This window comes from Humulus lupulus, chromosome 5 (genome assembly GCF_963169125.1).
Source record: "Humulus lupulus chromosome 5, drHumLupu1.1, whole genome shotgun sequence".
Taxonomy (NCBI): domain Eukaryota; kingdom Viridiplantae; phylum Streptophyta; class Magnoliopsida; order Rosales; family Cannabaceae; genus Humulus; species Humulus lupulus.
The window spans coordinates 14,539,703-14,611,791 of NC_084797.1; the positions used below are offsets into that span (position 1 = coordinate 14,539,703).

General features: G+C 36.3%; 3 protein-coding genes across 4 annotated transcripts; 2 read left to right on the forward strand and 1 right to left on the reverse strand.

The window, feature by feature from the left end:
* The first annotated feature begins 22,577 nt into the window (after positions 1–22,577).
* Positions 22,578–26,867, forward strand: LOC133834502 (branched-chain-amino-acid aminotransferase 2, chloroplastic-like). The gene is made up of 10 exons (XM_062264138.1): positions 22,578–22,746; positions 22,888–22,943; positions 23,286–23,472; positions 24,194–24,370; positions 24,458–24,589; positions 24,693–24,791; positions 24,875–24,991; positions 25,483–25,578; positions 25,730–25,842; positions 26,326–26,867. The coding sequence occupies exons 1-10, from the start codon at positions 22,681–22,683 to the stop codon at positions 26,438–26,440; spliced, it is 1,158 nt and encodes a 385-aa protein (XP_062120122.1). The 5' UTR covers positions 22,578–22,680; the 3' UTR covers positions 26,441–26,867.
* Positions 26,868–51,611: 24,744 nt separating this feature from the next.
* LOC133834503 (phosphatidylinositol 4-kinase gamma 3) lies at positions 51,612–55,124 on the forward strand. 2 transcript variants are annotated; one of them, XM_062264140.1, is made up of 3 exons: positions 51,612–51,848; positions 52,222–53,841; positions 54,435–55,124. In XM_062264140.1, exons 2-3 carry the CDS (start codon positions 52,471–52,473, stop codon positions 54,831–54,833), a joined length of 1,770 nt encoding a protein of 589 aa, XP_062120124.1. In that variant the 5' UTR covers positions 51,612–51,848; positions 52,222–52,470; the 3' UTR covers positions 54,834–55,124. The 2 variants fall into 2 exon arrangements, with proteins under 2 accessions (XP_062120124.1, XP_062120125.1); XM_062264141.1 differs by having other exon boundaries at positions 52,238–53,841.
* A 9,536-nt stretch (positions 55,125–64,660) lies between these two features.
* Positions 64,661–67,941, reverse strand: LOC133834504 (probable pectinesterase/pectinesterase inhibitor 61). The gene is made up of 3 exons (XM_062264142.1): positions 66,798–67,941; positions 66,207–66,343; positions 64,661–65,606 (listed from the first exon to the last, which is right to left on the reverse strand). Exons 1-3 carry the CDS (start codon positions 67,775–67,777, stop codon positions 64,906–64,908), a joined length of 1,818 nt encoding a protein of 605 aa, XP_062120126.1. The 5' UTR covers positions 67,778–67,941; the 3' UTR covers positions 64,661–64,905.
* Between the last annotated feature and the right edge of the window lie 4,148 nt (positions 67,942–72,089).

A 72,089-nucleotide genomic window follows, 5' to 3' on the forward strand; every position in this document is an offset into this window, starting at 1 on the left:
GACAATGATAGGCATAATCATAATTATGCGCATTACAGTGTACCTAATCAAATATTCGCAAACATAATTATAATCATGTTCATTAACAAAGTCAAAGCTTTATTCATCTCTATATTCACCACATTGACTAAGCTCTAATCATGCATTCACATAACAGGTACAGTTTTCTTACCTTCGGTCCGTGTGCGAGTTACTAGCGATGGCCCTTTGAGTACGACCCCCGATTCAAGCCCTTAGCATAAACCTAGTCACAACCGTAATAAGGAAGTTCTATCAACAACGAGTAAATAAAAGCTTCCAGATCAAATCTTAGCCTCCGGGACATCGAATTCCACTTATCAAGGAAGTGGAATCGATCCCGGGCCCAAATGATTAAGTTCCCAACATAAAAATCCCATTAAGGCAAAAAATTCCCCTTAAGGACCGCGACCCCTCAAACCCGAGCCGCGGTCCGCCTCTAATTCCAGTGGCTTAGCCTCCTTGGAAACCAACGCGCGCTGCAGCGCGTCCCAGAGGCGCTGGGGCTCGCCCCTGAGGCACCGCGGCTCGCCCATGCCTCCGAGCCTGCTGGCTCGACTTTTTCCTTCGCAGGCTGCGGCTCAACCCCACGAACCCAGAATTTTCTGGGTTTTTTCTTCAATCGAACCCAACTAAAACCCATCTAATTCCACCCCAATCTTCCAATTCAATTTCCATAATTAACACAACCTTTTCCAACAACAAAACCCGGCTATATAACATAGTAAAACTTATCAAAATTCTCAAACTCAACCTTCCAACTATCTAGCATGCATATACCTAGACTTCAGCCAACAGCCACAGAAACATCAAGAGAAGCTGAGTTTAAATCTTACCTCAGAGATGAAAAACGCCCTTGAACTAATCCCCAAGTCTAACACTTTGATTCTTAAGCTTTGATCTTTAGTTTCCCCAAAATTCCTCAAGCTTCCATGGCACATAGAGAAAATGAGAGAGAGAGAAACGGAGCTGCTATATTTCTTTTCCTTTAATTTCCTTAGCCTTCTCAAACATTCCCAGCTCACCCAAACACTATACTTAGACCAAAAATGACCATTTTGCCCCCTGCCCTTAACTTATTCATCAAGTGTTCACAAGGGCAATTTTGTCCTTGCCTCAAATCCCGCTATCCATAATTTACATCCTATAATTCTCGCTACTTCCAATATTCTCACATGGATACCAATAAATTCCCATTACCCACTAATTCCCGGTAATGTACTAAATTGCTAAAATACCCCCAAGCTCACCCCGAGCCGGGTATTAAGACCCCGTTGTGACTTTTCTGCTAACTTGCTCATCAGGATCGCCTCTCGTCGAGTAACCCAAATATATCCACATAATAATGTTGTCTCAATCACACCAACACATATTTGCATTTATACCCCGAACGGGTCAAATCTCTAAAATACCATTCTTATAAGAAACGGGCCCATATACACATGTTAATATCTCTAACATGCAAGCATAATTATATTATGATATAATTCACATAATAACCCAATTATTGCCTCCCGGCCCCCTAATCCAGGCACTAAGCCACATTAGGAAATTTGGGATGTTACAGAGGTATAGTTCGATTCTAGTACATCCAAAGGTATTCCTAATCTTAAGTTCATTTTTGTATGTTTCTTTAGTTTTCTTTAGTTTCCATTTAGATCCTAACTCATTGTTTTCAATTCTTGGTTAGGTATTTAAGTTCTTTGAACTTAAGGTTTCTTTTCGGCAAGCTTCATCTTAATGGTTTAGTTCATTTCTTTATCATCTCTTTCTTTAGAAATACTCACATTCTTATTGTTGGTTTTAGGAGTGTTCCAAATCCTGTCCTTGTTCTCATATCCTAGTTTTGGCAAGGAAAATATGATAGAATTTTATTTGTTTATATGATATGTTATGTTTATGTTATGTTATGTTATGTTTACATTATGTATAGTATGTTTATAGACCTTGGGCATATGACTTGTATAGCTAACAATCCCCAGTAAATTATGGGCATATGACTTGCTTGGCTACCAAGCCCCATTAATCTTTTGGGCATATGACTTGTTTAGTTAATAAGCCCTAAGTAATATAATGGCCATTGTAGTATATGGCATATGTTTATAGTATATGTTATGATATAGTTTATGTATATGTTTTATGTTATTAGTGGATTTTCCTTGTTGGGCATTAGGCTCATTCCTTTATTTGTATGTATGCAGGAAAATAGATATGGCAGCGGAAGGATTCATGGTAGCTTGGCTTGTGTATTGAGGGAGAATGGATTCGATGGACTGAGTGAACGATTCGAGGACGACGTTATTTTTAGTATTTTTATTATGTTTTTATGTATTTTCCGCATTTAGCCTCTCTCTCTCTCTCTCTCTCTCTCTCTCTCTCTCTCCCTCCTTCCCTCCTTGGTGACTTGAAGATTTTGAGAATTTGAGGAAATAAAGTTTGGGAATTGAAGGTTTGGTGTCTAGGATTAAGCTATGAGCAACTTGGGGTCAAAATCCAACCATTGGAGGTAAGAATTCATTTTGGTTTTGAGTTTAATTTCATGTGGTTGAAGCTTTTTCTAGAATTTTAGGCTTTGTTGGATTTTGGGTTTTGATGAGTTTTCCATCAAGTTTTGAGTTGCGTTTTGTTGTTGGGAAAGTGTTGAATCTTTTATGGGAATTGAATTGAGGTTCTAGGTTTGATTTAGGATGATTTTGATTGGGTTTGGCTGAAGGAAAACCCAAGAATTCTGGATTCAAAGGGTTGGGTTGCGGTCGTGTTCTTTGGGTATCGTGGCCCTCTTGAACCTAGGGGCCAGGGAAGGGATCTGACGCGAGGGTGCACTGTGGTGCGTATTAGGCAGCGTTGCAACGCGTGTTTAGAGAAAAGGAGGTTTGAGCCTCTGACTTGGGCAGGCCGCGGCGCAGGTGCTTGGGGTTGCGGCGCTTAAGGGGCTTTGAGCCCCGAGAAGGTTTTTGAGAGTGGGAACTCAACCCTAAGGGCTCGAGATCGATTCTACTACCTGGTTCCTGGAGGCTAGGACTCGGTCCGAAAGCCTTTATTCACTCGTTATTGACGGGATCCTATACTGTGGTTGTGACTAGGTCATTGCTAGGGGCTCAGAACAGGGATCATGCTTGAAGATCATTCATTGGTAGCCCATACTTGGACCAAAGGTAAGAAAACTGCACCCAGTATGTGATGTACATGATTAGGGCTTGGCCCGAATGCTGAATATAGTCTTGATTGGGCATTGGCCCTGTAAATATGCATGATTATGATTATGCATGTGTACATCTATTTTAATATACTATAATGCATTGTATCTGTATTATGTGATTGTTTGTTATGGCCAGGAAGCTCGGTTTATAAGCCGAGGATCTGTTTGTTGTATCTGGTTAAAGCTCGACCTGCTAGTCGAGGGCATACTTGGTTTAAAGAGGCTCAAATTTTAAGTTATGGGTCTCCACGGCTTGATTTGTAAGTCAAGGGTCTCCAAGGCTCAACTTATAAGTCGAGAGTCTATGAGGCTCGACTCATAAGTCAAGGATCTGCAAGACTCGGCTTATGAGTTGTGACTGGCAATATGCGCATTGAGCACAAGCCGCTATGTCTGGGCCACCCCGGGAGTGCTTTAAGCACTTGACTAGCTCAGATGCCATATGAATAAATGGGAGTGCAACACGCACTTGTGTGACCCTATGGCCGCTTATTTTCTTATTTTCAATTATTACTGCTAAGCATGCTGTTATACTCTGTGAATTGTCTGAATATGTTTTCTTGTTGAGTCTTTTGGCTCACGGGTGCTTTGTGGTGCAGGTAAGGGTAAGGAGAAGCTTGGCCAGCCATGAGTTGGAGAATGATAGCGGTGATGTGTACATGTGTAATCTGCTAGATCGCCACGACCGAGATATCACAGGGGAGCTAAAGTTGGACCCTGTTTTGCTGCCTAGGCCGACTTATTTTGTAACCTCTGGGTTGTAACAAACTTGTATTTTGGGATCCCATGTAAAGACTAAAGTTTTGTTTAATGAAAATATTTATTTCTTGACCAAAATTTTTAATACCTGAACTCTTAGTGGCTTAATCACATGTTTTAGTCTAAATGATTCGTTTAGCGAGTCCAACACTAATTTTAGACACAGATGGTAATAGACCCTAATTAGCAGAGCGTTACAATTGGAGCTGACTAATTTCAGTATTTATCCTTCTTGTGAGGTAAATGATTAGTTTTATGAGGATTAAGGTGGAATTTGTGGTAATATAATCCTTCCTAAAACCAACCATGCCACTTAACTAATTTAACTACCAGATGTCATAAGGTAGTTATTTTCTGTTACAACTTCAAGTGCTACCCCAACTTCTATTTATAGCATCCGTTTAGTTCATTTGGTGGGTGATCAAGTTTCAGATTGAGTTGTGGGACTGGGAAACACTTTGAGTGAATTTTTAAGGGAGCAAGAGAGAGTTGAGAGTCTTGAGAGTTAGCTCAAGAACTTGTATTGTAAAAGGGTCTCGATTCTTGCTTGTAGTTGTTCACTAGAGAAGTGTTGATGTAACCGAGATTTTCATCATAGTGGAACCTCACTTGGAGGAAACTGGATTAGGCCAACAAATTGTTGGTTGAACTAGTATGATCTGGTTGTGTCTTTTCCTTTTATGTTTTGTTCTTTAGTGTTATTCTTTGCATATTTGTTTGCTTCATTCTGTTTTTGTTATAGATCTCTTACAAACTTTGAGTTGTGTTGTTTAATTACAACAATATTTTTGTAATTATTTTGTATTTTATGTATATATATGAAAAAAAAATCTCATTTACTAATCATTTATCAAATTGAAAAATTCTCAACATGAGTTTAGAAACTTAAATTTTCTAAAATATCACATCATGTATGGAGCACGTTACAAAAGTGCCAAGCATGAATCACATCTGAAAAGGGAAATTTCACAAATAATACTTAATAATGCCTAATATTACTAAAAAATCCTAGCACTATTAATCTTTTCAATTTGATGCTAAACATTCCTCTCATACCCAAAATACCCCTCCCATTATATCAAATATCTTAAAACCTTCTATTCCTCTCTCTTTCATTCTCACGAAATCCTCCCTAAAACCTACAGATTTGTATGATTTTCATGTCAAAATCGTTGTTAGCCATCTCCATTGTCTCTCTGAAGTCGTCAATATCAAAGGCAACATCCATTTTGAGGGTTTTTTGAGGTGAAAAACCATGGGTAATAAGATTGTACATTTCATGTGTTGGGTATTATTTGTTTACATTTTTTTGGCTATTTTGAACAGATCTGAGCCTATATTGGTGTGTTTTTTGGGTTCTTTAGAGAGATTCCCCAATATGCATTTTTCTGGGTTTTCTGCTACTTTTTTGCTCGATAGGAGCTCGATACCGGTTTGAAAGAAGGTTCTTTTATGAGCTCGATGGTGCTCGATATAGTTCAATTATAGCATGATAGTTTTAGGCTTTGTTGCTCGATTGAGCTCGATGGAAACTCGATAAGGGTTCGATTAGACCCTAGAATATTTAGTGTAGTTGTTTTCTCGATATGTGCTCGATAGGAGCTCGATATGGTTCGATGAAGGTTTTGGTTAGGTTTTATGTTCGATTTAAGAAATTGTAGCTCGATACTAACTCAATAAGAACTCAACTATGGGCTCGATGGTAACTCGATAGCGTTCAATTGTAGCTAGATAATGTTCTTTTTTCATGAATTTCTAAAAAATTGACAGTTTTCTTGACAATTTCAATGTTTTTTTTCCAACACAAGTTCCATTGTCTATGTTTTTGTATCCTACAATGGTGTTTGGGAATTACAAGGGAATAAGTGGATTTTCAAGGACCCTCAATGCATGGTGATACTGATGGAGGATACTGTAACGTACTTGCAACTTCTTGACATATTACACAAGGAACTTAAAGTTGATAAACAGATGTATGAGTTGAAATTGGAGGTTCCTTACACATGCAGCGACCAACCGTTTACACTCGTTCATGTTGAAAGTTATCTTGGTTTCTGTGCATTCTTAGGAGTAACATCTAAAGAAAGGTTAGCCTTGTGTGTTACTCCTGTTAAAAATATTGTCATTACAGATCCATATTCCACTCCCGAACCTGAGGGAGCAGCTAGTACTTCAAGATGTCCTATTGGTGACCTGAGGGACAACCAGTATGAGTACAACACCTATGTGAATGACGATCCAGTAGCTGAACATAATGAGGACTTAAGATATAATTCAGAGGCATATTATAGTGCAGAAGTGCCGATTGACATGTCTGATGATCAACTAGAACAAGCACAAGAATAGTCAGTACGTCATATTGCACGGGCGAACCCACCAAGTCAAGGACATCGAACACCTGGCACCAGCTCTAGTCGTCCTGGTGGAACAGAATATAACTATACAAGGAACGTTCCAATACGTTCAACAAAAGATCACAGAAAATGGAGTGCTCCCATGTTTACAAAAGAAGATATCATGGCTTCTAGTCATTCTAAATCACCCTCATCCAGTGTACCGTTGGGAGAACTACACCTTGGGAGACTTTTGAGAACAAGATGGATTTGAAAACCAAAGCAACTCTCTTCGCAATGAAGAATAATTTTGAGTTTATGGTTAAGAAGTTTGGTACTGATGTGTTGTATATCACCTGCAAGGATCCTAATTGTGGTTGGAGAATAAGAGGAAAAAAAGTAGCGCGATCGGGGATGTTTGAGATCACTGCTTATAATAGTGTACATACTTGCTCACTAGAATTGCGACAGAAAGACCACCCGTCAAGTAGCACCTTAGGTCATTGGGCACCTTATCAAGAACAAATATGCTACTGATGGCACTAGCTACCAAGCAAACAACATAAAGGAGGATATGAAGAATAATTTTAGGATCGATATGAGTTATATGAAGGCTTGGAGATGTAGAGAGAATGCACTCGGTTATGTCAAGGGGACACCTGAAGAATCGTACTCCAAGTTACCTTCTTACTTGTACATGCTGCAACAAAAGAATCCAGGTACAATAACTGATTTTGTCAGAGATGACAGTCGCTTTCTTTACTGTTTCTTCTCACGTGGAATTTGTAGAAGGGGATTACACCATGTCATCCGGTTATATGTGTGTACGCCACTTTCTTGAAGTCAAGGTACGGTGGCCACATGTTGTGTGTTGTCGCATTGGATGCGAATAACCACATTTATCCAATTGCGTTCGTGATTGTTGACAGTGAGAACCATGCTTCTTGGAAGTATTTCATGATGAAATTGAAGGAAGCCATTGGAGTTGTTGATAATCTGGCATTTGTATCAGACAGGCATGCTAGCATTATTCATGCTCTTGAGTTAGTCTTCCTTGATGCCTACCACGGTGCATGCTACCATCACATAAGTATGAATGTAATTGCTAAGTTCAAGACCGATCACTGTCACAAGGAGATTTGGAATGCGGCATATGCATTTCGGAAGTCAAAATTTCACAGGTTCTTCAACAATATAAAGCAAATGGATCCTTCCATAGCTCAATATCTCGAGGGTATTGGGTTCGATAAGTGGACTCGTGCTTACTTTCCTGGGAATCGATACAATGTAATGATAAGCAACTACGTTGAAAGTTTCAACAACAAAACCAGAGACACAAGAACCTTCCCAATCACTACTTTTGTGGAATTCATTTGTTTCACAATTCAGTCATGGTTTGTTTCGCGTCGTGAGGAGGTAGAGAAGTTTACATCTAAATTAACAACAATATATGAGAAAGATATCTCGGGCATTGCAGATGATCCAAGATACTTGAAAGTCAATCCTCTTGGACAGTTTGAATTTCATGTGGTAGACACAGAAGATGATGGTGAGGTGAGTTTGATGACCAAATCATGCTCTTGTGGCCAGTTTCAAATAATGGGTTACCCTTGTGTTCATGGTGTGGTTGCGATCATCCTGCGCGGTGTCAACATTTACTCACTGTGTTCCCCATATTACACTACTAAGATGTGGAGGGAATCTTACAAAGAAAAAATTTACCCAACTGACAACGAGGATGATTTGGAAGTTCCCGAGAACATAGAGTACATGCAAGTTGGGGTTCCCTTTGAAAAACAACCAATTGGTCGACCGAAGAAGAATAAGGTGGGAAGAAGGAAGACAAACAGCTATCCATCGAGTGGCGAAATCATTTGCATAAAGCGCAAATGTATCATGTGTGGTGGCTTGGCCACAATAGGGCTACATGCAAAGCTAGGCTATAAACTCTTTTTTCCCATTTGGACTTGTTGTATTAATAATCGATGTAAACTCGATGAGATCGATTGTAGCTCGACATTAACTCGATAGTAGCTTGATATGAACTCGATAATATGTTTGTTAGCTTCTAAACTAACTTAAAATAACTCGATAATAGTTCGATAATGATTCGACATAACTCGATAGTAGTTCGATAATGGTTCGATATGGCTCGATATTAGTTCGATAACAGCTAGATAATGGTTATGAAAATGATATTACTCGATTGAAGCTCGATATTAGTTTGATAACAGTTCGATATAGCTCGATATTAGTTCGATAATGTTCGATATGAACTCGATAACAGACATATAAAAGTTACAAAAAAATGTGAACGTAAAACTGCACAATTAAAGACCCTGTATAAATACAATCATCAAGGTAAAAAATTTTGACATCATAAGTCTGTGGTCAACTTGTTCTTGAACACCTCTATATTTTCATCGTAGATAGTTTCCAATGGAAGGTCGACCCTTAGATGCTCAATATGCTTGACAACATACACACCACAATCCCCACTGTAAAAAAAAAAGTAAACATTAAGTGTACATTACTATAACTTTAGTTAGAAACAAATTTAGTATGAAGATGATGTTTGTTACCTTCTCTTTGACACAGTGAGCTCGTGTTTCTATTTGCGATGCCATGTGAACTGATGCAGCCTCTTTCCTGCTACAGGAATCTTCAACATCAAGCTATCAGTTAACAGTTTACTCTGCATTAACAAAGAATGAAGCAAAAAGCACCATGAATTCATAATTTCCTCCAGCTTTGCGTCACTAATCACCGAGTTGTCCGAATCATAAACAGTGAGGGTCCAACTAGAAATAGAAGCCTCAATGACAAACCAATGTTGTTGTCCATAGTTCTGGCACCAATATACATCCTCAACACTTCCACAAGATGCCAGAAACTGCTACTCAATGCTGGTCAACATGGACATAACGTTAGAATCCCATGTATACTTTGTTTTGTCAGCAATTTTTTTGTACTGATCATATCGGGCAGGTATCACTTGCGAGAAATACATGTTCATCACAATTGTATTCTGTCAATATATATTGGGAAAATATTTGCGATGCATACGAAGCATGTGTTCTGCCGCATCAATATGCTACAAAGAGAGTACGATATAAAAAGTTAGCAAAGACCATCATAAATGGCTAAAAAATGATGCATAAATGAATAAACTAAGTTCTCATCGACCACTATCGAGCTTATATCGAGCTAAACATCGAGCTCATCGAGTCCACATCAAGCTAATCTCAAACAGTAAAAAACAACACTATTTTAACACCCATATCGATCTATTATCGAGCTCCATTAAGCTCACATCAACCTAATCTCAAACAGTAAACAACAACCCTATTTTAACACCCATATTGAACTACTATCGAGCTCCACTGAGTTCACATCGAGCTAATCTCAAACAGTAAACAACAACCCTATTTTAACACCCATATTGATCTATTATTGAGCTCCATCGAGCTAATCTCATATAGTAAATAACAACCCTATTTTAACACCCATATCGAACTAGTATCGAGCTCACATCGAGCTTATCTCAAGCAGTAAACAAAAACCCTATTTTAAAACCCATATCGAACTACTATCGAGCTCCATCAAGTTAATCTCAAACAGTAAACAACAACCATATTTTAACACCGATATCGATCTACTATTGAGCTCCATTGAGCTCACATCGAGCTAATCTCAAACAGTAAAAACAGAACTTGTGTAGCATATCGAGCTCTCATTGAGTTCATATCGACCCTGGAAACCCCCCATCAAGCTCCTATCGATCTCATATCGAGCTCTCATCAAGCTCATATCGAGTCAATAAAAATAGAATTTGTAAAATTGAAAACAAAACATAATTTCTACCACTATCAAGTCAGTAGGTATAAATGGCTTACCCCATCATTGAGCCATGACTGGGGTGTCTTCCGCATCAGAAACCACGCTGGACCGTGATTCCCAGTCTTTACATCCCTCGGGGTCTTGTTGGGGATGTCTCCAAGCAGCCACTTGGACATTGTCCTATACTGTTTGCGATTCTTGAGAGGGTCTAGCACCTGTGTAGCCTCTTGTGTAGCCTCCTCTTCTGGTGCAGTTGCATCAGTGCAAGGTCTTTTCCTCGTGGGATCGGTGTAGTCCTCAAACCAATCTGGCTTGTGTCTTTGGCGTTTAGTCCTCTGAAATTGAACCCCAGCAACATCCTTAGGGTTGACAATAACGACTCCCGGAGTCCCAGCATCAGGTGTCACAATGATGGTAGGAGGCGTGGTTGTATCATCAACATAGTGCAGAGGAATATCCAATGACTCTGAGTCTAAATCTTCATTGGAGCCCCTCGGTTTCTCCTTAATAAATGTCAGGATCTGGCTGCACTACAAGAAAAAACAGTATTCATAACACTTAAAAACTGTTAACCGGGAGTATTGATAACGCTTTTGAAAACGCTAACATAGCCCCTGTTATTAAAAATCCTGTCTTTTCTATAACAGTTTTCGAATGTTATGTTCGATGTTATCTTAAACTATTCAATAACACATTTTTAGTTGCTATTATATTCAAATTATGCATAACAATTTTTAACTGTTACATTTGATTATTCTGATAGCATTTTTAATTTGTTATATTATATAAATCATAACGATTTGTTACGCTTATAATATGTTTCGAAATCATAACATATTAAAAGTCCAGTAATAAAATTTTGTTACTTTATTCAGGATAATATGTTTTAAACTTTATTATGATAAGGATTCTTATAAGGTTTTTTTTTAATTAAAAGATTTTCATTATTTTATTTTGATAAAAAAAAAATCAAAATTAATCATAAAATGTAATTCTCAATAGATTGATAAACCATAAGTATTACATTAAACAATAACTAATTCAAACCATGAATGTGTCTACTTCATGAGATCTTAGTTCTCACTTAAGTTTGAAAGCATAACATAATAAAATTTTATAATCTTGAACAATTTTTACTTCAAAAATGAAAAACAAAAACATTACAAGATACACAAAAGTAAACCATGCATGAAACTTGCTCCATCCTTCAATTCATCATCCTTTGTGCACTTGCCTTTGTTGTGAGTCCATTTTCTTAGCTACAACAAAATTTAAATAATTAATAAAATAAAAGAGTACATAAAAAAGTTAATTACCTAATTATGACTTTATCAGCCGGCCATGCAATGTAAGTTATGATATCTTGTCTATCTGATAGAGTGAACCACAGGGAAACCAGTCGAAATATCTGTAAGCACACTTGTTAGTTTCTTGAGGAATAACAATTACAACAATGACAATGTCATGTGTAATCCTTTCAACTAAAAATCATACAATTTCAGCAGTATATAACATAAAAGATAATAACAAGCAAAATGTAACTGACTGACTTTGAGAGCCAGATATAAAAGACAATAACAAGCAAAAGGTTTCTAGCTGACTTTGAGAGCCAGATAATAGCATGTTACCAAAGTATCCTTGGAAAGAAGTAAGGAAATCAAGGATTATAGATGTTATTTCCTTTTTTATAGGATTTGTAGTTAATTATGTTTATTACGTTTTATTCTGTAATTAAGAGTATTAGTTGTATAAACCCTATATATATGTAATGGTTGTATTACGTTTTATTCTACAAGAAATACAAGGCAGTTTTGTTTTAAAAAAAGAAAGAAATATTTCTTTAACAATAAAAAGCTTCAAGTCCAGTATGACCATCTCAGTTATATAGTGGAGCAAGTACTTGTAGTAGAGATAAACTATGCCCCAGAAGTTCTACTATATAGATGGTAGAATTATACTGAAGTAAAAAATAAATCTTAACTCATCATTGTACCTGTGCAGATTTTCATTGAAATGGCCACAAGATCAAAAAAGTGACTATTCAAAAACTAGTTTTCTGGTTTGGTGCATCTTCCTTTGTGTTCTGTTTTTCTTCTTGCTAAACTATTAAAATTTGTTTCTAGTTCTTGTAATTGTGTTCTGTTTCTACTTTGTACTACACGCTTCAAGTTAAGAAACGTCAAAATGAAATATATGCATTAGATAGTTACATATTAAAGATGGATACATCGGAACAGAAAGAAAATAAGATAAAATGAATAGCACATTTGGTACAGATCAAAGATACATACATCACCATGAATATTGACTACACAAAAGTCAAAACATGGATCAAATCACGTTTTTAACTCCTATGTATTGAGGATGTCATTGCAGTTAGGTTCAATGTGAAGTATGAAAAAAAGAAAAAGGGTGGAGGGGAATGTTTAGTTAAGCAAACAGGAATTCTTTTAAGTTACTTGACACAATCACAATATATAGAACTTGATACTTAAGAAAACAAATCTGCAACTTGACACAAATCACAATAGCTAATTCAACAAAAAAGAACAAGTTTATAAAGTATACTATCATCACTATCAAAAAATACTCATATCAATAAAAAAGAGTATCAACATCTTTACGCGAATAAAAAAAAAGGTTTATGATATTTACCTGTCTAGCAAGGACATTACTTTGTTCACGAATTAAACCTACAGGCTGTGGAACGACCATAAGTATTAGAAACTTCAAAAATAATTTGGACAAAATACTAAATACTAACTACTAATATAACAAAGAAAGGGTTGGTTTGTTTGCTTTACTTCTCCCTAAGTTTTTCTCTCTGTTCTGTTTTATTCAAGTGACTGCAGCAATATTGTTTAGCTTTGTTGTGCAGAGAGCTTACTGTCAAGAACACAAGCCTTTATCCAACACAAGATAAGAATTAAACACAGAATCGAAAACAAAAACAGAACACCAAGATATACGTGGTTCGAACACAGAGACAAAGTATCTCTGGCCTACTCCACTGGCAGTCAATCTTATTACTTCTTCAATTTCTCTCTATTACAACTTTCAAACTCTCTTTACAAGTTTCAGTCTGTACAAAATAGTAGAATGAATTTCTTAAGTCTCAAAACTTAAACAAGAGACTTATATATACAAAAAGAGATCATAACTGAAAAATAAAACTAAACTTAACAGAAAACGGTTAAGTCAACTAAGCTGACTGGAACCAATAACCAACAACAAGCTTATTACTTATTGTAATCTCTACACTAAAGATCAAATTACATGGATTATGATTTTGAACCTTTACATTCTGCTGGAATATATAGCCCTAAAAGCATCTATATTTATATGCTTATACGTATACATAAATGGATTAAAAACAAGGTACGCAGTAACAATAGATTTTTTAAGTGTGGAAACATTTGCTAACATACTCTGCATTGAAATAGAGTTCTGAACTAGTATATCATGGAGTTATTTACTTATTCTTGGATTCCAAGTATTCATGTCTAATTTTATTATTATTATTTACTTTATGCACATTTAGAACTTATTAATTCATATATATATATATAAACTTACGAGCATATATTGCTGTAAGTTAAAGAATTTGCAATTTGGGAAGTTTATATCATATGGTAGGAAAAGGATTTGTTATTACAATAGCTTGCAATCTACTGACAAGACTTGGGCAAGTTTATATCATTGCACCCTATGTATACTTAAACTAATTTAAAGATGAGAGAAATTCTAGGAAGGGAGTTAGGTAGACAAAAGAGTGGAGAGAGAGAAAATTCAAAACAGAGACAGATTATGCATAGAGAACAAATTAAACAATAAATATTTACAACAGGAGCAAAGATCAAGACTTCAAAGTCAATTTATACACTTTTTTGCATAACTCAATATGAACAGCCACTCCTTCATAGAAAATTAGACATATTAAATGACTCAAAACACAAATTAAACGAACAATTGTAATATAATTCTCTCCTGTTTAACGTAGTCCCTGTCATTGTATTATAATATAAGAGCAAGCATATTCCTACTGAATTCCCAATAACTTAGTAATATAATCAGAATTTGGTATTATTCCATTGTATGCACTACTAGGAAACAAGGAAATTGTTAAAGTAATTGGACCTATGTAATTGTGGCATGATTAAATTACCAAATTTACAAAAATAGACCAACAGTAGCAGTAAAAAAACAACACAAACCAGTAACAAAATACACCAAAGCCAATAGAAAAATACATATTCTATGCCATTAAACCAGTAGCAAAATGCACCAAAGATGTTAAAGAAAAAAATAAAAAACAGTCAAAAGAAAAAAATAGAAGGAAATGAAAAAACAGAGGAAAGGGAAAATGGAGCTTTGAAAGAAAAATATGAATAAATCAAAAAAGCAAAACAAAAAGTTAAAGAAACAAACAAACAAAATACTAACACTAATACATAACTAAGGCTCAAAGCAAATGATTTACCCATATCATATTATCAAATCAATTTCAAAAAACAAATCAACTAAAATATTCCTAATTAACAAGCAACAAAACCAGAAAAAAAAAAGCTTCGAACAACTAAGAAAATCAATAACACCAGATTTACAAAGGAAAGAAAACCTATTGTAACTCTGTCTAAATCCAAAACAAACAATCAGAAATGCATACTCATTTGGCCATTTTATTAAACATCATGCTAATTGATACACTAAGCCCAATAACTCAAATTAGTTTGTATTGTGAGTATTAGACCAACAACAATACAACGAGGACCGCTGAAATACTCACCATTTCAATGCACAAAGCTAAGAGAACAAACATCAAGACAAGTCAGCCTATATAATCAATAAAACTTACTCGAATAACCAATACACCAAAAGGAGGACCAAGTAGTTGAAAAAGTAAAATAATCATAAAGATATATTTCTTTTCAAACAACTCAACTGAAGTCCGGATGTTGATAAAATTGAATATCATAGAGGCAAAAACAAAAGAGAAATAAGTATGAAAATTATATTTAAGCATTGCTGCAAAAAAAAAAAAAAAAAAAAACATGCAAGCATTACCTTGTCATATAATCCAGCTTCCTGACACTGGTGAGCAGCTTCAAGTAAGAATTGCTTTCTTGAATTCTCATCATTAAAAAACTGGCTCAATTGACCTTCTTCTCAACTGAAGTCTAGATGTTGATAAAATTGAACATCATTAAAAAAGAAACTTAGTAATTTGTCAAAAAAACTAAAACTTCACGGTTCAAAGCAGCAACTCAGTCATTTGTCAAAAAACTAAAATTAACAATCCACTAAATATTGAATGCCTCTCATTTAATGGTAGGAATCAAATATATAATAAGATCGATTGAATACAAGGAAAAAATTGTTTGAACTTACTTTAAATGGTAATCCACGTTCTCTTGCATCATTCAGATTCTTTACAACTTCAGCATAGACAGCTGCCTTTTTCTCAAGGATAGGCTTGTTAGCAAGAGGTGCAAGCTGCATGCTAGATGCACCAGATGAAGCTTGAGGGCTAGAAGTCATCGACACTATCTTGCTAACTAAACTATGAAAAAGAAACAACAAGGTTTGTACATGAAACAAAGAAAGTTCAAAGAAAAGTCCATAAAAAAGAGTTACATGATTCTCTTCCAATTCTATATGAGTGAATGAGGAGTAGAAAGATGAGAGCTAAACTTGAAAGAAAACATGGACTGCTCTTTATCAATGCCAACCCCAAAAAAAAAAAAAAATTTACAAATTAAAAAATATCATGTCTCATAAAATTCGTAACAAACACCATAAATTAATGCCTTGAGATATAGATTGAAATGCATTTCTTTAAGCATAAGAAATCATAATCTTAAAGTACAGTAAGATAAATTAGGAGACCTTCATTGTAGTCAATTCAATAGAATAATTATATACTTAAAACTGATTATAGTTTGTTGTTTTTCATTAATAATCGCACAACATGACAACTAAAAATCAAGCAATCCCCTAATTCAAGGCTTGCAGTTTAACAAAATACAAAAGCCCAAGCATCCAGTAATTCACAATACAATCAGCAATGTCAAACAAATCTTTAATATAAGATTAAAAGACCTAATTGTGTATAAGCTTGAAAATGAGAACCAAGAAAACATTGAAAGAGTAGTTTAGACCATACAGATGTTATTTTCTGTGTACCCCACATTCAGATTATATACACGCATACACATATCATCACAACATCATCAACACACAATACTTCAATATATATATAATGAATATTAAAATTTTACGGAAGCATTAATATATCATGAAGAGGATTTAGCACCGTTCCAATCAAAGATTGCCTCAATATACAACACTCAGATTCAAGAAATCCACAGATAATAACAAGAATAAAAAAGAAGATATACCTAGATTCAAGAACAAACATATAATGTGGTAAACAACATATGAAAATTAAACACTGTAAAAAGATTGATACCCTCATACGAAGACTGCGTCCACCATGAATGGCAAGGTCAGCCACCAAAAGAGCACATATGTATTACTCGGAGATCGTGAGCTCAAGCACCGTCGCACCCACGCCGTAGACCCACCGCCGCAAGCACCGTTGCACCCACGAGCGAGCCACGCCGTAGACCCACGAGTCGAGCCTCCCTGTCATACGACCCAAGCCGTGGGCCCCCATCACCTTGTTACACACCTGTAGCGAACAGAGAGAAAGAAAGAAAGATTGAATGAGAGAGTAGCTCAGAGAGAAAGATAGAGCAAGAGAGAGTTACTGAGTGTGAGAGAGAAGCAGAGGAAGCTCTCACCGACGTTGTGTGCTCTGGAGACTCGCGTGAGGCAGGGAATGACGAGACGAAACCAGAAATTAGTGTAGATACATGGTTGTGTAGACGAGAGTGAGTGGAAGAGAATAACGTGGCTGTGTAGAAGCTGAGTGTAAGAAAGAGAGGCAGAGAGGCGAAACCTGAAATTAGGTTTAGGGATTCAATGGAGGCTTAGGGGTTTGGAGGCTGAGACAAGTTTTCCGTGTGTTTTATTTTCATTTGGCACCTAGTTATATTTCATATGGCGCCAAATAATTTTTCACATATGGGATCCGTGTTTTTTTTTAATTTCTTATTAATAACACTTTTAAATATCTGTCATTTTTTAATGTAATATATACTAAAAATTGTTGTAGTGCTGACTACGTCCAAGATCACTGACTGGTTCTTCAGGAGGGTCTCTTGTCGACCCTCGACTCTGTCCAACCGCTCAATCAAGTCAGCGAGCTCAGGGGCTGAGGCTGGGGCTGGGGCTGGTGTTGGGATTGGTGTTGGGGCTGAGGCTGAGGCTGGGGCTGATGTTGGGGCTGGGGCTGAGGCTGGGGCAACAGGAGGGGTGGGACCTGCAACCTCCTTCCCCGGGGCAGCATCATCAAATATCTTGGCTGCTTGATAAACTATCTCCGCGATTTTCTCAAAAGTCGCATCATCTTCTTCATCAGCCTCCAAGGGATCCTGGCCAAGCTCAGGATAAAGGGGAAGATATCCCTCTGCCAAGGACAAATAATAGTCTTTTTCTGCTGGTCGAGGCTTCAACATTGGAAGGACGATCAACTGCAAATAATATAAAACATTTGGTTAACTCAAATAACGATAAAAGATAAGCATATAGATAAAAAAATGTTTAATGTCAATCAAATATAACTTACATTCTTCTTTGATAACATCGGTGAGGTGTCTGACTTGGTGAAATCCTTGTTCCTCTGATGCGACCAACTAAGCATCCTCAGGACCATGTTTCCCAAGCTCACAACAAACTTCATCGCAAGCTGCTAGATAGCCTCATATGCCCAGTACTGTAAGGCTGGGGCACAACCATACATACTGTACTTGGACTCTTGCTGCACCTTGGCATCCTTCTTGTTGTCATAGTTGGCCTTTTGCTTCACCATGTCCTTCTTACAAGACTGTAATAGCCTCCTATAAGAGTACTTCCCCCATGGATAGCTGATGAAGTACTCTACGTCCTCAACAATTTTCAGAATATCTCGCCATATGCGCAACTTGTCCTCTATGGCATTCATAACCCCTTCAACCAACAAACACAGACCAAGCTTGTACACATCTTCCACAATAGTACAAGTCTTGAAAGCATGGTCCACCTGTGAGAGCTTTACTTTCTCAGCATCGTTGAAATACTCCTTTATCAACTGGTCGCTGAGATTACGTTCTTCCAACTCTTCTGGTGATGGGAAGGTACTGAAATTCAACCCCGTCACCAGGGCAAACTCTCCCATGCCAAATCTACAAGACTTCGACCCCAAGAAGAAATGCACATCATCTTCGTTGTTGTTGGCGATTTTTCTCAACAGCAGTTGATGCACCAAGACTCTGGAGAAATTAAACTCTGAAGCCAAAAAGAACTGCTTGAAAGAGGATTCCTTAGCTCTAAAGGGGATTCCTTAGCCCTTTCAAGCAACCCGAGCTCCACAAACCTAGTCTTAATGTGATTTAAAGTGCTACTACCCCGATATGTCACTCGACCAGGTTAGTGATCACTGAACAGAACAAGCAACTTAGGCATCTGCAACAACACATGAAAAAAATTGGTAAGAAAACAGAATAAAAAAAAATTCATCAAAACACTGAAATAAGTTGTCATCGAGCTCTATTGAGCTATAATCGAGCTGTAACATACCCTATCGAGAAACTATTGAGCCTATCAAGCAATATCAACAGCCTAAATCTATCGAGACTATCGATCCAGTGTCAAGCCTATTGAGCTAAGCAAAACATGTCTACATAAATAACCATCGAGCTACAATCTAGTCTAATATCAAACCATTATCGAACCTATAAAGCCCTTGTAATCTAATACCACAGATCCATCGAGCTCCTATCGAGCCTTATCGATCCACCATCAAACCATTCAAACTACCCTATCGAGCCTACTATCAAACCATAATCGAGCCTATCGAGCTAGTTTAATATATTGCCATAGATCAATTGAGCTTCTAATACCACAGATCCATCGAGCTCCCATCGATCCACCATCGAACTGTTCAAACTACCCTATCAAGCCTACTATCGAACCATATCGAGCCTATCGAGCTGGTTTCATATATTGTCATAGATCAATTGAGCTTCTATCGAACCTATCGAGCCACTGGTTCAAACCCAGAAAAAATTTCCCACAAAATCGATGAACCCATTCCACAAATCACAGATTCAACAACAATATAAAGCTAATATGGACTTGGGTTCAAGATTTTACCTTTGTTTTTGAAACTTTGAAGGAAATATGCACCGTGGGTCTCAGGTTCGATAGAGAAATGGGAGTTCGTCGTGGGTCTCGGGATTGACGGAGAAATGGGAGAAGGTAGGGGCTCGATGCCTCGACGGAGGTGGGGGTTCGACAGTTTTTTGGGGATTTTTGTGAGAATGAGAGAGAGAAATCGAGAGTGTATAGAGAGAGAAGGTTGAGGTTGAATTTTTTGGGTGTGGAAAATGAGAAGGGTATTTTGGGTATGAGGGAAAAGTTTAGCATCAATTTGAAAAAGTTAATAATGCTAAGATTTTTTTGTAATTGTAGATATTAGTATGTATAAAAAGTGAAATTTCCCTTTGAAAATATTGATTAGCGTGGATGATCAAAATTTGAAATAAGAGTAATTTACAATACTAAACAATTAAAAGTGAGTCATGCAATGACAAATTTCCTTAAATTTTTGCAGAAAAAGTAAATTAAAGTTGGTGTTCATTTCTTATACTTCGTTTTTCTTCTACTTTATCTATAATTAATGAAGAAATATTGTTGTAATGGTTGTAAAAAGAACAATGCTAATGTTTAACCTTTTTAATAAAGTAAAAAAACATGAGAGACCAACCACGAAAGTGTGTTTGGTGTTAGAGTGTTAGGGTATAGTGTTTCACATGGAACAAGTATAAGAATATTGAGTCATTATAAGAACATGGGTAACTCCACTAATCATAAATTGATTTTTAGATGGAACCTCATGATTTTTATCGTGGTATCATGAGTCATATCCCTAGCGGGCATTCGATCCACACCAATCCAAATATTAGTAAGCCGGATTAAAAAAAAAGTAAGTTGCATGATATCTGCATAATGCTACAAGATACTTCAGATCAAAATAGCAAGTTAAGTCGCATGAGATCCACATAGTGCAAAAAGATCGGTGAGCAATGCCACTTATGATTCAAGATCGGTGAGCAAAAAATAGTCGTCATCTTGAGGGGGATATTAGAGTATATAGTGTCCCACATGACTCACTTTGAAGTTGAAAGAGTGGTTGGAGTGGGATGAGTTATAGAGACTTTTTTGAGTTGATCATATAATTATTGCATTCAATTAAAATATTTTAAATTAGTTGGTGATAAATTTGAAACGTGGTATTTCATTACTTTGGATAAACTTCACTTTCTTATAAATTAATTAAAAATATTAAATAAATTTTTTTATTTAATTATAAAAATATTGAAACTTTTTGAATGAGGTCTCCATTATTTTTGGGTGGATAAATTATTCAAAATTATCACAAAACTAGAGTATTGTTATAAGGCATCATACATGGTCAACATCCACATAAGATAATATTTAATGTTTACGATGATTTAAAATCCAGCTCTACTTATAATATAAAGTATTAAAATAATTGAATTCAATATTGGATACCTTATAAAGATATTTAAAACTCAATCATAAATAAAATATTACATCATGTATTGAACACATTATGAAAGGTGAAATTTTACTTTCTATACTTAATATTTGGTGCTAATTAAAATATATATTAGGTATATTAAAGATTTCAAAATAATAATACTTTTTGGCACTCTACCAAAAATACACTCCTCTCTTCCCTCTTCTCTCTTCCCCCTCTCTCTCTATCGGTTCACTCTCTCTCATCTCACGACACCACAAACACCACCACCACACTAAATATTGCATTTCGAACAAATCTTGGCATGATTTTATTTTATTTTATTTTTGCGATTTTTTTCTCAGTTCTAAAACTCTGAAATCTGCAGAAAATCGACTTTGCTCGATGGTGGTTCGATGGTGCTCGATACTAGCTCGATGGGAATTTCAAAATCAAGATTTTCATGAAAAAAAAATTTTGTTCGATGGTGTTCAATGCGATTCTTGTAAGAGACAATATGTTTCATTCGATTGTCCGTTTGGGGTGTTCTTTTTTATTTTGGTATTTTTTCAAGGTCTACACGTTTGACATGCTCATATGCACATTTGTGAAGTTTAAAACTTGAAAACATACAAAAACATGTGTTAAACATGAGGTATGTTTGCATTTTTGTATTTTTTTTCAAGTGTTATACTTCACAAAATGTGCATATGAGTATGTCAAACGTGTAGATCTTGAAGAAAATACCCAAAATAAAAAAAAATCACATCAAACAGACACCCAAGTGAAAAATATGTCTCTAGCAAGAATCGCATCGAGCCCATCAAACCACCATCGAGTAAACTCATTTTTTTTTCTTCATGAAAATCTTGATATTGAAGGTCTCATCGAGCAGCATCGAATCACAATCGAACAAGGTCCATTTTCTGCAGATTTCAAAGTTTTAGATCTGAAAAAAAATCACAAAAAAAAAACTTAAAATTCATGCCCAGATCTGTTCGAAATGCAATATTTAGTATTGTGGTGGTGTTGGTAGTGTCGTGAGGTGAGAGATTGAACTGAAAGAGAGAGAGGAAGATGGAAGAGAAAAGTGAGAAGAAATAAAAAGGGAAGAGATGGCGGTATTTTAAGTAAAGTGGCAAAAAATGACATTATTTTGAAATATTTAATATGCTTAATATATTTTTTAATTAGCACCTAATATGATGCATACAAACTGAAATTTCCCAAGCATTAATTAGCCCTTCTCTATAGTACGATAATGCCAAAAAAAAAATGTTTTTTAATTAATTTCTTACATGTATTATTATTTCCATTTGAGGTAACATATAATATAATAAAATGGTTCGCCCATGCAGTAGTGTAGTAGATCTTATCCTTATTCAGTACTGATTCATGGCCACCACTACATATCTATAAATAGCAGACATATAATAATACATGTGTATATATATATATATAAATATAAATGTAGTGATATCAATTTTTGAACGTTCTGGATTGGGTCAGAATCAATCATTATCATTTAAAGGTCTTTTGATTTTTGCTCTCTTTTTCCTCTTACGAATTCTCATCCCTTTACTTACTTGTCTGAGTTGTAATCCTCACCTATTGAGGTTGGTTCTCTCTCTGTCTAATCCCTTAAATAAATAATTAAAAATACAAGAAAAAAAAGACTTTTACACGTACTCGATAATGACCCTACATTCCTACTCCTATATTTTAGAGATATATATATATATATATATATATAAAAACAACACACCACTCTCGATTATTCACCATTTCTACTTTTCTTTTCTTTTTGTTTTTCATATACTTGGTTCCAAAATCTATTTCTTTGAAGATATTAAAAGATATTTTTAAAGAAAAACAACAACCATCCCATGTTTCGGAAAATGATGATTCAATCGTTAAGAAGAAGCAATACTCTTTCATCATCAGTTAATAAGGTTTATTTCTCTTCTCTATTCCCAATCCTTTTCCCATTCTTATTATTACTTCTTCTCTTCTCCATCATCAAATTTTTCTTTTCCTTTTCAAAAATCAAACAAGTCATATACATACATATATTTTTTTTTATGGACATGCAGTTGGGTCGATTTGGGTTTGCCTCTCGAGCTGCATCTTTGCCTCAACAAACATATGGGTAACTATATATATATATATATATTACATTTACGAGTACGAGGTTTCGAGTTCGATTCCTCAAAAGTTGTAGAATTCAAAACCTAAGATAACCAGTTTTTTTTTTTTAATTTTTTTTTTCCAGAAATATGATGAATAATGGTAGAATTGGAGTGTAAATATTATCTTCTAAGCCGTAGAATTGTATTGCTTTATATATAAGAATTAGGTTAAACGTGGGTCTGATTATAGAGATTGAAATTTGCCATTCTCCATTTATATTTAGATTTTTATACAATAATTAAGATATTATATATATATATATATTTGGTTACGTAATCAAAGTATGGGCTTGGGAGAGCAGAAATGTAGGGGTTGGTGTGGATGAGTACGCTGACGTGGATTGGGATAGTATCGGATTTGGTGTTGTCCCAACCGACTACATGTACGTTATGAAGTGTTCTAAAGACCAGAATTTTGAACGTGGAAAACTTAATCCATACGGAAATATCGAGCTTAGCCCTGCTGCTGGTGTTTTAAACTACGGTCAGGTAACATACTATTTCTTAATATTATTATTATTATATGAAATTCAAAATAAAATGAATGAATATTCAAAAATTGTTTAAAATTAGAATATAATCCGGGATATATATAATCTCCTTTATCATATATAATATAGTGTTGTTATTTAACACTATAAAATATACTTAGGTATGAGATTGTATAATATTCTATAATATTTATTAAATTTAAATTTATAATATTTATTAAATTTAAATATGCAAAAATTAATATTGAATTGCACTACTAATACAATACTAATAATACAATAATATAGTGACAATAGGCCTTACCAATTATCTGTATAATATTATTAATTTTACGAGACATGTTATGTTCAATAAGTTGAAAAGTCGTGGTAATGAAGTCAAGATAGCCACTCCTTTTCTCCACGTGGTCAAATCGTGTCAAAATGCACAGTCAAATTGAAATTTTATACTATTGAAAAAAAGAATATTCTTGAGAGCCACCTTATCTTATGGTGTCACCATCCTAATTTAATGGCAGATTCGATGTATTTTAAATTATTTTAGAATACGTGGGAGTGGATATTATATATAACTAATTACATCAAACTGGTATACACCACACCAGCACTACATATATAACAATACTTTTAAAGTAATACTAAATATTTACATATAATAATGTATAATTAATTTCAAATGAAGTTTAAAATTTAAAGTAATTAATTAAACAACACTACAGGGATTGTATGAAGGAACAAAAGCTCAAAGAACGAAAGATGGGAGAGTACTTCTATTCCGTCCAGACCAGAATGGCATTCGCATGAGGGAAGGTGCTCAGAGATTCTGTATGCCCGCACCTTCCATCACTCAATTCCTTGACTCAGTCAAAGAAACTGCTCTTGCTAACAAACGTTGGGTAAACTAATTAAACCTCTTTCCAAACAACCCCTTAATTACTTACTTAATCAATTCCTTAATTACTCTTTGATCAACCAAAATGCAGATTCCTCCTCCTGGAAAAGGGTCTTTGTATATTAGGCCTATGCTCATGGGAAGTGGCCCTATATTGGGTTTGGCACCAGCACCTGAGTACACATTCCTCGTTTATGCTTCCCCTGTTCGCAATTATTTCAAGGTTCACTATCTTCTATACCTATCATTCCTAAAAAAATAATTATAAGAGAATTTCTTAGATTTTACTTGATGAAAATATGATTGAATATTTTGTGATTTGAAAGGAGGGAATTGCAGCCTTGAACTTGTATGTTGAGGAAGAGTATGATCGAGCCTCCCCTGGTGGAGCTGGAGGTATCAAAAGCATTACCAATTATGCCCCAGTAAGAAAAATAATCTTTCTTATTTCTTTTTTACCATATATTTGGAACTAGATTTGAAAATGAATTTTTGGTTACACGATTAGGTTTTAAAAGCAATAACAAGAGCCAAAAACAGAGGATTTTCTGATGTACTATACCTCGACTCGGTGAACAAGAAGTATTTGGAGGAGGTTTCTTCTTGCAACATTTTTATTGTCAAGGTATATACATATTTAATATACTTCTAGGCTGCACCCCTAAAAATAAGTAACCTGTGTTTTGATATCCGGATGATTTTTGATAAAAAAAAAAATTATACTAATGTATATTATAATTATTTAAAAAAATTTGTAAATTTTTTAGAAATTTTGAATAATTTATAGTGCTGAAAATAATGTTCAAATAGTATGTTGCACGCGTGACTGTTTTTTTTTATACGAGTAGAAAATAATTTTTTTGAACCATATTTTCGATATTGTAAATTATTCATAATTTTTTGAAAATTTACAAAATATTTTAAATAACTACAATGTACACTATCACAAAAATCATTCTAGTGCTAAAAACAAGAAAAAAGTGTACGGTGCTCTGAAAAACATGAGTGCACTCTAGAATTTTCCTTTGATTTAATATCACTATTATTAAAAAAAAAAGCAAAAATACTTAGATTAATAATAAAGATGATGATGTATATATTTTTGTATTTTTGTAGGGTAATGTTATTTCAACTCCTTCAACAGCTGGGACTATTCTTCCAGGTGTCACTCGAAAAAGTATCATTGAAATTGCTCGTGACTATGGTTACAAGGTTATAATAATTATTGTCCCCAATATTACCAGCAACATACATATAAAATATCCTAACATTTTGATTTAATACAAGATTTAATTGACTAAGTTTTCAATAAAATTTGAAATAATAAACTTAAGAAAAAGAAAATGTTGTGAAAATGAAACAGGTTGAGGAGCGGGGTGTTATGGTGGACGAGCTGAGTGAAGCTGATGAAGTGTTCTGTACAGGGACTGCCGTTGGTGTTGTTCCTGTTGGTACCATTACATACAAGGGCCAAAGGTGATGGTTCATCTCTTTTTATTTTTTTAATTGGTCGAAATTTTCTAATTTATTAATGATTTAAGGTTTATATATTTTTAGACATTGTGTTTTGTCTCATTATTTGTTTGGACTTTGTGTTTTGACAAATTACTTTTTGGATCATGTGTTTTATAAAATAGTTCAAATAGACCCCTAAATCTGATTTTGATCAAAGTTTTTTGAACTAAAATCACAAATAATTCATCAAACTAACAACTCAGAACAAAAATACAATTATTCTGCCTAAAATCTGTGTTGTTATACACAATTTTTTGATCATCAAAATCAAGTTTAGGGTCCTATTTAAACTATTTTACAAAACAGATGGTCCAAAAAATAATTTATCAAAATACAAGGTCCAAACAAGTAATATGACAAAATAAAGATCTAAAAAGATATAAAATCATAAACATTTATTTAAAGTTATCACATTAATTAATATTTAAATAAATATATAAACAGGATGGAGTTTAGAGTTGGTGATGAGTCCACATGTTCAAGACTCTACTCCACCCTAGTGGGAATTCAAAGTGGCATTATTGAAGATAAGAAAGGGTGGACAATGGAAGTAGTTTGAGCTGGATTCGAGTCTTGTAGTTATCTCATCTAAAATAATAATTTTTATTTATTAATTAATTTTCTATAAATTAATTAATTATTATTTTAAGTGACATAACTATTTTTAAATGGGAAAACATAGGAAGGACAAGGGAAAATGATACAGAAGTTTTGAATCCCTTTGAAATGTTCTTCAAGTTATATACCTAGTGAATGTGGTTAAACATTATAATACTTTTAAATATCTAAATGTAATATTTCTCTTGTAAATAAATAAAAGTATTTTTGTGGTACTTATTGGCCTTTGTGTGTTAGGCTATGTTAGGTAGGAATGATGTAAAAGAAGAGGGATGGATAGGTTAAGAATAATGGGAAGAATAGTGGAATGGAAAGGTGAGATTGTAATTTTTAATTTTAAAATGATGGAGAATAATTTCCTTATAAAATTACTTTCTTACCCTTATAATATTATTATTTTTTTTTGGAAAATTTTCTAATTTATTAATTTAATTATAAAAAAAACATTTGTTGAGAGGTTTATAAAAAGTGGACAATTTTTCTATAGAGGCTTCACTTAAAGCCCTACCGGTAGGGCTCTCAATATTTCTCGACCCGTGAACAGTTTTCGGCGCGACTTTTTTTTATGACTATGTATATTGTAGCTATTTAGAGCATCCTGCGAATTTTCAGAAAATTCCGAGTAGTTTACAGTACCGAAAACTAGGTTCAAACATATTGTTTTCCACTCGCATAAAAAAAACTAGTCACGCGTGCAACAACATGTTTGAATCTAGTTTTCGGTACTGTAAACTATTCAGAATTTTCTGAAAATTTGCAAGATACTCTAAATAGCTATAATATACACGGTCATAAAAAAAAATAATGCCGAAAACTGTTCACAAGTTAAAAATACTGAGAGTCCTACCGATAAAGCTTAAAATGAAGCCCTATAAAAAAATTCCCCAATAAAAAATATACAACACTTTAATAAATCTTTTAAACTTTTTTGTTGTTGTTAAGAATGACGCAAAATACTTTATAATTTAGTAAACAAAATCAATAATCAAATATAGTTACATCAATTGTCAAAAACATTAATTTAATTTTTTTCAAACTTTTTCAAAAGGAGTGTCAATATCAATTCCACCATCTTTTTCAAAATTTACTTATCTTTCAATCACATATGTAATTGGTCATATAACATAATATATAGTTGGTAAAATCATCACGTATCAAAAGAGACCATGTATCTTCTTTGATGAGTATGTCATCAATCTTTCAAAATTATACAACCAATTAGAGGCCGCTCTGGCCACAGGCGGGCTAGGCCCGTGCTTAGGGCCCACCCCTACTCAGGACCTATTTTACTTAAAATTAGTTTAATTTTATATTACTAAATATTAGTTTGATTTTATTTAAAATTACATAAAAAAAAATTACATATACAAAAGAGTCCATTTTTTTTTAATTTATTAAAACCGTCTTAAGCCCATTTTTTTTCAGGCCGGTCCTGACCAATTAACTAGTATAATATAAAGATATCGTAAAGAACAATCATCTGTTTTCATTCTTCTCACATAGTTCGGTTGTGTATATCTATGTATATGTATATATTTATACATCAAAAATAATTTATATCACTTTATATGGCTATTTAATCCCATCTATATTAATGAGAAAGATCATTGGTTGGATTTATCATCTTCAAAAGAAATTCATACTGTAGTGGACTTAGACCTGCAAAGAAGGCTCTTGTTTTTGCTGAGATTTGACTAGAAATAAAAAAAAGCTTCAATTTGTAGATTATCAAGAACACCTATCTTCAACAACTCTGCATAAATTTCTTCTTCCTCATATATTTGTGGTTATGTTTTTTCAAATAAACTGCAACACATTTTTCAGCAATAACATTTCATTCTCTATTTTGCATCAGCTACATGATTATTCATACCTGATTGAATCATCTCAACATGTTTGTCTAGTGACTCTATCATAGACATTTTTTTTAACTCCTTTGGATGACCTACCACCTAAGGAGTTATATTTTGGAGACTGGATTAAAATTGTTTAATTTACCTCATCCAAGCCTTCAATGTCTACAAATTGACTGCAACTACTTTCTTTTTCCCATTGTTGGACATTTTCCTTTGCACTTATGACACCTTCTCCTGTTGCTCAATCTTTTGCGAATAGCTTGAACAATTTATCATAGTTTTGAAATCCAGCCACTTTCCATTTCTGAGCACTAGGCTTTTCCTACACAAAGAAACAATATAATATGGTTAGAATTAAGATTTGGTGATTACAATACCCTTAAATTTGAATAATTACATTACTAACCTCAACAAGAGTGATGACCCATGATTTGGTCAGCGACATGGAGTCACAAAAACGATAGGAATCAGAGAACTGAATGCAAGAATGTAAATGAAACTAGGATTTTATAGTGGTTCATCCCAGAGATTGCTAATAACCTGCGTCCACTCAGTGTTTTTATTGATGTAAAACCCCAAAACCTGCGATCAGCGTACAAGGGTGCATTGAATTTCACAAGTCTCGAAGATAGATACAAGTATTGTGTATAAAATCATTATTTCTCCCTTAATACAAAATATTGCACATGAAATAAACGAATCCTACAAGTCATATTTATAGGCTCATGGTTGTACATATAGGCCTAAGGGCCATGTTCAACTGGCGTTACAAGCATAACAAAACAATAGCATAAAAATGATATTTATATTTAAATTAGTAAATATCTCTGAAATATCTAACTTATAACCATTTCTGAGCATTTGTCTCGGTGTAGTTCTGGTCGTATGCCTTTACACCCCTTCTTTTCCTGCTGCTCAACATATTCTTTGCACCTATCGAGCAGCTTAATTTATTCTTAACACTCTGGTCATCAACTGACCAGGCCTTCATTAATAATAACCACGTCCCGCTCATGTACCTCTTCAATATATCACGTCATCATGCAAATATTTTGGAAAACATTTTCTCCCAAGTTTATTTTGATGTGAACAACATTTAATATGCTTACTCGACCAGCAATACTACTGACCAGTCACATCCGAGTGTACTTACTTTCTCTAAAATGTAAGTAATCACGACCTTTTCGGTTTCCCATAAATGATTTGACGGTTATTGTGGTTTCCCATGCATCGAAACCCTAAATTTTCATCATTACACATCATATACCCTTGACTGATATAAATACCCCTCTTCTTCCTTTGTTTCACTTTCACACGATCACTCTCTCTCTCTCTCTCTCTCTCTCTCTCTCTCTCTCTCTCTCTCTCTCTCTCTCTCTCTCTCTCTCTCTCTTTCTTCAAGAACACTCAGAAAAAACCTCCAAGAACTTCAGACGTTTTAGTGCGATCTGAGGCGTCTTTGAGCAACTTCGAGCAATTTCTCCGCTATTTCTTCAACAATCTTTACTTCAAGTAAGTTTTCGAACCCCTCCTACTGAATTTATAGCAATTTTGCTACACTTTGGTTGTGATTTGTCTGTTTTTGCAATGTTATTGATGAGTTTCTGGGTAAATCGGGTTTAGGAAAAAAAACACATAGAAACACTATGTTAAAATAGGTATTTTAGGTAATATATTGCATATAACAATGTCTAGGAAGAGCATTGGGGTTTATTTACACTGATTTCAAGTCCAAAATCAAAGTGAAAATTCGATTTTGGGCATTTAAAAAAAAATGAGTTTTTCCTGCCCGTTTATGAAGTTGAAAAGTTTTTTCGAAAAACTTTTCAAATTCACTTTTTGATCTATTTTTCCAACCTGCTTGCTTTTTGTGTTTTTACAAGGAAGCTGATGATCGGATAAAAGCTTAACTTTTATCCATGAGCAGTGTTGTAACGCCCTAAACTCCGGGGACCGTTACGGTGTGCCTTATAAACAGTGCTAAACTCGTTAATCGAGTCATTTGGCCAAAATCGTGTAACTAAGTATGATTAGCGGTTTAGGGATTAAATTTTTTTGTTAAGATATAACGTTTTATTAGAACGTTTACTGTATACATTGGGATTCCAAAAATATAATTTAAAGGTCTATTACAAGAAAATATTTACAACCAGCCGATCTAAGCGCAAAACAGGGTTTAACCCTAGTTCCTCTTTCAACCCTCGGCCATGGCGGTCAAGCAGCCGCATATGTACACATCGTCACCTAAGCTCTCCAACTCAAGGATGGTCGAGCTTTCTTTTGCCTTTACCTGCACCACATAGTACCCATGAGCCAAAGCCCAGCAAGAAAACTCAATATGCTCATGAACAGTAATAACACGTCATCAAATCATAAGGCACACACCTATCAAATATAGCCCTATTCAAGAAGGCAAATAAGTTCACGTACTGATGAATATAAAACATCAACCGATGATCATAATAATCATCCAGGGCTTTCAACCCCAAATAAAAGAGTGACGGTCGTAATCGTCACTAAGGTAAGCTCTATTCCCATTAGCCATGTGACGATAAGGTCACCGAGGCTTTGTAGATAAGTGATCATTTCACTAGCTTAAACAAGATAAGTGTTCGATGAACTAGTCACCAATATAACCTACTGCATGACCATAGAGTCACAACCATGGGATTCTGCTCCCTAGCCACGTGACAAACCGTCACCTAGGCCTTTGGCCCTGGCTCTAAGTAACTAGTCCTAGACTAGTCAAGCGCTTATAATTTTCATCGACCTTAGGGTTGGTCCAGCATTAATGCTCCTAGAGTAATTCAACACTGATATTGATTAGATCTAATCTTTTATCGGCCATGCGTTCATGACGCTTATGCCGTTTCCGGCTCTTAGGTCAGTAATATGCGACCAGTGCCGACCCTGACTAGTCAGTGTCATACACAAGTAAGCAATGCTACCAAACATATATCATATGTCAAATATCCGACTATGGGCATTCGCCATGCTTACTTAACAATTGCTAGCATAATTAGGGTCATGCATAAACACAAAGGCTCAAGCTCTGATCAACCTCATATTCAATATTCACGGCATGCCCTAATCACATGTTTCTCGTGCATCACATGCATCACATTTAAACATCCAACATGCATCAAGAATTACCATGCATGTCACATATACACAAGGTGCAGTTTTCTTACCTCTGGTTCGAGCGAGAATTAGAACAAGAACGACCCTTGAGAACGATCGATCATTTAATCCCTTAACGGTCACCTAGTCATAACCAAATACAATATCTGATTAATGAAAATCATCAAAAATAGGGTCTTGACCTAAACCCCACTCTCGGGACCTCGAAAAGTACCCGCACGGCGAGTAGATTCGATCCCGGGCCTTAGGAATTGAAACCCCGAGCCAAAAACCCTTAAAAACACTCAAAACGAGATTCTGATGAAACAGGGTAGTGCCCCAGCGCTACCCACTAGCACCCCAGCGCTTTTCACAGAACCAAAACCGCCCCAAAGCCACCTTGGGTAGCGCTGTAGTGCCCCCTTGTGGGCGCTGTAGCACTACCTCCAGCCTGAAATGCCCCTGAACCTTTCTCATTCGACTCCTTCATTCCCAACTTGATTCCAATGCTTCCAAACATCAAATTAAGTTCCAAATGAACCCAAATATCATCCACACACAACCTAGGCATCACAACCCCAAGAACCCTAGCCAAAACTCCAATCAATTCCCAACTTTCCAACTCAAAAACCAGCTGAAACTCAACTAGGAAAACAGAGCAAGAACAAGAGTTTTAATGGCTAAAAACTCACCTCAATCTCAGCAACACACCCTCTTCAATGGTAGAGCATAACCCTAGCTTATCATAGCTTGGTTCCTCAAAAAGAGCTTGAAAATCTAAAGAGAAAAAGAAGGAAAAAGAGGTGCGGGAGAAGAGTAACCTTTGCTCTGTTTTTGGTTCACTTCCACAGCCTTCTAATGGCTAATTATAAACTTAGGGTGAAAAGACCCAAATGCCCTCAAGTCTAAAATAAACCTTAACAGCCACCAAGGGCACAATCGTCCTTTCGCACCTATTTCGTTAATCATAATTAACACTCTCCAATTCCCGTTATTCTCAATATTCTCAAATACCAATAAATCATATCTCATTACCCTTTAATTCCCGGTAATGTTCTAATCATTAAAATCACCCCGAGACTCACCCCGAGCCCCGAACTTACTCTTGTTATGACCAGACCGAACACTTGCATTTCATGACCGTCTCATGCCGAAAGGCTCGAACAAATCCACATATAATGTGGTACCATTCATAACTCACCCACATGCACGAAAGTACACAATTACGCCCTCAACGGGCCAAATTACCAAAATGCCCTTATAATTAAAAATAAACTCATATGCATGCATTTATCTTCATATTATAATATAATTCACATAAACATGCATATAATCATTTAATATCGTAATAAATCAATTATGGCCCTCCCGACCTCCTAATCAAAGTCCTAAACCTTATTAGGAAATTCGAGGCATTACAAGTGTTATCCTTTCCTTTCTTTTCTTTTTCTTTCAATTGGTCGTAGATTCTCACTTCCCCTTATTCTTCTTAGATATTCATGCATGATCCCTGGGGAGGTGAGAGGCCAATAGACAACAATCTCCTCGCCTTGCTGTTTGAAGATCAAGAACAACCTTCTCTGTCCATACCAGAGCCTTCGGCACCATCCCCAATTCCTACGACCAATTTTCCTCGAAAAAACACCAAAGAAAAAACACAATATGGGTCATGTCAAACAAACTGCCCAGAGAAAAAGAAAAACCACTGACTCACCTACCAGTTAGCCAACAACAAACACTGAGGGCCTCAACCCTTAAGGGTTGCACCACCAGATATCCAACCTAAGGCCCGTCCACATGAGGACCCACGAGCAGATGTACCCTGGTACATTGCCCCTCCAAGTGTCATATCGACCAGGATGGTGGCAAAGTATCCCAAGAAGTATGGATTTCCTGGGATTACTCTATACAAGCCTACACCCGACTAGAGGGAAAACGTGCCTGGAGGTGCCTTTAGTGCCTGGTCAAGGTACCACATAGAAGCGGAAGCAATTTTGTCCATGCACGCATTTTTCTGAGGGGTAGCAATTTATTTTGAGTTCGCTCCATTTCAAATAACCCCCAACAGATATAGAGTGTTGTCAGCACTCTATATTTTGTACAACCATAAAAAGTGGCACGTGCCCAACCCTCACGAGATTAACTTTTTGTTTGATCTCAAATCCATCCCTAACCAAAATAACAAAGGGTTCTTCCATTTTTATCACCAGGAATCTGGTTGCACATTCCTCAATGATACAACCTACAAATCCAATGTGGGGAAGTACTTCCAAGAGTATTTCCTCACAATCGATCTGGTTGCAAATAACATGGTCTTCACTCGAGGAGGTAAACTCTTTAGTCTCAGTTCCGTATTCTCTTAGTCACTTTTTTATTTATTCTCTGTCCTTAGTGGGTTTGTATTGTGTCTAGGTCCATGGTGTTCATGATGTGTTCCATATATCTATGCTTCGAAATTATATATCAGATTCAACGCATGTCTTAAGTTTTGAGAATTTGGAGCTTGATCAGGGTTTATCCTATGAAGAAAAGCCAGTTCAGATTCTTGACCGAAAAGATAAGGTCTTGAGGAACAAGACCATCGCCTTAGTGAAAGTGTTGTGGAGAAACAGCAAGGTTGAGGAGGCGACGTGGGAGCTTGAGTTAGAGATGAGGGAGTGGTACCCCGAGTTGTTCAGGTAATTTCGAGGACGAAATTTCTGTAAGGAGGGGATAGTTGTAACAACCCGAATTTTCTAATCAGACTTAGGGCCTTGATTAGTGTGCCTGGAGGGCAATAAGTGGTTTAATATGCTTATATGTGAATTTATGTGTATATATGATTATGATGCATGTTTAATTGAGTTAAATGTGCATGTGGGCCCCGTTTGGATATTAGGGGCATAAATGTGATAAATGAGATGTATGTTGTATATGTGTGATATGTCTGTACAGCACGATCCGAGACAGTCCTAGGGAGCGGTTAGCCAGGGAGTCACAACGGGGTTGAGATTCGGACTCGGGGCGAGTCGAGGGGTAATCTGGGTAGTAGATAAGTTATGGGGTTATTGGGACATGAAAATAAATATTTGGAGATATATTTGAGGATAGAATGTCTAGGTGGGAATATTTGGGAATTTACCATTTTTTCCCTCGGGGACGTTTTGGTACCCCGAGCCTTGAGGTAACCCTTTGGGCTTAAGTTATATAAAACAAAAAGAAAGAACTGTTTAGAAACATCAGGAACCGACCCACACTCTCTTTGAACTGAAGTTAGCTTGTGCTTATCTCTCTCTCACTTTCTAAGGAAAAACTCAAGAAGGAACTCAAAAGAATAAGCTAAGAATTAAGGGGATTTCAGCTGGGATACTCTAGGAGCTTGAATTTTTGGGATTGAGGATCAAAATTCTGGGACTAAACTCAGCAAGGTAAGCTCTAAACACTAAGGTCTAGTCTTTAATTTTCTGCTGGTTTTAGGGGATTGCATGTTAGCTAAGCTTGATTAATCTTTGGGTGTTTTAGCTAAGTTCTGGAGCATACTTTAATGAGGTTTTGATGTTGTTTCTGTGCTGGAGTAATTATGCTGGATATCTAGGAGTGTTAGCTTGGTTTTGGTGGGAATTGGCTTGAAGGAAGGATGGAAAACTGGTGTAGAAATCTGGGTTCGCTGTATAGCGCCGCGGCCCTAGGAGGGTTGCGCGCGCGGCCATGGGAGGCCGAGAGAATTCAGGCGCGCCGTGGCCCGTGTGGGGGTCAGTGAAGAGCTAGCCTCTGTTTTGAGGCTAGCCGCAGCTCTAGTGGGTGGGGCCGCGACCCGTAGTGTCAGTTTGGGTTTTTAAGGTATTTTAGGCTCGGGAACTCAAGGGGTAAGGCTCGGGATGGATTTTATCAACCGGATTGATAGAATTCAAGGTCCCGGAGGTTAGGGATTATGGCTCGGAATTATTTATTGGGTTAGAATTTGATGGTCGGATATTGTTATGTGTTGTGACTAGGATTTCGGCAAGGCTCACGTTAGCGGACTGTGCTCGGGGCATCGGTGCTCAGGAAGCTCGGAACTCAGGTAAGAAAACCCCTGTTTCCATAGAGCTTGTGTGCAGGGCTGAGCCCAGTGTGTTGAATGGAGATGATATGTAGGGCCGAACCCTATATATTAGAATTGCAGAGTGTAGCTCTTTGTCTGTTTATGCTTGAATTTTGTACTTGTTGGTATATCATGTTTGATATTATATGTGTGAACGGCGAGGGCCGGGAAACAGTGTAGACCGAGAACGGCGTGGGGCCGGGAACGACATCAAGCACATTGAGTGCAAGGCTGAGAACGGCAAAAGGCTGGGAGCGGCGTAGAGCACGTGGGGTGCGAGCTGCCAGGGCGAGTCCCTAACAGGATACCTGGGATATCCTTACGGCATGGTCCGCGAACCCAGGGCTTGGTAAACGCCTGGGACGGCTAAGCCGTATGTTCTTAGCCACTGATGGCCTGTTTATATGTTTGACTTGTGTATTGCATATGTTATCTGTTATGGGTTTTCTTGCTGGGCTTCGGCTCACAGATGCTCTGTGGTGCAGGTAAGAGTAAAGAGAAGATCAACCAACCATAAGTACAGCTGGCGTGAGGCGGCGTGTACATGTCCGGCTAGCCTGGCTGCCACAGCTAGGGGATTTTGGGAGATGCCTGTAAATGAACTTAGATTTTGTCGCTTAGTCGACTGTGATCAGTTTTGTGTTGTAAATATTTTCTAAACTATGTTTTAGGATCCCAGGTGTAAACTTTTATGATTTGCTATAAAGAAAAACTACTTCCTCCAATGTTTTCCTTTTAATTTTCGCTTAGTTACACGGTTTGACCTAAAACCTGGATTAGCGAGTTGAAAGCACGATTTTAAACTCACTTAGTAACGGCTCTAAGGAAGTAGGGCGTTACATCAGCCTTGTTGTTCCTCCATAATACATTAACCAAATGTATCGTTTTATTCCTCAGGACCTTATCATTTCTGTCTAGTATTTGGACTGGTTGTTCCTCATAGGAAAGATCTGCCTCAAGCTCTAGATCATCGTAACTCAACACATGAGTCACATCAGATACATACCCCGAAGAGCTGAGATATGAAACACATTATGCACAGTCGACAATGCCGGTGGTAAGGCCAACCTATAGTCCACCTGACCAATCCTCTCCAAGATCTCAAATGGAACTACAAATCTAGGGCTCAACTTGCCCTTCTTCCCAAACCTTCTCACCTCTTTCCATGGTAAGACTCTAAGGAAGACATAGTCTCCTATCTGGAACTCCACGTTCCTGCATTTGGGATCTGCATAACTTTTCTGTCTGCTTTAAGAAGCAAGCATCTGAGCTCTAATCTTCTCAATGGCCCCATTGGTCCTCTGAATTGCCTCAGGACCCAAGTATCTCCTTTCCCCTGTCTCATCCCAATGAATGGGAGAATTGCATATCCTACCATATAGCATCTCATAAGGTGCCACCCTAATGGTCGACTGATAGCTATTGTTGTAGGAAAACTCTATCAAAGGTAGATACTTACTCCAGGACCAACCAAAGTCCAACACACATGCTCGCAGCATGTCTTCTAATATCTAGATCGCCCTCACAGATTTTCCATCTGTCTGAGGATGATAAGCAATACTGAACTTCAACTGTGTTCCCATGGCCCTCTGTAGACTTCCCCAAAACTTGGAAGTGAAAGTGGGGTCCCGATCTGACACGATCGACTTCGGTGCTCCATGGAGGCACACCATCTCTCTCACATAGAGATCTGCGTACTGGTCAGCTGTATAAGTAGTCCTCACTGGTAAGAAGTGAGCTGACTTGGTGTAGCGATCCACAATAACCCATATTGAATCATGTTGACCAACAATCCTGGGTAATCCCACTATGAAATCCATCATGATGTCCTCCCATTTCATCTCTGGGATATCCAAAGGCTGCAATAACCCTGTCGGCCCCTGATGCTCAGCCTTTACCTGTTGACATGTCAAGCACTTAGCCACATACTCTACCACATCCCTCTTCATCCCAGGCCACCAATATAATGATTTCATATCCTAATACATCTTCGTGGTGCCTGGATGCAAAGAATAAGGAGTAGTATGAGATTCATCCAGAATCTCCCGTCTCAAAACAGTGTCTAATGGAACACATATCCGACATTTGTATCTCAACAAACCCATATCAGACACTGTATAATCTCTAGACACTCCAGCTAAAACATCCTCTCTGATCTTGATCAGTTGTGGATCACTCAACTGACTTTCCTTAATTCTCTCCAACAGCGTAGATTGTTGCGTAATATTGGCCAACTGGCCCACCAATAACTCTATACCAGCTCTAATCATATCCTTTGATAATTCTCTAGCTATCAGTCTCGCACTATAAATCTGTCCCAGACCCTTCCGGCTTAAAGCATCAGCACATTGGCCTTTCTTGGATGATACAAGATCTCACAATCATAATCTTTTACTAACTCTAGCCAACGTCTTTGTCTCATGTTCAAGTCTTTCTGTGTGAAAAAGTACTTCAGGCTCTTGTGGTCAGTATAGATCTCACACTTCTCCTCATAAAGGTAATGTCTCCATACCTTTAATGCAAAGACCACAGCCGCCAACTCTAAATCATTACTGGGATATCTCTGTTCATACTCCTTCAGCTGACGTGAGGCATAAGCAATCATCTTCCCTGATTGCATCAAAACACAACCCAAACCCTGATGTGAGGCATCACAGTTTATCACAAACTTCTCCTGATCTGTTAGAAGGCTCAGAATTAGAGCTGTAATCAACCTCTACTTCAGTTCCTGGAAGTTGTTCTCACACCTGTCTAACCACACAAATTTCTGATTCTTGTGTGTCAGCTCAGCCAATGAAGTGGCAATCTTTGAGAATCCTTTCACAAAACGCCTATAATAACTTACCAATCCAAGGAAACTTATAACCTCAGAAGCATTATTTGGCCTTTTCCAATCTCTAACCGCCTTGATCTTGGTTGGATCCACTTTAATCCCCTCCTTATTGACAATGTGCTTAAAGAAAGTTACCTGAGATAAGCAGAACTCACACTTCTTGAACTTTGAAAACAATCTGTGTTCCCTTAGTCTCTGTAGAACCAATCTCAAATGTTGTTCATGCCCTAACTCTGACTGAGAATAAACCAGAATATCATCAATGAAGACGATCACAAACTGGTCTAAATAATCATTGAACGCTTTGTTCATTAAAACCATAAAAGAAGCTGGGGTATTAGTCAATCCAAATGACATGACTAAGAACTCATAATGCCCATATCTAGTGCAAGAAGCAGTCTTCGGTATGTCTCCCTCCTTGACCATCAAGAGATGATAACCAGATCGAAGGTCTATCTTTGAAAATACTTTTTTACCTTGCAATTGATCAAACAGATCATCTATCCTTGGTAGATGATACTTGTTCTTAATTGTTAACTTATTCAGTTCTCTATAATCAATACACATCCTTAGAGAACAATCTTTCTTTTCCACAAACAGAACTAGTGCACCCCAAGGTGAGAAACTAGGTCTGGTAAAACCCAAATCTAATAGCTCCTACAGTTGTTCTTTCAATTCTTTTAATTCTGCTGGGGCCATTCTGTAAGGTGCTCTAGACACTGGCTCCATCCTTAGTGCCAGTTCTATCACAAATTCAATCTCTGTGTGTGGTTGAAACCCTGGTAAATCTTCTGGAAACACATCCAGAAACTCACAGACTAGTCTGGTCTCTTCTGGTCCCACTGGCATGTCCTGAGTGGTTTCAACCACACTGGCTATGCAATCTCCTTGCAATAGATCTCTAGCCCTCAAAACAGATATCAAAGGTATACGGGGTCCATGCACAGTGCCAACAAACACAAAAGGATCCCCAACTTTAGGCTCAAAGGTAACCATCTTCTTTCTGCAATCTATGGTTGCCCCATACTTCACTAACCAATCCATACCCAGAATCATATCAAATTCAGTCATAACTAACTCTATCAAATCCACTGACAACTCTCTGCCCTCCACTGTCACTGGCAAAGATCTGACCTATCTTCTGGATACTACTAACTCACTAGTGGGTAATAAGGTCTCGAACTCCTCAACATAATAATCACATGGTCTACACAATCTATCAATAATCCTACTATCAACAAAAGAATGTGTAGCACCAGAATCAATCAAAACAGTATAAGGAGTTTCAGCACTAAGAAGCTTACCTGTGACTACTGAGGGTGAAGCCTCAACTTTTACTTGAGTTAATGCGAACACTCAAGCTGGGGCCGAGCTGTCCGCTTTCCTGGGTTCTTCCTTTCTTGCTTTTGGGAAATCTTTCTTGAAATATCCCACTGCCCCACATAAGTTGCAAGCCTTTTCCATACACTCCCCAAAATGGTGTCTCTTGCACCTAGGGCACTCTGGATAAGTCTTCCAAATCTCACTGCAACTTTGGCGGCCAACTGAAATACCACGTGGTCGCCTGTCAAGGCCTGGAGCTGGGAAGGTGTCAAGAGCCTTCCTCTTTTGATCACTGAGGCCTCCGCCCCTACCTGAACCCACAAATGGAGGACCAGTCATCCTTCTGGTTGCATTGTCTCGCCAGATTCGGTTCTCTGCACTCTCAGCTGTCAGCGCCTTCTCAACCACTTGTACATAAGTAGTAACTCCAGCCATAGTGGTGATACGAACATCCCGGGATAATCTAGGTTGTAGCCCCTGGAGAAACCTCTCCCTTATGATCCCATCAGTGGGCACTAGCTCCATGGAAAACCTTGCCAATCTATCAAACTTCAAAGCATGTTCAGTCACTGATAGACTCCCCTGAAGTAATTTGCTGAACTCTTCAGCTTTAGCATCCCTGATGGCATCATTGTAATCCTTTTCATTGAACAGAGTCTGAAACTCTTCCCAACTCAGGGAATTAACATTTCTAGTCTGGGATATAACTTCCTACCAAATTTGGGCATCCTCCCATAACATATATGTGGCACAGGCCACCCTCTCATTACCAGACACCCTCATAAAGTCAAGGATGGTGGTAATCATACTCATCCATTGCTTTGCTTTTGTTGGATCTGCACTACCCTAAAAAATTGGAGGTAGTTGTTTCCTGAACCTTTCATAAAGAGGTTCCTATATACTTCCAGCCTTTGGCAAATGCTCAACAGTTGGCACCGTTGCAGGTGGTGCCTCAGGTAAAACGTTCCATGCAGGAACTTATTGCTGTCTCAGGAGGCGTATTTCTTCTTCCTGCCTCAATACTCTAGCCTGTAAATCAACCAGCAACTGATGCTAGTCTTCAGGAACTAACTGTGGAATCTGACTCTGGTCATTCTCTTGACCCTGTCTATCATTCTGGCCCTGATATTCCTGGCCAGCTGATGAATCTGACTGCCTTGGAAGTATAACTACAACTTATACTGTGCTGAAACAATCAATGCAACCAGTTAGGTAGTAATAACTAAACCTCTTACTGCCTCACTGTCCAAGAACAAACAGATATTCATCCATGTTCCACAATCATATAGATAAACAAATCGATAGCATTTAGCATATAACACTTATCAGTTAACAATTCAACGATTAACAATACTAATAAGCATGTTCTAGCAATATCAGTACTAATAAGCACGTTCTTGCTTATGATGCAGTAGTCAAGGCTCAACCTTAGTAACATATCACATGTAGACAGGTAAAGCATTTATATTCTATTTAAGTAGTTAAACACATAACCACATAAATAGTTACCAAACCATGAGTCGAGCTTGTAATGCCCCGAATTCTCCGATATGGTTTAATGGCGGGAATAGTAGGTCGGGAGGGCCATACTTGCTTAATTATGCCATTAAATGATATTATGCATGTATACGTGAATTATATTATAATATGATGTTAAATGTATGCATGTGAGTCCACATTTTTCATTACAGGGGTGTGATGGTAATTTGACCGTTGAGGGTATAATTATATATTTGTATGCATGTGGGTGATATATGTTGAGACCACATTATAATGTGGGTTTGTTCAAGCCATTCGGCATGAGACGATCTAGGATTGATGATTAGCAGTTTAGTCACAACAGGTTTAAGATCGGGGCTCGGGTTGAGTCTCGGGGTGATTTTAATGATTAGAGCGTTACCGGGTATTAAAGGGTAACGGGATGTGAGTTATTGGTATTTGAGATTATTGAGAATAGTGGGAATTGGAGAGCGTTAATTATGATTAACGAGATAGGTGGAAAATACCATATATGCCCTTGGGAGCCTCTAGAAACTTTAAATTGACCTAGGGGTAAAATGGTCATTTCACCCCTAGGATAGATATAAGCCATTTTTGGCTGAGGTTGAGGTAGAAAAACATAGCACGTTTGAGAGCTTTCCCGTATCATCTTCTCCTCAGTTTTCTTTATGATTTTTTAATCAATCTTGAGGATTCAAGCTGGGGAAGCAAGCCTTGGAAGTTTGGGAGTGTGTTCCTCCATTGAAGGGCTTCATAAGCTGAGTTTTGGGTAAGTTTCTAGCCATAGAATTCCTTGGTTTGCTCTGTTTCAGCTTTGTTTTGCAGCTGTGATTTCTAGGTTGAGACTTTGGTTTTGTTGGGAGTTTTGGCTAGGGTTCCTATGGTTGGGATGTTTGGGGTATGTTAGGATGGCTTTTGGGTTCATTTGGCATCAAAAATGGGTTTTTGAAACTTTGGAATCAGGTGGGAATTGAAGGAGATGAAAAAGGGTGTTTCAGGGCATTTTAGTGCTGGAGGTAGCGCTATAGCGCCCACCTTAGGGCGCTACAGCGCTACTCAGGAGATAGATGGGCGTGTTGGGGGTTCTGAGTATAGCGCTGGGGCACTAGGGGTTGAGCGCTGTAGCGCTACTCTGGTCCTTCAAAGTCCCGTTTTGAGTGTTTTTAAGGGTTTTTGACTTGGGGTTTCAATCCTTATGGCCCGGGATCGAATCTACTCACCGTGTGGGCATGTTTCGAGGTCCCGAGAGTGGTGCTTAGGTTAAAACCCTATCCATGTTGATTCTTATTAATTGAGGTTATAATTGGTTGTGATTAGGTGACTGCTAAGGAATCAAAAGTTGATCGTTCTCAGGAGTCGTTCTTGTTATTATTTCTCGCTCGAACCAGAGGTAAGAAAACTGCACCCCAAATGTGACATGCATGGTTATTCGTGAAGCATGTTGGTTGTATAAATGTGGACATGAGTTGATTATGAGATACTTAGCAAATATTGCTCACTTGTGCGTGGTACTGACTCATTAGTCAGATTTGGCAAAGGTGTTAGTATCAACTATGAAACTATGACTTATTAGTCAGGTTCGGCAGTGGTACTGGGCACTGGTCACATTGCGCTGACTCATTAGTCAGGACGGCCTTAGCGTGTTCAACGCAAGCTAATTAAGATTAGATCTAATCGACTTTCTGCATTGAATGACTCAAAGAGCATTAATGTCGGACCGACCTCAAGTTCGAGGAACATTATAAGCGCTTGAAGGCTAGTGACTTACCCATCAGCCACTCTTCCATTTGAATAAGTGACCTGCATGTTAGTCACTCAGTATGGTTTACCAGAACCTGTTGAAGGCTAGTGGCTTACCTAGCAGCCACTCTTCCATTCGAATTAGTGACTTGCTTGTCAGTCACTCAGTATGGTTTATCAGAACCTCAAGTGATATTCACTCATTTGTTTGAAAGCTACGAGCTCTGTGTGATTATAATGATAACCATTTGATGATGTTTACATATAATACTGTGTTTTCTTGCTGAGCTTTGGCTCATGGGTGCTATGTGGTGCAGGTAAAGGAAAAGAAAAACTCACCTAGCCTTGAGTGGAGAGCTTAGGTGGTGATGTGTACATATGCGGTCGCTTGACCACCACGGCCAAGGAGTTCTCAGAGGAACTAGGGGGTTTACCCTATTTTTTCCCGCTTAGGTCGGCGGGGTTTGAGATTTTGGAACAGCAATGACCTTTTTGAGTTGTAAATAACTTGTAAATGTTCTTGTGGGCCCATGAACAGTTTTATGTATCAATAAAACATATTCTTTCCTTTTTAATGGTTTTCACCTTAACCTGTTAATAACACTTAGATTGCGTTTTTAACCAAAGGACTTAGGCAATGAGTCAAATTTCTGGTTCACCGTTCACCGTAACTGTTCTGGGGTAATCAGGGCGTTATAGAACTTATCTTGAGTGGCGAGTGTACATGCCCAGCCAGTCTTCAGGAACCCTAAACCTTGGCTCGCTCTGATACCAAGTTGTAATGCCCTGGTTACTCCAAGAACGTACTGTGAACTTTAAACAGTGCTTAACTCGCTAAATGAGTCATTAGGTTATAAACATGCATCTAGGTGTTATTAATAGGCCAGGGTGAAAATCTCTATTAAAAGGAATGGATATATTTTATTTAAAACATTAAACTGTACATGGTCATTACAGTGTTTACAAGGTTATTTACAATCCAAAATGGTCATTACAGTGTAAAAGTTACAACCCGCCGACCTAAGCGGCAAAAATTAGGGTTTAACCCCTAGTTCCCCTGAGAAACACCTTGGTCGTGCTGGTCAAGCGGCCACATATGTACACATCGCCACCTAAGCTCTCCACTCAAGGCTGGGTGAGCTTTTCTTTCCCTTTACCTGCACCAAATAGCACCCGTGAGCCAAGGCTCAGCAAGAAAACTTATTACTGCATGTATACAATATCGATAAATGATTATGATAATCATGTTGGGGCTTGTAGCCCAATCAGATAAGTAAATATCCATAATGATTCTAGTAATCATGCTGGGGCTTGCATCCCAATTAGATAAGTGACTAATAAGTCACGAACTTGAACCAAATAAGTAACTAATAAGTCACGAACTTGGGCTTTGCACTCTAAGCCATGTGACATTACGGTCACCTGAGCCTTTTGGCTCTGGCTCTAAGTAACTAGTCTTTAGACTAGACAAGAACTTTTGTTTTATCGAACTTAAGGTCGGTCAAGTATTTCATGCTTATGTTGATAATTCTTAGGTCGATTATATCTAATCTTTTTGGCTTGTGTTAAACACGCTTATACCGTACTTGACTCATAGGTCAATTCCATGCGACCAGTGCTCAGTACTACTGCCGAACTTGACTAATAAGTCACAGCTTCACAGTGAATACTGACACCATTGTCGATTCTGACTAATAAGTCAGTACCACTCATAAGTAAGCAAGACTGCGAAGCATTTAATATGCAATCAATGTCCACATATAGAGCACTCAACATGCCTCATTAATAACCATGCATATCATATACTGGGTGCAGTTTTCTTACCTCTGGTTCGAGCGTGAAATAATAAAAGAATGTCTTTTGAGAACGATCAATCCTTTGGTCCCTTAGCAGTCACCTAGTCATAACCAAATATGAAATCCCTTTAATAAAATAATTCATAAAAGGTCTATAATCTAAAACCTCGCTCTCGGGACCTCGAATCGTACTAAAATGGTTAGTAGATTCGATCCCGAGCCTTAGGAAAAGAATCCTCGAGCCTCGATCCCGAGCCTTAGGAAAAGAATCCTCGAGCCTAACCCTTGAAAAACTCCTCCCTGGCACAAAAGGAAGGGGCGGGGCGCGACTTGGCCTAGTGAGTCGCGGCGCGCCCCCGAGTCAGAGAGCAATCTGCCTAGGGTACCAGGGGTGGGCCACGACTTGCCTGAGCCAAATCGTGATTTGATCCCATGAACACAGCTCCCCTGCCATTTTCTCCATTAAAACTAGCCAAAAACCTTCACCAATCAACCCAAAAATCACACCCAACCATTACCACAAATTATCCATCATTCAACCACCAAAACCTAAGCTTTAAACCACTTAAAACCTCATCAAATTTCCATCTATTCAATCCAAAATATCAACTAAAAACCAACTGAAAAATAGGGAAAAAACCATAAACTTAACTGAAATTCTTACCTCCAACTCAGAATTAAACCCCCTTCAATGGTTGAACACTAGCCTAGAACCTCAAGCTTTGATTCCCAAGATGAATCCTCAAGCCAAGCTTCAAAAATCCAAGCCGGAGAAGAAGAAAAAGAAAGGATCGAGAGGTAGAGGATGAGTGTAACGCCTTAGTTACTCCAAGACCGTTACTGTGAACTTTGAACCGTGCTTAACTCGCTAATCAAGTTATTTGGTTATTAACATGCATCTAGGTGTCATTAACAAGTTAAGGTGAAAACCAATCAAAAAGGAAATGATATATTTTATTTAAAACATAAAATTGTTCATGAGCCCATAAAAATATTTATAAGTTATTTACAATCCAAAATGGTCATTATAGTGTAAAATTTACAACCTGCCGACCTAAGCAGCAAAAATAGGGTTAACCCCCTAGTTCCTTCGAGAAACTCCTTGGCCGTGGTGGTCAAGCGACCACATATGTACACATCACCACCTAAGCTCTCCACTCAAGGCTAGGTGAGCTTTTCATTCCCTTTACCTGCACCACATAACACCCATGAGCCAAATCCTAGCAAGAAAACTCATTACTGCATGTATATAATATCAAATGATGATCATGATAATCATACAGAGCTTATAGCCCTGAACAGATGAGTGAATATCACTTTGACGTTCTGTTTAACCATGATGGGGCTTTTAGCCCTAATCAGATGAGTGGCTGGTGAAAATCCACTAGCTTAAACAGATGAGTGACTGATGAGTAAGTCACTAGCTTAAATAGATGAGTGACTGATGAGTAGGTCACTACGGGGCTCAACACCCATAACCATGTGACAATGTAGTCACCTGGACCTTCTGGCCCTGGCTCTAAGTGACTAGCCATAGGCTAGACAAGCGCTTTTAGTTTTCATCGAACTTGAGGTCGGTCTGACATTAATGCTCATGATGAGTCATTCAATGCAGATGTCGATTAGATCTAATATTTGTTGGCTTGCGTTAAACGCACTAAGACTGTTCTTGACTTGTTAGTCAATACCATGTGACCAGTGCTCAGTACTACTGCCAAACTTGACTAATGAGCCACAGCTTCACAGTTAATATTGACACCATTTCCAATTCTGACTAATTAGCCAGTGCCATGCACAAGTGAGTAAGATTTGCTAAGCATTTGATATACAATCAATGTCCACATTTAAACACTCAACAGGCCTCAATAATAACCAGGCATGTCACATATGGGGTGCAATTTTCTTACCTCTGGTTCGAGCGAGAATTAGTAAAAGAACGACCCTTGAGAACGATCAACCTTTTAGTTCCTTGACGGTCACCTGGTCATAACCAATTATGGGATTCCATCAATAAAATGAATCACAAAAGGTTCCCGGACCAAAATCTAGCCTCCGAGACATCGAATCCTACTAAACCGAGTAGTAGGAACGATCCCGAGGCCTAAAGATTGAATCCCCACAACAAAAACAGCATTCTGGCCAAAATGCCACTAAGGGCCGCGACCCTACATTGCCATGCCGCGACCCGCCTCCTCAACCAGAGGCGCTCAAACTCCAACCCCCAACACGCGTTGCGACCCTCCTTCACCATGCAGCGGCCAAACGGCCCATCCAAGGTACCCTTCATCTTCAAGTGTCGCAGCCCCACCTGAAACTCAGCCAAAAACCCCTGTTTTCCCCCTTCGAACTCATTTCAAAACCTTATTAAAACACTCCCAATATCACAAAGCAAAGCCACCAACTATTACCACAACTTTTCACCATATAACCAACAAAACCTATGCCTTAAACCATTCAAAACTTCATCAAATTCTCATTTCAATGATCAAAACTCCAATCTCAAAACTAATATAAAAATAGAGCAAGGAACCATAAACTTTAACTAAAATCTTACCTTAAACTTGAATTGAAACCTCTTCAATGGCTGAACACTAGCCTAAGACCTCAATCTTCAATCTCCAAGTTTGAATCCCCAAACTTGCTTCAAGATTCAAAGGAAAAGAGAAGGGAAATGATGATCGTGAGGGAGGAAAGACAAGGCTCTATTTTACAGGTTCTACAGCCTTCAACTTATAAATAACCTAGGTCAAATGACCAAAATACCCCCCATGCTTAATTCATCTCTTAACAGCCCCCAAGGGCAAAGCCGTCCTTTCCCGCCTAACTCGTTAATCATAATGAACATTCTCCAATTCCCATTATTCTCAAATACCAATAAATCATATCTCGTTACCCTTTAATTCCTGGAAACATTCTAATCACCAAATTACCCCAAGACTTACCTTGAGCCCCAAACTTAAACTTGTTATGACCAAACCGCTAACTTGCACTCAAAGATCGTCTCATGCCAAATTGCTCGAACAAATCTACATTATTATGTGGCCTCAACAATGATTAACCAACATGCATGAAAATACACAATTACGCCCTCAACGGGCCAAATTACCAAAATGCCCCTATAATGAAATGTGGACCCACATGTGTGCATTTAACATTATATTATAATATAATTCACATAAACATGCACATAAACATGCACATAATCATTTAATGACATAATAAATCAATTATGGCCCTCCCGCCCTACTTATCTGACCATTAAACTCCATTAGAGATTTTGGGGCATTACAATGAGAACTCTGTTTTGGCTGCCTTAAGCTTCTACAACCAGCTAGTTAAAATATATCCTAAGGTCAAATGACCAAAATGCCCCCAAGCCTAATTTATTTCCTTAACAGTTCCCAAGGGCAAAATTGTCCTTTCCCGTCAAATCTCGTTAATTATAATTAACGTCCTCCAATTCTTGTTATTCCCAATATTCTCAAATAATTAATAAATCATATCTCATTACCCTCTAATTCCCAGTAATGTGCTAAACATCAAATTACCCCGGGATTCACTCCGAGCCTGTCAAATAACCCCGTTATAACCAAACCGCTAACTTGCATTCTAAGATTGTCCCATGCCGAATAGCTCGAACATGTCCACATAATAATGTGGCCCCATCCATACATTACCAACATGCATGAAAATATACAAATATGTCCTCAACAGCCAAATTACCAAAATAACCTTATAATGAAAAGTGGACCCACATGCATGCAATTATTATCATATAATAATATAACTCACATAATCATGCATAAAATCATTTAATTGCATAATAAATCAATTATGGCTCTCCCGGCCTCCTAATCCAAGCATTATACCACATTAGAGATTTTGGGACATTATAGAAATAAAGAGTATAATTCCATAATTATTGACATTAAAAAACAAGTTAAGAACCAAATGTTAATTTTTTTTTTTAATTTTACCTTAAAGTAAGGATAAAATCTATGACTATTGATGATCTCATGTGGTTATTCAGCTCCATTGGGTTACCTTAAGAATTGATTTTCCAAGGAAATGATTGCCCTCAACACTTCATGAAAATGCCTACTTATTGTCTCACCAAATCAACGGAAGAAGAAAGAGACAATTCGAATTTTAGCATTATTTTCCAATATATACATGAACTTTGCAACTTGTTCTTCAACTATGGCACATTTGTTATCTTTGAGATGACAAGTATCTTGCAGTACTTTACACAACCTAGCAAGTGCTAATAGACTCATTCGTATAATATCACGACATTTCTCATTGGTACTAATTTTTTGCTTAAGCTCATCACGAATTATATAGTTTTCACAACCATTGTTCAATAGGCTTTTTAATAGAGTTTGTAAAAATATATATTTTTTTTAAAAAGAATATATTAATCTATGACTTTTTAAGAATTTTCACTTTTATAGATTTATTTTCATATATTTTTATATAAAAGCTTGTTTATGCTATAATTTTACTCTTAATCAAGCTTTATTAATTTGGAAGAGTATGTTTGTAATTTGACTATTAATTTTTTAGTTTATTTGATTTTCTTATACTAATTTTATATAATTATTTTTATATTAAATTTTTCTTTGGTTGTTTTGCAAATTATTTTTTGTAATATGAATTGTATATCATTTTTTTTATTTATTATAAACACTTTTTTCCTTTTTTTTAGATTAGACGTTTTTTTTCTTCAAAATTTGGGTAAGGTAACTAGTTACTTGATTAATTTTTCATATTTATGTAAAAAAAATCCCAAAACTAGTTTAAATAACATATATCATGAGGGGTAATCAGTTATCCTGAAAGAGAAACCTTCTGCCATAAGAGGGGTAACTAGTTATCGTACGAAGGGTGACGCGTTACTTATATTAAATATGAAAATAAACATTAAATTTGAAGGAAAAAAAAAAGACATGATCTAATTTTATAACCTAAAAATATACACACATATCAGATTGTGGAGGTAACTGGTTACCATAAAAAACCCATAAATATACACCCATACCAGAACGTAAAGGTAACTGGTTACCATACAGAACCTAGAAATATACACATATTGAAACGTTAAGGTAACTAGTTACCGTTGCAAATTTGAAGATAAAAAAAAAACTCAGAAATATACACACATACCAGAACGTGAAGATAACCAGTTACCATAAAGAACCCAAAAATATACACATAACAGAACATGAAAGTAACAAGTTTCCTATTGCAGACTTGAAGATAAAAAATACAGATCCAAAGAAAACAAATGAGTTTTGATCTGCAACTCAAGAAGAAGAAGGTATATATATGTAATAATATGAATAATTATTTATCTAAACATTAATTTTTTTACTAGTTCCAATATTTTTTAAAAAAAGTTTAGACCTAGAAAAAAACTTCAGATTGCAGCAAAACTGATTGGAGGTTGCTGATTGTTGCTGGAGGTTTGTCGATCGGAGTTGGCTAGAGGTTGCGGATTTGTTGATGGAATTGATTTGATTGTTGTTCTTGATCGGTTCTTGAAGATCTCGCCAGAGTTTTGAAGCTGTTGACGGAGGTGGAAGGTGTTGCCGGAGTTTGGGTGCCTTGGCTGAACACATGATTTTGTGTGGAGATGCTTTTGATTGACTCAAGTTTCAACAAAAGAGTTTGTGCTATGTTAATTACCATAACACTCATCATTTTGCTAATGTGTTTTTATTTAATTTTGAGTTCATATATGTGATTAATTGTTCTATAAATTAAATTGTTATTAATTAAATTTTTCCAAATAAAATTATAAAAAGCTTAATTCTCATATTTTTGCAAAGTAAAACTAAAAAGTCATAACAAATTCCCTATTATTTTCTAATTCCAGATCATGTAACTGCCAAAAAAAAAAAGGTTCAACTCGACTCTTTCACAATCTTATACGTAAAAAACTAAGAAATTATAGTTAAACTACCAAAATTATTTTTATTTACCATTTTTTACATAGGAAATCACAAATTAATTTCTTTGTTCTTTTTCTTAGCATGTGATGTGAGGGATGACCGTTGATTTTGAAGTATTGTCTTTTTCATTATAAATAATCTTTTATAACCACAAATATTATTACAATTAATATCTTAGAGAACAAGTTAATTGTTTATGAATTCTACAAAGAACAAAAATTAAAAATAGTAATAATAATAACAATAACGCCATTTGTTGCGCAACAGAGGACCGAGCACCACGTTCAACCTGTTACATTTAACGTCCGTTAACTTTTGCGTCAGATATTGTGTACGGAGGGGTTCATAGAAATAGAAAAGTTCTAGAGACATCTATAGCATAGAATCTTTTATTATTTAATTAAATTTAAATGATATTATTTGTATTTTTTTACTCTTGGAGCTGTAAACATTATTACAATATAAACAAATACGTGTCCATTTTCTTAAGAATAAAATTAAAAAATATACATTATACTTTGTTGGTGGGATAAATAAAGAAAAGGAATCGAATGATCAGTGATTCAAAAAAATAAAATATAAACTTGTAAGTTAAGATATGAAATAAGAATATCCCAAAAAAAATTTGCATAATTTTTTTTAGATTCCCCACTTAAAATTAAAATCACACAAAAAAATCCAATAATATAGACAAAATCTACTATTTTTTTATTCTATTTTATTAGATGAATAATTAAAAAATAAATCTCTTCCCTAACTTTCTACCAATTTTTCACATAATAATTAATCAACTAAAAAAATGTAATAAATTGATAAGAAAACAACGTCCGTTAACAGCACTAACGTTGTTAATGATACCCCGCGACTTTCGTCACAAGACATTGACGTGGCCAACGCTTTTACAGTCCTACAAATAGCCACTTCCAAATGCCATTTCCAACTATCCAAATTCAAACCTTCATTCAATTTCACTCTCTGTACCACTTTCTCTCTCTCAAGTTTTCTCTTTCTTTTCTCGGGAAAAATGTAAGTGTTGTAGAAAATTCCGGTTTCTCGGGAAAATTTGGGAAGAAAGTACTGAAGAAATCTTTTGCTTTGATCGATCGAAAATTTCTTCCATTGCCGATTACTGGAATTTTGTTTTGAAGAGTTTAGCTTCTTGTGGTAAGAATATTCTTTGCTTTATTTTTTTATTTTTTTTGGCAGTGATTTATGATTTCTGTGAGTTTTTTTTTAATGAGAATGATCAAGAGTGATAAATCGATTAATTGCGTGTTTTGATATATATTGGTGATATTTTCTGTTTATTCTCTGCATTGATCATATTATGTTCTGAATTATGATCATGAGGAGAAAAATGAATAAGCTTTGACAAACGTGACATCTGTTCATTGCGGTTCTCGTGTTAATTTTCATTTCTCAAAATTTATTTATTTAAAATATGTAAGGTTTTTCGTTCTTAATTTTTTCTTTTGATCTTTAAAACTATTCCGATCAGTTGTATAGCTTTGATAAACGTTCTCCTATTAATTTGTAGGTTTTTCGTATTCCAGATTCTGGGATGTTTTCTTTCAGCAATCGAAATTAGATTTTTTGTTTCAAGTCAAGAACATAAACCACCAATTTTGGGTTCTCTCCAATGCGATTGACTACTGTAGATTTGATTGTTAAAAAACTTTTCCAGAATGAAGCCGGAGACTACATTTTATGTACTTTTAGAGTTTGAGGTCTGTAGATCGATTGTGATTAGTCACTAGGATTGATTGGTTTAGGATTTGGAGGATCAATGATGTCGATTGCAAGAGTAGCTCTAACTCCAGGATATGAAGAGTCTTTGGATTATCCTGGTCATTTCAGCGGTAGCAATGACATAAGCTCCACTGAGTCAATCTTGATTTACCTTACTGTTGCTGGTTCTGTGATTCCCATGCGTATTATGGAGTCTGATTCTATTGCGTCAGTGAAGCTTAGAATCCAGGCTTTTAAAGGATTTTTTGTAAAGAAACAAAAACTAGTGTTTGAAGGAAGAGAACTGGCTCGGAACAATTCTTGTATACGAGACTATGGAGTGTCTGATGGACATATGGTTCATTTGATGCTAAGGCTTTCAGATCTGCAAGCTATTACTGTTAGTACTGCATGTGGGAAGGAGTTTGAGTTCCATGTTGAGAGGAATCGAAATGTGGCTTATGTAAAAGAGCAAATTTCTAAGAAAGGGGAAGGGTTTCTAACTTTTAAAGATCAAGAACTGTTATGCAATGGTGAGGAGCTTGAAGATCAGAGACTCATCAATGATATTTGCAAAAATAGCGGTGCCATGATTCACCTGCTGATTAGGAAATCTGCCAAAGTAACAGCCAACTCTATTGGAAAGAATTTTGAAGTGTCTATTGAGGCATCAGATATAGGTGAGAAGAGGTCTGATTTAGTGAACAAATTGAGCACAAAGTTTGCAAGGCAGCAGATTGTAGAGAAAAACTCATTACAGAGAGATTTCCTTTTGGAACCTCTAATTGTAAATTCTGTTGTTGAACTGCCACTAATTGAAGAGCTGCTTAACTCCACTTTTGATGGGTTAGCAAAAGGGAATGACCCCATTCGGTCTTCAGATGGGTGTGGAGGAGCTTATTTCATGCAAGATTCATCTGGTGTAAACTACGTATCTGTTTTTAAGCCAATTGATGAAGAGCCAATGGCTGCGAAGAACCCACGTGGTTTGCCCTTATCTCTGGATGGTGTAGGCTTGAAGAAAGGAACACGGGTGGGAGAAGGAGCATTGAGGGAAGTTGCTGCATACATTTTGGATCATCCAATGGATGGACCTCGCACATTGTACAATGAGAAGGGATTTGCTGGTGTGCCTCTCACTGTTATGGTCAAGTGCTTGCATAAAGGATTCAATCATCCAGATGGCTATGAGTATGGTCATCCTAAGAATGTAAAGATTGGGTCCCTGCAGATGTTTGTGAAGAATGACGGAAGTTGTGAGGATATGGGTCCTCAGGCCTTCCCAGTGAACGAGGTTCATAAAATTTCTGTGTTGGACATAAGATTGGCAAATGCAGATAGGCATGCTGGAAACATACTGATTCAGAAAGATGGTGGAGGCCCGATTGTGCTTATTCCAATTGATCATGGATACTGCTTGCCCGAGAATGTAAGTCTTTATCAAGTTCCTTTGATTGCTTTATAATTTTCTAATGTAGTTTGCTTATACATAGTCCTTTGAATACTAAGTTGAGATATAGTTTCATTATATGTTGTTAAGAAAATTAGACTATTCAAGTTTCTGTTAATAGTTTGTATTTTTTTTTCAATAGGATTGTGCTCTACAATCTGAATTGTTTTGTGACATTGTTAATTCCTGCATATTTTGTTAATTAGAGTTTGGCTTTCCATTCATGTTCTTATTTAGCGTTCCTAACTGTAGTTTGAAAATTGCACTTTAGAATAATATCTATAGTTTGCTTATGGGTTTGTCTCTCTGTTTCTGCTTTCATTCATTAAGTTTAGATATATATGGTTTCCCAATATATTGGTCATGAAATAAGGCTACGCAAATGCAAGTTTTCAATAGGATTGCACTCTATATATTCTAATTTGCCCCATTCTTATTCCTTGCATATCATTTGTACAATCTAATTTGTTTTTTCATCACTATTAGTAGACATGTATTTCAAATTCACACCATGTGTTGATTAGAGCATTAGGCTTGCCATTCACGTTTCGATTTGGCTTTCCTAACTGCAGTTTGAAGATTGCACTTTTGACTGGCTCTACTGGCCCCAAGCTCACCAACCTTACTCTCCTGACACAATCAACTACATCAAATCGCTAGACGCAACGCGCGATATTGAACTTCTCAAGTCTCATGGGTGGGAACTCCCGCCCGAGTGTGCTCGAAACCTTCGAATCTCGACCATGCTTCTGAAGAAAGGAGCGGAGAGAGGGCTGACTCCCTTTGCAATTGGAAGCATCATGTGCAGGGAAACCTTAAAGAAGGAGTCTATGATCGAAGAGATCATTCAAGAGGCAAATGAAGCTGAGCTCCCAGGAACTAGCGAAGAAGCATTTCTGGAGACCATTTCGTCGATTATGGATAGATGCCTTGACGAGTTATCTAAAGAAGGCCACGTTGTTAATACTTAGGCATATATATACGTATATATACATGACTATGCTGTTGTTGTTTTTGTTGCTGGACATTTGTTACTCTTAAGGGGCTTGTAGAGTTTAGTATATACTAATATGCTTTATTAGTATTCATAACTTGACAACTTGTGCTGTGTCCCAGACTGGCAACCTTTATTTTGGTCCATGCATAGTTCAGAGAACTTGAAAATAATATACAAGGTGACCTATAGGAAGTGCCTTTGAGCATTTCTTGTCAAGTTTGCCAAGTAACACAATATATAATATTGGATTTGATTTGATTATTTATTTTACGTGAATTAGTTAGGTAGTTGGAGAAAAAATTGACAAAAAATGAAAATTAATTAATTTTCGAATCATGAATGATTTTCGTATCATTTCAATAATTCTATTCTGTTCATTTATCTACTTTCACAATATTAATGATAGGATCAAACATTGTATTTAATAAGTTGTTGGTAATAATTAATTCATTCACTTTTTTTTTTTTTTAAATTCTAATTTAATACCATTAAATATATAGATGCACCGAAGATAGTGAATGATGGTGACTATTCATTTAGGGCAGTTTATTATAAGCCATATTGTATTGAGTGACTATTCATTTAGGGCCACGATCATAGTTTATTATAAGCCATATTGTATTGTATTGAGTGACTATTCATTTAGGGCCACGATCATAGTTTATTATAAGCCAAATTGTATTGAGTCAAATTTATTTGTATTGTTTGGTGATGACAGATGAGAGGAGAAAATCCAGCAACAACAACAAAAAATGAGGGGAGAGAAATAGGAGTTTGGGTTCTCTCTTGATTACCTAAACTAAAAGGAAATGGGTTTATTAGGTTTAAGAGTTTTTTATTTATTAACATAGACAGTAAAATGAGGTAAGTAGGTAAAAAGAAATGGTCAATAGTAATCTATCACCATGTTCTTTACTATTGTTAGAGCACTTCCAATTGATGCTCTACTCTATATATTTTAAAATACTTCACTAATTTTTTTTTATTTTACATCAAACTTTTACATTACATCATATATCAGATTTTCTATTTTTTTTTTTATATACATCATTTAAATATTATATTTTATTCATTTTAAAAAAATAAAATAATTAAATATAATAGTATCACACATATATATACAAAATTTTATAAAAAAAATTAATAAAATATTTATAGCTAATGAGTAGTGCTTCCCCACATGTAGAGAAACACTATTCATTAAGGTAAAATAAATGTAAACTATTTCAAGTTTACCTCATTTATTGGAATATTACTTTCACCATTTGTTTTTCTATATTTTAGAGAATAATGTATTTTACCTCATTTGTTGGGAGTGATCGTATCTAATAGAGAACTAAAATAATGTGTTTAATTATTTTAATATTTAATTCTCCTAATATCTTTAACTGAATTGATTCTTTAGTCATTAGCTATATATTAGTTTTATATTAATTCTTTTATAATTAGATTAATGTGTTCCTTGTTATTTAGTTATAATAAATTGATTCTTTATGTAATTTTATATATACACGATAACATCAATGAAAGGCTTATGCCATTGTTCATTTACTCATATGCTTGTATATGCTTCTATATGGTATCAGATTATAGTCAGTCCTAACCCTTTATCACCATTCTTCCGCCAATCCTACCGACAACATCACCATGGCCATTGATCCTCAGATTATAGCCATCCCCAACCCAGGAAATCCAACCCAAAATCTTCAACTCATTAACATCTCACATCCATCTATCATCAAATTGACCTCCACAAATTATCTTGCATGGAAACTCCAAATTGAGACCATTCTCATCGGGTATGATCTCTACAAATACATTGACAACACTCATCCATGTCCTCCTCGCACCATCACCACCAATAATGTTGAAGCTTCTGACCTGGCTTTCCTCCCATGGATTCGACAAGACAAATTGTTATTTGGCGCACTTGTCGGTTCCATCTCCCCCTCTCTCATTCCGCTTATCCAGCAATCAACCACCTCCCGCGAAGCCTGGCAAACTCTTGCCAACACCTATGCTCGCCTGACTCGTGGTCACATAAAGCAAATCAAGGATCAGATCAAGAAAGCCACAAAGGGTTCTCAATCTGTATCGGACTACATGCAATACATTAAGTGCCGAATTGATCAACTTGCTACACTCGGTAGACCGATGGACCATGAACACATCATTGAGAAGATCTTAGAGGGTCTTGATGATGACTACAGTCGCATTGCAGATATAGTGGAAGGTAGGGACACCCCTATCTCATTTGATGAGCTTCATGAGAAACTCATCAACAAGGAACTGAGTCTTCAGCAGTCGCAATCGACTTCCTTCCCTCATCTCGCCACGGCAAATGTTGCGTCAACCAAATTCAAAAGTCTACCAAACCAGACATAGCCTCCACACTCTGCTCCTCAACGACAACCATCTCAACCTTCACAATCTACGACTCGCCAGCAAAGGCCTTATCTCAGTAAATGTCAAGGATGTCGCTAACAAGGTCACATTGTTGTTCAGTGTCCCCTCTTTCAGCTAGTACCCGCCCCCTCCCAAGGCGCTACTCACTCCTCGCCCATTGGGTCTCAGTGGAAACAAAAGGCGCATGTTGCCACAACATTAGGTGTCGAAACCCCATCCTGGCTTCTCGATAGTGGTGCTTCTCACCATGTAACAAGTGACCTCAGCAACCTTTCACTTCATGCTCCATACGATGGGTCTGATGATATTGAAATCGGCAATGGTACCGGGTTACACATTTCCAAAACTGGTTCTACTTCTATTAAAACACCCTTTCACACTTTCCAATTACATATTGTTTTATTTGTTCCTGCCATGAAAAGAAATCTAATCTCTATATCTCAATTTCGCAAAAAAAATAACACTTTGATTGAGTTCTTACCAACTTCTTTTTGTGTGAAGGATCTACTAACAGGGGCCACGTTACTAGAAGGACAACCTAAAGATGGTGTGTATGAATTGCCAATTTCAAACCCAACTTCCCGTCCTTAGTCTTCATCAGTACCAAAGTGTCTTCATCTGCCTGGCATCATCGTCTTGGTCACCCATCTGAGTCAATCCAACGTCATATCGTATCTAAGTTTAGTTTACCTTTAGATTTCTCTAGTTCCAAGCATTTTCATTGTAAAGACTGTTTTTGCAATAAAAGTCATAAATTACCTTTTTCTCAATCATCTATTGTGTCTACTTATTCTCTTCAAATTATATATTCTGATGTGTGGACCTCGCCTATTTATTCTGTTGATGGTTACAAATATTACGTCATTTTTGTGGATCACTTTACTCACTATCTATGGCTTTACCCCCTCAAACAAAAATCTGATGTTGCCACTATTTTTCCTCGTTTCAAAGCTCTTGTTGAAAACTTTTTCAACAGAAAATAGTCACATTTTACTCTGACAAAGGGGGGGAATACATGGGTCTCGCCAAATCCACTGGTCTTGCCACATACTTATCCACCCATGGGATTTCGCATCTTATCTCACCACCTCACACTCCAGAACATAATGGTTTCTCCGAACGTAGACACCGTCATATTGTTGAAACAGGTCTTTCTCTTCTCTCTAAAGCTTCCATACCACTATCCTTCTGGTCATATGCCTTCTCCACTACCGCTTTTCTCATAAATCTTCTTCCAACTCCCACTCTCCATATGATTTCTCCCTATCACAAACTCTTTGAGTCGCCACCAAATTATTCCAAGCTTTGAGCCTTTGGTTGTTTGTGCTATCCTTGGCTTCGTCCATACTCTCCTCACAAACTTGCCCCTCGCCCCACACCTTGTGTCTTTCTTGGTTATTCACTCACTCAAAGTGCGTATGTGTGTCTTGATCTAGGTACTCAAAAGATCTACATCTCGCGTCATGTTCGATTTGTTGAAACTGAGTTTCCCATGTCTAACATTGATCCCCATCTTGCTCATCCTGATGACTCAACATGTGACAGATGGCTACCTCAACATGTCTTTCTCCCATATTCATACACATCATCTGAAGGTACTGCCAGCGACTCTTTTCCAGTTGACTCCAACACACAAATGGAAATGGTAGATCGACAAGACTTGTCTCTAGCCCTCTCCTTTCCGTTTACAGACCCACCTACTACTTCTCCAACTGCCTTACCACCCCTATTACCCACCCCCACACCTGAATGTGCTCCTAGCACAACTTCACCTATCTCTTTGACTTTACCTCCACCTGTTCTTAACCAAGCCTCAGACATACCATCACTGTGATGCCCCACGTCACTATGGCCAGTCTTCATTCCAGAAAGCAGCCATAGTGACGTGGGGCGTCACAAATGGTATCAGAGCCTTGACCCAGCTGGAAGTGTGGCCGACGGGGACGTCGGGCCCGTAAGGGGGAGGGTGATTGGGACAGTCAGAATCTCGTGATCCGTAAGGGGAAAGACCGGGTAAGCTGTGCAATCCCACACCGCCTGGGGAAGGTCAAGTGTGATGATTCTAAGACTGTGTAGGTATGGGACTACACAGTTGAAGAAGGCTTAAATAGATTGATAGGTACTACCTATATCAACAAGATGCATCTTCTTTTCGGTAGCCCATCACTTGAGAACTCCAAAGTTAAGCATGCTTGACCTGGGGTAATCTAGGGATGGGTGACCTTCTGAGAAGTTTTCCTAGGAAGCATGTGAGTGAGGACAAAGCACGCTGAAAAGACTCGTGTTGGTTTGTAGGGCCAGTCGTCATTCCATAAAGCAGCCATAGTGACGTGGGGCGTCACAATCACTCCCACCCTTGATTCGCACCTCACCTATTGTCACTCGTTCCCAAAATAACGTCCACAAACTAATTACCAAACTCGTCCTCTCATCCCAACTTGCCTCATAAATTGAACCCACATGTGTAACTCAGGCCATCAAAGATGGTAGATGGAGACAAGCGATGTCTGCTGAATTTGATGCCTTGGTTCGTAATGGCACTTGGGAACTGGTACCTCCCAGTGGTGTGCAAAATATTGTGGGGGTGTAAATGGATTTTTCGACTTAAACGTTTACCTGATGGTTCTATTGATAGGTACAAGGCTCGCTTAGTGGCAAAGGGCTTTCACCAACGACCTAGAGTAGACTATCATGAGACGTTTAGCCCAGCTGTCAGTCAAGGTTGGGATCTTCGCCAACTCGATGTCAACAATGCCTTTCTCCAAGGCACACTCACTGAAGATGTCTTCATGACCCAGCCTCAAGGTTTTGTTGACCCTGACAATCCACACCATGTCTGCAAATTGCGAAAGGCGATATATGGTCTTAAGCAAGCTCCTAGAGCTTGGTACAATGAACTTCGCACGTTTCTACTTGCATCTAATTTTTCAAACTTAGTTGCCGACACCTCTTTGTTCATTCTCAATGACAAAGGTGTAAGTATCATGTTACTTGTTTATGTTGACAACATCATCATCACAGGTAACAATGCAACATCAATACAGGCTTTCATCTCAGCTCTTGCTCATCGCTTCTCACTCAAAGACCTTGGCACTCTTCACTACTTCCTGGGTGTTGAAGTTGTTCCTCATCCTCATTGGCTTCTTCTTTCACAGCGAAGATACATTGCTGAGTTGTTGGCTCGAACAAAGATGACTGATGCTCGACCAGTTGCTACTCCGCTTGCCACTTCTCACATCCTTACTCTTGAGTATGGGATGACACTTACTGACCCAACCGAATTTCGAGCTGTAGTTGGTAGTCTTCAGTATCTCTCACTTACTCGTCCAGACATTGCCTATATAGTCAACAAATTGTCACAATACATGCATCGTCCGACTACCGAATACTGGAATGCTGCCAAGCGACTACTTCGATATATGTGCGACACTATTGATCATGGCATCTTGTTACATTGCCAGTCACCTATCGCTTTACACACTTACTCAGATGCCGACTGGGCTAGTAACAAAGATGACTTCACCTCCACTAGTGCTTACATTGTCTATCTAGGGAGAAACCCAATATCATGGAGTTCAAAGAAGCAACGAACAGTAGCTCGATCCTCGACTAAAGCTGAGTATTGGTTTGTTGCTTCAACAGCTGCCGAGGTGAGATGGATCACATCTCTTCTTAGTGAACTTGGTTTCACATCCTCACAACAACCGGTCATCTACTGTGATAATGTGGGTGCAACAAATCTCTGCTCCAATCCGGTCTTCCATTCTCGCATGAAACATGTGACTCACTCACCAAACCATTACCCCGCATGTGTTTTCAAGACTTGCTGCACAAGATTGGTCTCACCTCAAGGAGCTCCAACTTCCGGGGGCATATTAGAGAATTAAAATAATGTGTTTAATTATTTTAATATTTTAATATTTAATTCTCCTAATATCTTTAACTGAACTGATTCTTTAGTCATTAGTTATTTATTAGTTCCTAGTTATTTAGTTATAACAAATCGATTCTTTATGTAATTTTATATATACACAATAACATCATTGAAAGGATTATGCCATTGTTCATTTACTCATATGCTTATATATGCTTCTATAGTATCCATTTATGCAATCTACCATATAATCTACCACACTACTCTGTTTTTGGTCCACATATTGCTAATTTTTTGTTTTTGCTTATACCTAAAAGTATAAAATAAGTAAAATGTGTGGCTTATTTTTTGTATTTGGATAAGATCTTTTACGAGTAATTTTAAAATTATAAAAATAATTTTAATTTATAAAATAACTTCTTAAAAGTCCTAATAGGAGAAGCTTCTATACAAACTTTTAAATTAAAAAATAACTTTTTATTTTTTACCCAAACATCTCGAAGATTACTTTTTTTTAACCGTAAAGCTGTAAGATATATAAAGTGACCAATAGTTGGGATATTTATAAGAGTTGTAAAAAAACAAAAGCACTAATACTACAAAAATTCTCATGACACGTGAGAGTTTAGTACAATAATATTGATATTTTTGAATTAGTGTATAATACAAATACAATGATATTCAAATGTGAATCACATTTTGTAAAGTATTAATGAGTTACAAAATTAGACACATGTGCGTGCTCAAATGTAACATATTTTGAAGTTACAAATTTGTAACTCCAAAATATTACCTAATAATGTGTAGATTGAGAGTTACACATTTGTGTTTGAATTTCATAAAGTCATTATGTAATATGGATGTTGAAGACATGTTCTTAATTCCCGTGAGGTGTATGGAGGTTACAAAATCATGTAGGAAGAGATCAAGACGTTTTTTTTTTAAACTCAAAAAATTGGTAGCTAAAGTTGTACTGTGGTCGCGGCCACTGATTATCCTTGGTCACGCTCTGGGGGACAAAGGCCAGTGGCTGCGGCCACTGATACTACTAGCCATGACCTGGGACGCTAACAGCCTATTCCAATTTTAACGGTTTTAACATCCCAAGTAACTCTCAATTCTTCATTTAAATTTCATAAACATTCAATTAAACATTTGTAACAACCACGTGGGTTGATGTAATTTGAAATTCAAATGGTATCTCAAACTCTATAAATAGAAACCTAATGTTCATCACTTGTAAGACACACAATTTTCTATCCACAAAGCACTTGGCTAGAAAATACATCATAGATGTTTGATAATTCCGGAGAGCTATTTCCTTGTGAGATCCCTTAGTGCTTAGATAATAGGGGGAAATAAGCTTTTGGACAAAGGTTCTGAACATTGTTCAAGTTTGTGATCCCCACTACTCTGCACTTTGGTTGTGTGAGAGTTTGTGTTAATTCTTTTATTATTCTTGTTCTTATTTTACTTGTATTATTATTTTGAGTTTTGTGGTCTTCCTCTTCTATATCTTTCTATTTATTTGTATTTGTGCAATTGAGTTATAACATTACTTTATCAAATAGCTTGTCTATTGTATTTTTTGTATAAAGTTGTATTTTGTTTTTCATATTTCCATTAAATATATATATTCTCTAAGAGTTTGTATTAGTGAGATATTGAGATATATATTTTTTGACAAATATTATTATTTTAACACATTTATTTGTAGCATAAACATCATTTAATATTTTTATTATTTGGTACTTTAATTCTTAAGAGTTTTCTTTACTATTATCTATGTATTCGAGTATTTCTTTTCTCGTGAAAGAAAATGGATTTTGTTACTAAATACGATTAATTGTGTTATAGGATAACATAACAAATTAAAACAAGAGTCCACCAAAATGCATTTTCTTATCCAACTATTAAAATAAGAATAACTACTAATAAACTAATAACATCATAAACAATAGCCACGAAGAGTGAAGAGAACACCCTCTGAATAATTAAATTATTTTAATTTTCCATTAAAATGGGAATTCTTTTATACTTGTCACTAACATTTTTAGGAATTACAATGTTTAAAAGAATTCAAAAACATTATTATTATTTTGTTAAATTTAATATAATACGTAGAGAGATAATAGTGTAGCCAAAACAAGTGGTCCTAATCAACTTAGCCGTACAGGAATTATACAACCCACTTGACTCGAGACTGGTCTATTTCATGCTCTTTCGATCATCAATAAAAGCAACTCAATTATCTGCAACCATGGCTGTAATTTTACTCTCAACAAACTTGATGGAAAATCTTGAAAGCAACCACCGGGAAAAAAAAAAAGAGAGAAAGAAGGCAAATATTCTTGCAACCAATATATATATATATTTATTTATTTAAAAAAATTGTCGGTTTTGTTCTTTAGGATACCAGAAGAGAATAGACACATGGATTGTCGAAATGGTGTTTTTTTTATTTTTTTGAGAAAAAACAAATTTGGCAAACCACTAAAAAAAGAAAAAGAAAAATTAGTGGTGGTTGTGTTGTGATATATGAGAGAAGGAAGGTAAAGATGAATTTTCATAGGAAACAAACACAGTAAAGGGATGGGAGCATGTGATGATGAGTTTAAGTAGAGACCTTTTTGTGGCTCATAATTGCTAAATGAATGGACACCACCTAATTCCCAAATCCCAACTCTCATCACAGCTGGCTATCTCTCTCTCTTTCTCTCAATATATATATATATATATATGTATATATAAAACAGTATGAGTTCTATTGGAGCTGCCCAAAACTAACTCATTTATGGTCTTTCTTTGACACCCATTGACCTATACTATATACATAAGAGATAAGAGATGCATTCGGCAAAAAAATTGCTGACTTTTCTGACCATTGAAAATAAATACTGAAAATGAAAGCATTCACAGTTTTCACCTCCAAAGACACAATTTGCAATGACATGTTTTCTTTTATATAATCACCAATCAAAAGGGAATGATCCATAATGATGATGAGGATGAAGGTTTTGTCTTTGTATTTTCTTCAAAGAAAATGATAAATTGAAAACTCAGCTAGAGTGAATATATGTACACATGCCCTCAGCTGGAGTAATTTCTGAGGGTAATATTTTGTGTCTCTATATGACAAATATAAATGGTTAAAATTAGAATGTGAGTTAAAAGTTGGTCCCCATAATTGGTGGGAGTTTGTCTTGGGACTAGCTTTGAATGAGGTCATTTGAGTAATAAATAATCAGAGAAGTAATATATTATCACAGTTGAATTTTTCCATAATACCAAAACAAGAAAATTGGTAGTAGATCAAATCTGACGTAGTTGAACTTGAAACCTCTTTTATTTACTACTAAGTCCTTGAAACTCCATTGTTCCATATGTCCCAGTTCAACCACCACCAAGTCCAACTGACCGACACCATTTAAAATCACACCAATTCTAAATTTGGACATATTATCACAACGAGAAATAAAAAAAAAAAAAAAAGAGTATACAATATACATATACACTTACTCTTAGTTCACAATATCTATAACATTATCACTGAGTTAAAATACACAAAAAGAAGATTAACAACATTGCTTATTGCTAAATCATTTGAAAAAAAATGAAAATAGTGCAGAAAAAAAAAACTATAAGTCTATATTCATATAAGCCGGCTCCACCAGGCCGCCTTTATGGGCTTGGGCCCAACATTTTCGTCCTAGAATTGCAGAGTGTACAGATTAATTATTATATTATTTATTTTACTATTTCGAATTTATACTGATAAACCGGCCAAGAATGCCACTCCGGTCGAGGGCAGCCAAGACGACCCGAAAATGAACTGTGCGACGGTGAACTTGCTGGCTTCGACTGTGGACGTTATGACCCGATAACCCTCCCATTTGACCCGCTGGCCCACCGCCCCACCCGGCCCGGAGTTCATGTACTCGCCGTAATAACACGTGTTAAGAGCGAAATTACTTGTGTTCCATTCTAGCCATCCACGTGGATGGATGTGATCGCCCAAGTACGACATCATGTACACTGTTCTGGCGTACATTTTCCACGGACGGCCCAGATACGTCGGGAAGCTCCCCTTCGAGGCTTCCAGATCTGACGTGGCAACGATCCGGCAGGCGTGGATCGAGATACCCGTGTTTTGGTTCGGGTCTTTTCGGTTTTGGGCCGTGATCGTGTTTTTCTGTAGGTCCATGGGCTTTCGGGCGTAGATTGTGCAGTTTTGGAAAACGACGGCGGCGTTTCCGAATATGAAATCGACGGTTCCGTAAACCTCGGACTCGCGGAAAAACTGGCGATTGGAATGCACGTACAGGGTGTCTTGGTACCCGAGGACTTGGCACCGGTAAATCACCGCGTGGTCCGCACCGACCCGGAGAGCAACAGCTTGGTGTCTAGCTGGGCCGGCCCAGTTCACAAATGTCATGTCCCGAGCTATGAAACCAGCCCCAGTTGCAGCTGTTTGATCCACACAAGGACAAATTAGTAATTACATAAATTAATAAATATGAGTGTGAATTGTGACCCACCCATGTACAATGGTTTTTTTTTTTCATTAATTATATTATGGCAATTGAAAGACTAACCACGAAATAATGTCATTTTCTATTAATTGAATACTATTTGATTTTGACTAGAGACAAGAAATGCATATTTTTGCTTGGATTTGGTGTCCAATACAAGAAACATTCTAGTTTGTTCAGACTAATACTAATTAAATTCCACCAATTTTTACTGAAATTTAATGTTATTAATAATAATTATTATTCAGTTTTTATTTTATTTTTATACAAAAAAATAAAAATAGAAAAGTGGATGAGGTGAGGTAAACGTCATATACATATGGACAGGAATCTTAGTTGAGGCTAACCCACGTGGAACATCCTACGTTACAGTGGGTTGTAAGAGACTATTATGACTATGATTCTCTGTGTAATTTTACGTAGTTATTTTCTAAGTATAACAAGAACACAGAATTATAAAACAATGATTACTATAATTATTAAATACGAGAAAGACAATTAAAAAAAAACACACACACACGAAATCGTTTTTTACCGAAAGAAGCTGTGTGGAAAGTTGTCATGCTCTCCGATACGCTCTTCCCTCCTGATATTACCGTTTTACCCTTTCCATCTCCAATGAACATCAAGTTCTTTTTCTTCCTTCCTACCTTTAAATTATTCTCTTCGTACCTGACAATTTTATTAATCATTATTTTAAAGTTCAAATAATTTCAACATTTTATAATGTAGAAAAATACAAGACAGGAAAGTAGCTCAAAAATCATGTACAAAAGGTCTGTGCAGCACTCTCGAACAAATTGTTTTTCTTTGTTTAATAAAAATATAAAAATAGAATCACGAGATTTAAAAAAAAAAAAAGAGATAAGGGTATAACAGTAATTTCACAAAACACTACTGACTAAATGTGGTCACATGATTTATAGTTCAGTCTTATGAGTTATGATTAATCAGCTGAATTCAACGAACCAATCACTTCATTAAACCAAATTACTAAAATCAAATTTTGAAAACTCCATTTCATGCAACTACCACCACGAGAGGCACTTATTATTACTGTATTTTTACCATATGATCGGTAAAAAAAAAATGAAAGAGTAAATTTGAATTGTAAAGTCGAAATTACCTTCCTGCCCTCACGTAAATAATGGTTCGGCGATCACTGTACTCCGGCGCTTTCTTTATGGCTTCGGCTATAGTCTTGACCGTCCCATTTCCGTCTTTTGACACCACGATATCGGCTTGTATCGCCGAGACAGGTAAACCCAAAAGCCTCCTTTCATTTCGAGTCAACCATCTCGGGAAATCTCCCGAGATATTGTCCTCTTCCGCTGCCATTAACCTCCTCTTGTTCTGAACCGGAACGCCCGAGAAATCGTCACTAATGCTTCCAGAAAATAGCGCGAGGCAATTACTCACGAGTTCCGATAAGTCCTTCAATTTCTCGGCCACCTGAGTTTTCACGTTCCCGTTCACACTGGACCCACCCTCCTCGAACCCTTCACTGCAGGTCTCCTGGTTGGTCAACGCCGCACTCAGCCACGTCACCACGTCCTGGTTGTCAGACCCGCCGCCGCCGCCGGAGACGGTTGTGAGCGCACGCTCGACGGCGTCGACCGAATCGTCTAGAAGCTCGAGGCAGACGTCGTAGGCGGAGCGAGTGAGCGAGTCCATTTTGAGTGAGGTCAACTCGGAGGTGGTGTAGAGGGCTTTGCTAAGGTGCTGCAGCGTCATATTGAAGCTAATGTGGACCAGATCCTCCTCAGACGCGCTCATGGCGCCCGGGAAATCGAGGAGCGAGTTCACGCAGAGATTCGGGTACCGAGTCTTTCTGCAAGCCTTGGAAATCGCCTGGGTCGGTTTCCGGGGCATGGTCGCACCGGGTGGACCCGATGCTCGGGTTCGAACTCCGATAAGGAGCACGGCGGAGACGGCTGAGGCCGCTATTAGAACAATGGAGAGGGCGGCGAGGAAGATGAGCTTCTTGTTTTTGCTCTTCCCACCACGGGTTGCGCTTGGCGGTGAGTGTGACGTGGCAATTTCTGATTCGTTCGATTGCGCCGATACATTTCCACGATCCGACGGTTCCAGTTTGCCGTACCCCATTTTTTCTTTGATACTATTCTTTGAAATAGAATTTGATTTTTTTTTTAATGTGTGGAAGGGAAGTGAAAACTGAAGAGAAAGAAAATGGGGCCTTAAATGTTGAAGAGTTTGGGGTAGCTATATATATAGATTTTGGAGTAGTGTTTGTTTTACAGTCGTGTATACATATTATAATGCAATTTCTTTCTCTTCGTATAGATATGGAGAGAGAGAGAGAGAGAGAGAGTAAAAAAGGTTGGTGTGAGGTCTACGTCTTGAGCATGAGCTGGCTGCTACTTCACCACCACTGGGCACTGTCCATTTTCACTTGGGTAGAGAGAGAAAATTAATGTGTGTTGAAAGAGAGAGCTATACATATAGAGAGAGAGAGAGAGTGTGTGTTTATACTAATATAACTTTTTCTTTAATTTGTACTAATTTTAATTATTCAAATATAAAGGAACAATGATCGATCGATCTATATAAATGAGCAAGCTTAGAAATAATTGGGACGTGGGAATTTTTGGCAAAGCACACTTGAAATGACACAAAGCATATATTACATATATATGTATATATATACATGCTATATGTATATATATTTGTGTGTTCTCTTAGCACCTAAGCAATTAGTGGCAATCTTCTTATAGTTCTTTCTTCTTGGAGTAGTACAGTACAAGTAGTAGTGGAATATTGTAACTTTTTAAATATAGTCTCTCTAGGAACATCTTCTTTATTTCTATATGTATGCCTTTTCTCTTTTTCTTCTCATAAAGCTATATTAGAAAAAAAGAACTTGATTCAATTTTGGCTCGAATATCAGATTCCAATGAGATTTCATTTGGTACAAAATCGAAATAGTACACCAATTAACAAATGGCATATATATGAGTATATATTAGTACAAATATATTTTAAATACTTTTACACACGATCTAACTTAAATTCTCCTTAAAATGTCGTACGTATATATATATATAATATAATATAACTTAATAATGTTTATTAAGAAATGTATACTTTTTTTTTCATATATTGTGAATTGGAAGTGTATATATAACTATATATGTTATCTTTTCTTTTTGTTCTTGTGATTGACACGAGAGTAATAGGGGTTTCTGATCTCAGTTGTTCTTTTTGGTAAAAGCTATAAAATTCCATCTTTTTATACACAAAACCTTTACATTATCTTTTTCAAAAAGTACTGCTACTACCACATACTACTGCATTCAACTGGTTAATAATTTTCTGAGAGAACTGATCTCTCTGGCTAGTTTTATCTAACTATAGTAGAACAGTTTATAGGGTTGGCAAAAGGGTCCCCACGTACGTATTTTAAAAAAGGTCTGATGATCTTTATGAAAAGAATAATAATAATAATAATAATCTATTTTTTAAAATCATTTTTCACTTTAATCTAGTTTTAATAATTTTTTGCAAAATACCCTCTCATAATTTAGACAGTTAGTCGAAAATTTTAGATAACTGGTCGAAAAATTTAAACAACAGGTCAAATTTTAGACAGAGGTAATTTTACAAAGAAGTATAAAAAGCAGGTCAGAGTACAAAATCACTTAAAAAAAAAATAGGCCATTTTCCTTAATTTCTCTAATAATAATGAATGGCTACGTAGTTACTTACTTCTTTAATTATACAATTATACTTGTTTGTCACACCACTCGAATAATGAAAATAAACGAATGTTGACCTAAGCCATTCCCATTCACTTATGATAAATATGTAATAATATAATATACATATATATATGTGTATTTATATTATGTTAGTGAAAAATAATAAGAGAATATAGTCAAAACAAATTGAATAAAGGAGCAAATATTGAAAAAGGACTCAGATAGATAATAACGCAAAGGACTAGACAATAGAGTGTGTCACTCTCCTATGTTTAATAATACAATGGTCCATTATTGGTTTTCCCCTAATAATCTTTAACCTTTTATTCTAAAAAAAAAATAGGTCTTATTATCGATTTTTTTTTCCTGTACTTCTGGTTAATCAAAATGTTAATTACATTCCATATAATAATTAGCTTTATTAATCGGTGTTATAATTTTTTTAAAATCGACATTTTGTTCACTACAAAACATACACTAATCACTTTCCGTACGTCTCATGAGAACTATACTCCAGTAATAAAGTATATAAATGTAATGTTTTGGCTTTATTTGATTATTACTATACAAATATTCAAATTGCACATAACTATAAGTGGTTGGTATAAAAGTATATATATACAAATCCATATATTACTTTTAAAGTGTGACTCGTCCTCTTAAGGTGGTGACAACAAGTAGTTTTATATATATATAAATATATATATATATTTATAGGAGAATTATTTTGTAGGGCTTCACTTTAAGACTTATCGGTGGGGCTCCCAGCGTTCTTAATTCATCAACAGTTTTTTGTGCGATTTTTTTTTTATGACCGTTTATATTGTATCTATTTAGATTATCCTACAAATTTTCAAAAAATTCCGAATAGTTTACAGTACCAAAAATTAAATTCAAGCATATTATTGCACGTGTGACTATTTTTTTTTATGCACGTGGAAAACAACATGTTTGAACTTAGTTTTCGGTACTGTAAACTATTCGGAATTTTCTTAAAATTTGCAAGATGTTTTAAATAGCTACAATATACACGGTCATAAAAAAATTGCACTGAAAATTGTTCACGAATCGAGAAATACTGAAAACCCTTCTGGTAGCGCTTAAATAAAAAAATTGTCCTTAATTTATATATATATTTCACACAATAAATCGCACAATAGTTTAAAAGATATAGGTGGGCATTTTTTTTTAATAAAAAGAACGTTCATTAATTAAATAAGATCAATTGTTATTACAGGAGAATTTAAAAAAAAGAGGGCCTGAATCTACCCAAAAAGACTATCTCCCCAACTAGTAACAAAAATAACAAGTGTACGGAGCGGTGGAGATTGTCATACCTTGTGGTATTTAGCTGATTTATATGTATATATAAAAAAATAAAAATAAAAATAGGAAGAAGAAAAAGTCTACTATATATCTTATTAACGTGTCTGGCGTGCTTGGAATAAACCAATCAAATTTTGGGTGGTAGTTTTAATTAATTAATGAACCCATCGTATTAGGCAGGTTTGCTTATATAAGATTATATTAGTATTATTTTAAAAAAAAAAAAATCTTTCTCTAGATATATTCTTGTGTTCCAGTTAAGCTTTTGCAATTGGTAGAATTATGAATATAATTACACTACTTTACAACCACTTATCATTACTAATGGGTTTGGTGCCATTTATTTATGTAAAGTATCGTTTTGGTATCATATATTTACAATAATGATCATTTGGTACTTTATATTTTGAAATCGTACATATTTGGTACTTTGTATTTTAAAATCGTATATATTTGGTGCCTTGAACTTAAATTTAATTAATAAAATTTTACCAATTTAATCAAACTTCTCTCAATTATATGAGTTCCAAATTCAAATTTAATTACTTAATTACATATACAATTGATGACAATTTGGCCGTATTGATAAAATTTTACTATCACATTTGAGTCTAGGGTACCAAATATATATGATTTTAAAATACAAGATAGTATATGAGCATTATTGAAAAAAAAAGTACCAAAATGATATTTTGCAAAAACATAGGGTACCAAATGAGTAAATTCTCTTATTTTATATATATTGCTTTAGATAAGAACTAGAATAATGCTAGGCATTCACACTTTTTTATACTACTAGATACAATAAACGTGTAATGCACGTTTGCTTAATTTTATTTAGAAAATTTACTAATTATTTTTATTAATTTTTTATAATTGTCATATAAATTTTAAATAAATAAATAATATTATATAATAGAGTGACATAAACATATTAAAAGAAAAATTAAACCAAACATTGTTTATGCTTTTTTTAAAATAATACGATAACTTTTTAGATTGCAAACTATCCTATTTAAAGTACAAAACATTCATGATAGAAGATTGTTTATTCAAACCACACCTCAATGATTGGAAAATAAAATTTTTAATTCTTAATAGAAGATAAATGTTATTCTAATTTTTTATTTAGTTACACAATCATATATACTATTTGTACACACACGACACTTATATATAATGTATTTATCATGTATTATATATTATTGTAATAATTAATAATATTATATAATATGTGAATTTATATTATTATAATTATTAAATATCTAGTTTTGAATTTATATTAATATAATTACTAAATATTTATTATAGTAATTTTTTTAAAATTAGGATTATATATTATATGTTAAATATTATTATTATAATAATAATTT

Coding starts and splice junctions, on each gene's coding strand:
- LOC133834502 (XM_062264138.1), top strand. CDS start 22,681: ATGTTTCGGAAAATGATGATTCAATCGTTAAGAAGAAGCAATACTCTT. Junction 22,747..22,887: donor TTTCATCATCAGTTAATAAG/GTTTATTTCTCT, acceptor ATGGACATGCAG/TTGGGTCGATTTGGGTTTGC. Junction 25,843..26,325: donor ATTACATACAAGGGCCAAAG/GTGATGGTTCAT, acceptor ATATATAAACAG/GATGGAGTTTAGAGTTGGTG.
- LOC133834503 (XM_062264140.1), top strand. CDS start 52,471: ATGATGTCGATTGCAAGAGTAGCTCTAACTCCAGGATATGAAGAGTCT. Junction 53,842..54,434: donor GATACTGCTTGCCCGAGAAT/GTAAGTCTTTAT, acceptor TCCTAACTGCAG/TTTGAAGATTGCACTTTTGA.
- LOC133834504 (XM_062264142.1), bottom strand. CDS start 67,777: ATGGGGTACGGCAAACTGGAACCGTCGGATCGTGGAAATGTATCGGCG. Junction 66,344..66,797: donor ATTTACGTGAGGGCAGGAAG/GTAATTTCGACT, acceptor TAAAATTGTCAG/GTACGAAGAGAATAATTTAA. Junction 65,607..66,206: donor TTTCCACACAGCTTCTTTCG/GTAAAAAACGAT, acceptor TGGATCAAACAG/CTGCAACTGGGGCTGGTTTC.